Genomic DNA, 72,089 nt, shown 5'->3' with positions numbered 1-72,089 from the left:
CAGACAACTTTTGTTCAATTACTGGGGGGCCTATATGAATTAACTCATTTGACGACTAATCTAATTGACGCACATTATGTCACAGAGTACATTTAGAACACAAACATAGAAAATCAATCGACCAAATAAAGGGTATTTGCTAGAGATGGAAGAAAACAGACAAAGTAACAGACCAAAACCAATAACCACAATAACAAATCATGCTGACAACTCAATTAGAACTAAACAAAGAGAAAAGGAAACTTACCGAAAAAGTTTGAAATCAAAACGGACCCAAATCAGACTCAACTTCGAACTCTTGAGGCCGAACAAACTTTAATCAGGGTGTTCTCACATGAGAACACCTTGATTAAGGTCTATTAGACCTCAAACCCTTGTCAAGACCGGCCGGATTCCCCAGGTGCATGTGTTCTAAGGTCTGGATTTTCAGATCTGGATTTTTGGGAGTTGTGGGTAGATTCGGACCAAACCAAGCTTGGTTTGGTCACGAGGAAGGTCAGGGGAGTGTCTGATACAAAGATGGTGAGGTTTGGTGTAGATCGAGTTTTGTCTCGAATCTTCAAATCCAGATTCGAGACGATAGGAGGTGATTCGAGGTTCGTGGTTAGTGGATTCGTGTTCAGGGTGGTTGGATGCTTTAGGGGTGTGAAGGGGGTGGTCACCGGCGTTCGTGCCGCCGGCTTCTGGTGAAAGGGGAACTAGGGCGGCGTTAGGGTTTGGGGTTTCAGAGCTTAGGGAAAGGGACGAGTGAAGGGTGGGGTTGGTATAGGGGGCATGGGGTGTAAGGGAAGGTTTATATACGGAGTAGGGGATTGGATCTGAGCCGTTAGATCAGATGATCTCAACGGCTTGGATCTGATGGTGAAAAATGAGACGGGGTCGTTTGGTAGTTAAACGGGGTCGTTTGGTTTAAGTGAGGGGTTGGATCGGATTGGTTCCTGGGTCGGGTTTTGAAACGGGTTACTGATAGTGATCCTGGACCGTTGGATTGGATTGACTGGAACAGCTGAGATGGATTTGCCTGAAACGGCGTCGTTTCAGGAGGTGCCTGGGTAGGCTCGTCTTGGACTAGATCAATGCTTTGGTTTTGGGCCTTGTTTCGGGGCCCAAATCCGATTTTCCTTTCCCTTTTTATTTCAAACAATTAATCCAAAAATTCCTAAAATAAGGTACATAATTAAAATAAGCTTGCACACATTTTGTGTAACACCTACAACAATAAACACACATAAGAAATAAAAATAAATAAAAAAAATGGTTAGATCACAGCTTAGAACGAACGATGCACACATACATATATTTTTTGAATTTTCTTTTAACGACACATATTTTTGTATTTTTGTTTGATAATGACTGGATGCAAAATGGACAGACCCACAAATGACCAACAACACATGTTACGGAAAGATCGAAAAATTGTACAGCGAAGCCATTTGCCACTATTTTTATTTTCTTTTTGGAGCGATTGTCCGTGAAGCAAAAATCACGTGCTTACAGCTGCCCCTCTTTGCACGAAGATACGAAAGGTTTTCGCGCAAAGATAAAGCGAGCGATTTTTGCCCGTCCGAATACTCCGTGTGAAGCATTTTTGAAAAAGATTTGACCGAACCTTTGCTTCAGAGGTTTCCTACATATCCTGGGCTGAACAGGAATCAGGTCAATGTAGTTCGGGAAATTTTGGTAGCTGGGACTACCGTGTGACTGTATTGCTTGCTGTTGTTGTGCGCTGTTGTATGCTGCTGTAGGATGCTACTGCTCAACCGATCTCCCTGTTACATTGCTCTAAAAGGAAAACAAGAAGCTAAGCTAAACTGAGGATCCTGAAATCTCATCCATCTTCGACTTGTTCTTGTTGCCTTGCTTTCTTGTTGGCTAACGCTTTCCTCCGATGCCTTTATCTTGTGACTTTGGGAGAGGATGTTGGTCCTTTGCTGACATTTGAATGCCAGTTTTCATCACTTTGCTTGATCCGCTGGGAACATGCCCTCTTCTTCAAGCCTTTCAATTGTTTCTTTGGTGGTATGGCTTTTCATCAAAATCGTTATGTTGGGCATGCTATAACGTTCCCAAACTGCTTCTTTTGAGACGCGTTCCTTTTTCCTTTTGAATTGCGCGCTTGCCTCTGCAGTTGTCTGCTTCTTGGTGCTGGGGATTTTATTGTTTCCCATTTGGGGATCTCTGTTGTACCCTTCCGTCTTCAGGTGGGGTGACTAATTCCAAAATCTAGAGCTAAAAAGTATTCCCGCATTATACTGGTGGGCGACCTAGAACTTAAATGTATTCCCGCATTATACTGGTGGGCGACCTAGAACTTAAAAGTATTCCCGCATTATACTGGTGGGCGACCTAGAACATAAATGTATTCCCGCATTATTACTGGTGGGCGACCTAGAACTTAAATGTATTCCCGCATTATACTGGTGGGCGACCTAGAACTTAAAAGTATTCCCGCATTATACTGGTGGGCGACCTAGAACTTAAATGTATTCCCGCATTATACTGGTGGGCGACCTAGAACTTAAATGTATTCCCGCATTATACTGGTGGGCGACCTAGAACTTAAATGTATTCCCGCATTATACTGGTGGGCGACCTAGAACTAAAAAGTATTCCCGCATTATACTGGTGGGTGACCTAGAACTTAAATGTATTCCCGCATTATACTGGTGGGCGACCTAGAACTTAAAAGTATTCCCGCATTATACTGGTGGGCGACCTAGAACTTAAATGTATTCCCGCATTATACTGGTGGGCGACCTAGAACTTAAATGTATTACCGCATTATACTAGTGGGCGACATAGAACTTAAAAGTATTCCCGCATTATGTTGGTGGGCGACCTAGAACTTAAATGTATTCCCGCATTATACTGGTGGGCGACCTAGAACTTAAATGTATTCCCGCATTATACTGGTGGGCGACCTAGAACTAAAAAGTATTCTCGCATTATACTGGTGGGCGACCTAGAACTTAAATGTATTCCCGCATTATACTGGTGGGCGACCTAGAACTTAAAAGTATTCCCGCATTATACTGGTGGGCGACCTAGAACTTAAATGTATTCTCGCATTATACTGGTGGGCGACCTAGAACTTAAATGTATTCCCGCGTTATACTGGTGGGCGACCTAGAACTTAAATGTATTCCTGCATTATACTGGTGGGCGACCTAGAACTAAAAAGTATTCCCGCATTATACTGGTGGGCGACCTAGAACTTAAATGTATTCCCGCATTATACTGGTGGGCGACCTAGAACTTAAAGTATTCCCGCATTATACTGGTGGGCGACCTAGAACTTAAATGTATTCCCGCATTATACTGGTGGGCGACCTAGAACTTAAAGTATTCCCGCATTATACTGGTGGGCGACCTAGAACTTAAAAGTATTCCCGCATTATACTGGTGGGCGACCTAGAACTTAAAAGTATTCCCGCATTATACTGGTGGGTGACCTAGAACTTAAATGTATTCCCGCATTATACTGGTGGGCGACCTAGAACGTAAATGTATTCCCGCGTTATACTGGTGGGCGACCTAGAACTTAAATATATTAAAATTGCTTCCCCGTTCTTCCGAGAAAATTTTCGACAATCGGCAGAAAATTTTCTGCCCCGGTTTTTGGTGACTTCCCTGGCGTTGCCTCTCGCTGCCATCATCAATCCTTTGTTTTCCTGCAGCAGACAAAGGGATTTAATTAGTTTTTATCGTGGTGGTAGAGGGTGCCTTTCTGGCGGATGATTTTCCTTTCTTCTCTTTTCTTGCTCCGCGTCCCAATTGATTAGTGGGCAAAGTTGCCTGTTGGGGGCCTCTAGCCTGCTGGGGATTGGCTCTCATTTAATCCCCTTTTCTGCTTTCTCTTTAAGCATATTCTGTGGGAGTCTACTTTTAACTCCCGAAACCACTCCCTTTAAGAGCTCACTTCGTCCAAAATTGCCGGGCATGATCCCTGCATTGGGTGAATTCCCCTCCGATTTCTGGTAGTAAGCTTTGAAAAATTCTTTTCAAGACAAATTTTAGGAAGAGAAAATAAAAGCTAGAGGGAAAAAATCTTTCTGAACCCATATTTGGTGGGGAGAAGAAACTCAAAAGAACTTATCTGGAGGACATGACTGGTCCCCGTGATCATGACGTGCACCATAGATTCCCGACCCAGTGTATTTGTATCAATCGATTTGCCCGATGGTCTGACTTGCTGGGGATGATAAATGACTGTCCATTTTGTTGCAAACGTGGTAGCTTTTGCTGATTCGTCTTGTCGCCTCATAGTGCCCTTCGAGGGGTTTTCACTAATGAGACTCTCTCTTTTCTCTCATCTCCCGGCGCCTTATGGTGCCTGTGAAGGTTTTCACCAATAAGACTCTCTCATTTCATATCCCTCATCTTACATCGCCTCTCGGTGCCTGCGAAGGTTTTCACCGATAAGACTCTCTCATTTTATTTCTTTCGAGGAATCGGGGCGTTGTAGATACGACCCTCTCTTCTGGAGATTCCTTTGACTATCAATTCATTCCCAGTCTTACGATCCTCTTCTTTGCTGGGGATCGGTGTATTATTCTCGGTCTTATTTGCCTGACTCGTCATCTCTTGAACATTGATCGGGAGGTCTTTTGGACGTTGACGTTGGGTTTTGGTGTGAAGTTAAAGAAAGGCTATGGAATTGAAAATAATTTGATGGGTGATGTGCTACAACTTTTTGGAATCAAACCTTTGTTAGAACTTAAACATAACCTCTACCCCAGTTTTCTTGCTTGGGGAATTTATTTTTTACACTTATGTTGCGCTATGTGCGTTACGCACGCTGTGCCTATTATGCACACTATGTACATTATGCATCCTATATTCACTATGATGCATACTATGACCGAGCCGTGAGGCGCCTACGTATCCTCTTTGAGGAATCAGGTCAAACGTAGTTCCCAACGGTTTTGTATTTCTTATGATTTTATCTTCTTCTTTTTCTTTTTCCTTCTTTTCATTTTCTTTTTTTTTTCCATGTCTTTTCCATTAGTGATTCCAAAAGAGGGGTATGAAAGAATTACTTAGGCTCGAAGGGGGAAGCAAGGGTTAAAAGTGTTTGGATAGAAGAAAGAATTGCCTCCGTCATCTCATTATTCAACAAATGCCAAATACAAACAAATAAACCAAAAATTGCCATAATTAAAGAAATTACGCATAATATCTCTTGACTGCATCTGAATTGATAGCCATGTCGACACATCTACCCTCGACATCTGTCAAACACAAAGCACCGTTGGACAATACTCTGGTCACGATATAAGGCCCTTGCCAATTTGGGGCGAATTTGCCTTTTGCCTCGACCTGATGTGGGAGGATCTTCTTCAATACCTGCTGCCCTACTTCAAACTTCCTGGGGCGCACCTTCTTATTATATGTTCTTGCCATTCTCTTCTGGTACAGCTGACCATGGCACACTGCTGCCAATCTTTTCTCATCTATCAGGCTCAACTGTTCCAATCGAGCTTTGACCCATTCATCATCATTAATCCCGGCTTCAGCGACAATTCGGAGGGACGGAATTTCGACTTCCGCTGGTATTACGGCCTCAGTTCCATACACCAACAAATAAGGAGTTGTGCCTATGGAAGTTCGGACGGTAGTGCGGTAACCCAACAAAGCAAAGGGTAATCTCTCGTGCCATTGTCTGGACCCTTCCACCATTTTTCGCAGTATCTTCTTGATATTCTTATTGGCTGCTTCGACTGCTCCATTCGCCTTGGGACGATATGGGGTGGAATTGCGGTGTGTAATCTTGAATTGTTGGCATACCTCTCTCATCAAGCTGCTATTAAGATTCGCACCGTTATCCGTGATGATCACTTTTGGGATCCCAAATCTGCAGATGATATGGGAGTGAACAAAGTCCACCACTGCCTTCTTGGTTACTGATTTGAAGGTTTTAGCCTCAACCCATTTGGTGAAGTAATCAATGGTCACTAGGATGAACCTATGACCGTTGGACGCTGCTGGCTCGATGGGCCCAATGACATCCATGCCCCATGCCACAAACGGCCAGGGTGCTGACATCGTATGTAACTCTGTTGGCGGAGAATGAATCAAATCTCCATGTATCTGGCACTGATTGCATTTCCTCACGAAAGCGATGCAGTCGTGTTCCATGGTGAGCCAATAACACCCTGTTCGAAGGATCTTTCTTGCCAACACATATCCGCTCATGTGTGGTCCACAAACTCCCGCATGTACCTCTGCCATAACCGTCGTTGCTTGACTGGCATCTATGCATCTCAACAATCCCAAATCCGGGGTTCTTTTGTACAATACTCCTCCACTGAGGAAGAAGCCATTCGACAAACGCCGAAGGGCTCTTTTTTGGTCTCCAGAGGCATGTTCTGGATATATCCCCATTCTGAGGTATTCCTTGATATCATGAAACCAGGGTTCGCCATCTGCTTCTTCTTCTATGGCATTGCAGTAGGCGTGCTGATCACGGACCTGGATGTGTAGAGGATCAACATACATTTTGTCAGGGTGGTGCAGCATTGATGCTAAGGTGGCCAAGGCATCCGCAACCTCATTGTGAACTCTCGGGATGTGTTTGAACTTCACCGATCGAAATTGCTTGCTCAGATCATGCAAGCATTGTCGGTATGGTATGAGCTTTAGATCTCGTGTTTCCCATTCACCCTGAATTTGATGTACCAAGAGGTCCGAGTCTCCCAAGACCAAGACGTCTTGGACATCCATGTCAGCAGCCAAGCGCAGACCCAGAATGCAAGCCTCATACTCGGCCATATTGTTGGTGCAATAGAAGCGTAGTTGAGCCGTAACAGGATAATGCCGTCCTGTTTCAGAAATGAGTACTGCTCCTATTCCAACCCCTTTTGCGTTTGCAGCTCCATCGAAGAAAAGCTTCCAACCCGGTTCCTCAGGTAATTCCAACTCATTTGTATGCATTACCTCTTCGTCAGGAAAATACGTTCTTAAGGGCTCGTATTTTTCATCAACGGGATTCTCTGCCAAATGGTCTGCCAGCGCCTGGGCTTTCATGGCCGTCCTCGTTACATAGACGATATCAAACTCTGTGAGCAGAATTTGCCATTTTGCCAACCTTCCCGTGGGCATAGGTTTCTGAAAGATATATTTCAATGGGTCCAAACGGGAGATGAGATAAGTAGTATATGAAGACAGGTAGTGCTTCAACTTCTGAGCTACCCAAGTTAAGGCGCAGCATGTTTTCTCGAGTTGAGTGTACTTGACCTCATGCACTGTGAATTTCTTGCTAAGATAGTAGATGGCCTGCTCTTTCCTTCCTGTGTCATCATGTTGCCCCAGTACACAACCAAATGAATTTTCCAAGACCGTCAGGTAAAGAATTAAGGGCTTCCCGGGCTTAGGCGGGACCAATACGGGTGGATTAGACAGATACCCTTTGATTTGGTCGAAAGCCTCCTGACATTCTGCCGTCCAACTTACTGCAGCATCCTTTCTTAGCAGCCGAAATATGGGTTCACAAGTCGCTGTGAGTTGAGCGATGAACCTGCTGATGTAATTGAGTCTTCCCAGCAAACTCATTACCTCTGTTTTGTTCCTTGGCGGTGGCAAATCTCGGATGGATTCAATTTTGGATGGGTCTAACTCAATCCCCCTTCGACTGACGATGAATCCTAGCAACTTTCCTGATGGAACCCCGAATGCGCATTTGGCCGGGTTAAGCTTGATATCATACCTCCGGAGTCTTTGGAAAAATCTCCTTAGGTCTGCTACATGGTCCTCCTGACGCCAAGATTTGATGATCACATCATCGACGTACACCTCGATTTCCTTGTGTATCATGTCATGAAACACAGCAGTCATTGCTCGCATGTACGTTGCCCCGGCGTTCTTTAACCCGAACGGCATTACCCGATAGCAGTAGGTTCCCCATGGCGTAATAAACGCTGTCTTCTCAGCATCCTCCTCGTCCATTAGGATCTGATGATAACCCGCATAGCAATCCACAAAGGATCCGATCTCGCGCCCAGCGCAATTATCGATCAGGATATGAATGTTGGGTAACGGAAAATTGTCCTTGGGACTTGCTTTGTTGAGGTTGCGGTAGTCGACGCACACCCTGATTTTTCCATCCTTCTTTGGGACTGGTACCACATTGGCCAACCACTCGGGATATCGAGTGACCCGAATGACCTTTGCCTGCAACTGCTTAATCACCTCTTCTTTGATTTTTACACTCATTTCTGTTTTAAATTTCCTTAGTTTTTGCTTGACCGGAGGGTATGCCGGGTCAGTGGGCAATTTGTGAACCACTAAATTGGTGCTTAATCCAGGCATATCGTCATATGACCATGCAAAAACATCTTTGAATTCCATGAGGGTTTTGATCAATTCTTCTCTGACATTCGGCTCAATGTGGATGCTAATTTTGGTCTCTTGGACGTTATCAGCGTCTCCTAGATTCACAGCCTCAGTGTCATTTAGGTTAGGCTTGGGTTTCTCTTCAAATTGGCACAGTTCTCGGTTTATCTCTTCGAAGGCTTCACCTTCGTCATATTCAGATTCATCATCACAAACGACCTCTTGCATCATTGAGTCAGATTCGGATTGATTTATTAGACTAGGTCGAAGATCTGATGTGCATGCCACGTCGTTAGAACCAGTAAAAAGAGGACTGTTCAGAAAGAAAAAGAACAAAACAAAATTAAAATGGGACAAAAGAAAAGAACTTTATTAAACTTGTGGAATAAAAGGGTTCACACTTTTACAAAAACGAAAGTAAAATTTGGATTACACCCTTGAATAATCCGGACAAAACAAAACACACAAAACATAAATCAAAGCCTACTACCAAGTCTCCCCTCGGATAGGAAGAGGAGTAACCGTCCAATTGTTGGTCTTGGCCTCAGACCCCACAAACTGTATCACTGCTCTGCTAGAACTTTCTCCAGCTTCCACCATACTGACATCCGCGAATAGTCTCTCAAAACTCTGATTTAGGTCTTCATTTATACCGATCAAAGGCCCTCGAATCTTTGGGACCGGCGACCCCTTGGCACTTGCTTTGACAAAAGACCTTGAGAGGCGTGGCACTGGTTTAGGCAGAAACCAGACCCTCTTCTTCATTTTTCGCGCTTGCTTCCTATCTGCTGCGGTTGGTTTGAACCCCAATCCGAAAGTTTCCAGATTTTTAGGAAGGGAGACAGGTTGGACAATCCCTTGAAGCTCGACTCCCAGGCCTTTTCCTGGCACAAATCCATTACCCAGCATTTCTGAGACCATCATGACTGTTGCGGCAGCTACCCTAGGGTGCGGGATGATTTCTCCTTCAGAAATTTTGTTGGCCGACCCTGTATCGAAAATCTGGTAGACCCAAGGACCTTTGTCATCAGCGGTCTCTATGAAAGGTACAATGGTTCCGCCCATGGTGCACGTTGTATCCTCGCCGTGTAACACGACCTCTTGTCTTTCCCACTCGAACTTCACCGTCTGATGTAGAGTGGAAGGCACCGCTTTGGCTGCATGAATCCAGGGTCGTCCTAACAGCAGGTTATAAGAAACTGTGGCATCTAACACCTGGAATTCCATGGTAAACAGGACTGGACCGATGGTCAATTCAAGTACAACATCCCCTACAGTGGCTGTTCCGTTTCCGTCAAACCCCCGGACACAGATGTTGTTCTTTCGGATTCTTCCGCGGTCGATCTTTAACTGGTCCAGAGTGGATAATGGACAAATGTTGGCGCTTGAGCCGTTATCCACCAATACTCGAGTTACCACTGAGTCTTCACATTTGACAGCTAGGTATAGAGCTTTATTGTGCTCCGTACCTTCCACTGGCAGGTCATCATCTGAGAATGTTACCCTGTTCACCTCGAAAATTTTGCTGGCAATGGTTTCCAGGTGGTTTACAAAAATCTCACTGGGTACATGAGCCTCGTTCAATATCTTCAACAGGGCCCGACGATGTTCCTCAGAATGGAGGAGTAATGACAATAGTGAGATCTGGGCCGGTGTTTTTCTCAGCTGCTCAACCACAGAATAGTCTTGTACTTTCATCTTCCTCAGGAATTCTTCAGCCTCTTCTTCGGACACTGGCTTCTTGGTTGCCACTGGGTTGGTTTTTCTTAGCTCCACCGGAGCAAAACATCGACCTGATCGAGTCAGCCCTTGCGCCTCACAACTGACTTCTTCCACCTGCTTTCCTTTGTACATCACCAACGCCTTTTCATATTTCCAAGGCACAGCCCTGCTGTCAATCATCGGCAGCTGGACCACAGGCTTTATGGTCACCCGTTCTCTACATACCCCTTTCAACACGACCGCCGGTGTGGGCGGGATCCCTGGTATTACCAACTTGCTTGGCTCGGGTTTGCTTGTTATGGCGGACGGGCTCTTTCCCAATATCACTACCGGCTTGACGCCTTCTCCCTGCGACTGTACACTCGTTCCTCCACTGGTTGAGACTTCTTTCGGGGCGGCTTGGATCATCATCACTGTTTGTGAGGGTTTTCTCAATTCTCCTCCCTCACACACCAACTCAATCATGTGAGTTTCGTGGTGCGCTGGCAGTGGGTTTTGGTTGATGTTAGGAGCTTCTGGTGTCTGGACCTCGATCTTATTGGTGTCAATAAGATCTTGTATGGCATGCCTCAATTTCCAGCACTTCTAGGTATCATGCCCGAGCATCCCTGAACAGTATTCACAACTGATTGATCGATCCAAATTCTGAGGTGGGGGATTTGGTTCTCGAGTCTGGACAGGACTAACCAAACCCAATTGCCGCAACTTGTGGAACAAAGCGGTGTAGGTTTCTCCCAGCTCCGTGAAGGTTCTCTGCTTCCGCAACCTGTCATTCCTAGCATCTGGATTTCCCCGAAAGCCTATCCCTGAAGGGTTTCTATATGCCCTTGGTGGAGGGTAGGTGTTTTGCGGTGGGTAGTTATTATGTGGAGCTGGGTATGTGTTGTGGGGGGCGGTGCGCGCCATTGTGGGCGAACCGGAGGCTGAGTGTATGCCTGGGCTTGGTGTACGGAACAATGTGGTTCTCGAGGTGGATAGAAATTTTGTGGTGGGCTGTATGGGTATTCTGACCTGTGAGGTCTGGGTTGGTTGTAGTGTGGCCTGCCAGCCCTGGACCAACTGCCTGCCTCGATCGTGGCAACCTCTTCTTTCTTTCTTCTCAACGCACCTCCCGTGCCGTTTTGAATAGCCTGGGTTGTGGCCTTGAGTGCCGAATAGTTCAAGATCTTGTCAGACCTCAAACCCTCTTCTATCATGACCCCTATCTTGACCACCTCGTTGAAAGATTTTCCAACCGTTGTCACCAAGTGACCAAAGTAGGTTGGATCCAATGTCTGTAAAAAATAGTCCACCATCTCTCCCTCTCTCATGGGAGGATCGACTCTAGCTGCTTGTTCTCTCCAGCGGAACCCGAACTCGCGAAAACTTTCCCCTGGTTTCTTCCCAGTTCTTAGTAATGTGAGGCGGTCAGGGACTATCTCTAGATTGTACTGGAAATGACCTGCAAAAGCCTGCGCCAGATCATCCCATGTGTACCACCTGCTGAAATCCTGCCTGGTATACCATTCTAGTGCAGATCCGCTCAGACTTTGGCCGAAATAAGCTATCAACAGCTCATCCTTGCCGCCTGCCCCTCTCATTTTGCTACAGAATCCCCGCAAATGTGCCATGGGATCACCGTGCCCTTCATATAAATCAAACTTAGGCATCTTAAATCCAGCCGGGAGTTGGACGTCTGGGAAAGGACACAGATCTTTGTATGCTACACTGATTTGATTGCCCAGCCCGTGCAAGTTCCTGAAGGATTGCTCCAGGCTTTTGAACTTTCTCAACACTTCATCCTGTTCAGGGGCCTTAACCGGCTTCTCAACCTCTGTCGGTACTTCCAAATGGGGATTGTAAGCTTGTGGTTCGGGTGCATGGAATGTAGGCTCAGGGGGATAGTATTGGGTATCGTGAGCCTGAAACAATGACTCACTGGTCGTTCTCTGCAAAGGGGCTGAGGTCGGTCCCACAAAAATAGGAATATTGGGTGTTGGGAGAGGTTGATGGGGTGGTGGAGCTTGGGAATCATGAGGGCTTCTTTCTTGATGATAAAGGGGATTTGGACGGCTTGTGGAAGGGCCAGAGTGGGGGTATTCTGGCATGTGTCCCAGTGTTTCAGGGCTCTTTTGTGTTTTGGCTAGGGCTAGCTGCATTGCATTCATCTCTAGTCTCATCCTTTCAATCTTTTCCATCGCTTCTTTTAGCAACTGGCTCATCGGCCTCTCTTCCTCATTACTATTCTCTGAAGTAGTCATGCTTGTTGCTACCGGTCCTTTGGATCTGGTTTGGTAGGAGTGTGTTGCCAGAGTTCTTTAACAACTAACTTGTCTGGATCAGACAATAACAAACTTTGTTAGCGTTAGAGTTTAACAGATTTGACCATAATACATAGAGGATGCAATGCACCTATGCAGTTAACCGTTCCTACATGCTTTGCTTCAAACAACATGCGTCATCCCGGTTTGCTCATTCGTCCTTTTAAAGTATTTTGGAAACTCTGTGTTTTTATTTTACTATGTACTTTATTTTCTTTCTTTATTAAAAGCGGTCGAATCTTATGGGGATTGCCTACGTATCACGTCCCCGCGTGAATCAGACCAGGCGTAGTTCTGCCTTAAAGTAAAGAAACACACAATTCTTGTGAAATCATTAAATTCATTCTCAAAATTTTGCTATTACAAATTACTTCAAGCAAGGAATAGCAATAGTACAGACTCCACAGTTCTTAACCCGTTTTGACTAAAAGAAAGGAAAACAACATATGGAAAAGCGACAAAGCCAAATAAACAAGACTCAACCAAAGATTAATTTTCCAACTTAGGGGCCCGCGAGGCATCATTCGGCCTTTCCGCGGCCCTTGGTGTGAGGTCCCTCTGCAGGCTTTTCAACTCATTCATGATTCGGTGGACGCAACCCATGATGGAAACAAGGAGGGTCTTCCGAGGCATTTGCTCGCATGCCAGGCATCTCATGTAGATGTAATGCCCAATCTCGTCGATCCTTCCTCGAATGTTGTCCCTTTCTGCGAACAAATGCCTTATCTGTCGGTTCTTCAATCCCAGTGTTTGCGCATTGTTGGCAAGCTGATCCTGGAACATCTCCATTTGTCTTTCAATTCTGGTCATTGCATCGTAACATTGCCTTCTGTCGGCTTGGGCATCTCGTGTTTTCTTGAAGACCCTCTCTTGAAGAGAGGCATTCGTTTCCCTTAATGTCCCGATGCTTAGTTCATAATCCCTTATGACTCGTTGCAGGCGCTGCCTCCGAGCCATCGCACCCTTTGCCCACTTGGTCCGCAATCTTGCTGTGCTGGCCTTGGCTCTTTCCAAATCTTCCTGGCATTCCGCAACCTGATCCTTTAACCCTGCTATCAATCTTTTATCTGCCCGGCTTCTCAGCTGGCTATTAGCCTCCTTTTTCATTCTCCGGATCTGAGCTTTGAGGATCTCGCCTTCTCTGATTAATCTGTTCTTTTCTCCCTTGTGGGCAGCAGACTGTAATTGGCACTCAAACCTCATATCCTGAACTTGTTGCTTCAGTTTGCCTGCTTCGGCAAGATATTCCCGCTCTTTGGCCAACCAGCCCCACTGCTCTTGTGAAGATTTGGCAAATTCTTGCAGGTGAGGTCTTTTGGTCGGTCTTCCAGATGATGTCTCCCCTTTGTACCAGGCCTGATACCCGGGCGAAACTTCCCCTTTTGCCCGATTCATTACACAAGTATTTGCTTCTAAGTATTGACATTGGCTCCAAATTTGACGCACCCTTGCTTCGGGAAACTGGCCGTCGGGACTGATCTCGATCACCTGGGTGCTTAGATCCTCATCTTTCGGCACTATCTGATACCTCCCCAGTTGCCTTAAAACCCGATGCGGCGCGTATGGTTGAATGCTCTTGAGTCCCATTAAGAGAAAATGGGGTCTGGCTGCTGGCATGTATATGACTTCGTCGATCGGTAACCACCCTAGCGCCCACTGTATTTGACCGGCGTTGAGGGTATGGAAATATGAGGTCCATGCTGTGACTCCTTCTGGTAGGTAGGTCTTATTAACTCTGGTATAGAACTCCTCTATGCAGGTCTTTCCAGCGGATCCATGGCTCAGAAACTGGGCTTCGGTGACATAGGTGTTCGGTCATCCACATTTGCAACAACAAATTGCAACCCTCGAAAAAGCTTCCTCCAGCTTTGCAAGATGTGAGAGCCCGGAATATATCAGATACTATCATGGGCGCCAACGTACTATCACTCTGTGTGAGCAACGTACTGACGACCCCTGCTATCTTTATGTCAATATTCCCATCTTTTCTTGGGAATACTAGTAGTCCTAAGAAAGTTATCATGAAAGCAATTCGTCTATGTTCTTCCCACTTTTGGCGATTACCTTTGCTGCACAACTGGTTTTCTGGCTTGTCGAATCCTCCTATGTGACCATATCTTTGATATATGAAACTCATGCTGCAAAAACCTTTTGCCAAGTCAGGGTTATGAATTGTTCTGACTATCTTTAAGGAGTCCAGAAACCGGTGTATTGCTACAGCTCTTGGAGCAATCAGATATTTGTGCCTCAAAGGAGTCTCAGCGCTGCCGATATACCCTGCTATTTCTTCTAAAGTTGGGGTAAGTTCAAAATCTGAGAAACGGAAGACATTGTGCGCAGGATCCCAGTGGGGGACTAGTGCCCTTATGATATCTCCTCGTGGCCTGATATCCAACAAACTCGTGAGGCCTTTCAGATACTTCTTGATTTCGTCATGCCCTTCTTTGCCTAAATCATTCCACCAGAGCCGCAATTGGAGGGGGATTTTACTCATGATTGAAAAGGGTTCATTCGGAGTCGTGCTCATTCTGCACATTTATTAATAAGATTTTAACAAACGACACTTATTCTGATAAAAACAAAAATATATGCGATTTTTTTGAATTTTGAATTTTCGTATATATATAAAAAAACTTTCTAAAGAAGTCAATAACGGAAAATATTTTGGATTTTTGTTTCGAAAACTGGGAGCCTGAAAGAACTTTTCTAGACCTTTGGCAAGACAAATACTTTTGCAACAAATAAAGGTATATATACATTTTTTGAAGTAAAGAAAAACTTTTGAATTTTTCATATATACATATATTTGCAACAAATAATAAAAGTAAAGACAAAATAAGACTCCCTTTTTTTTTTTTATTATTATTATTTTCGAATTTTCATAAAAAACCATTTTAAAAATAAGATCCTTTTTTTTAAAAAAAATTTTATGACAAGACAAACTATATATTTCTATTGATATTTTATTTTTTGAAAAACAGAACAGCGACTTTTCAGAGTTTTGACAGTATTTGTTTTTTTCTCTTTTTTCAAAAATAAACAATCAATTCCTAACCGTTATTTTATTTTCTTTTTTTTTCACAATATTCCAAATATTCAAACACCGGTCAGCATGCGGGCATGAGACAAATAAATGCACGGAAAACAATAGGATGCATCAGAATGGCCTTTTCATATCAGGTTGCTAGTCCTAGACGGACCCAACCCCTGTGTTGAGTCCCCTAAGTCATATGCAACATGATGCAAATAAGCGTTCCTACTAGGGATCCGGCATGAAGTCACGTTATTCTATGTTCAAAACCTGGGTCGGTGTTCTAGACAGTGTACCCGAGCGGACAACTCGAGTTGAGGAAGGAGCTCCTTTCCGGGAACCAAAAGGCCAGCCGACTTAGAAACTTTCCGAGCCTCTTTTATTTAGGGTATGACACTAACAGAATAGGGAGTCTCAACCAGTGAGCACATCCCCGGAGGTAAGAAGAGAAAGGTTTCGGCACAGTTTATATACAGTTCAAATAATATCAAAGCGGTAAAAGCAGCATTTAGCACATTAGGCTCAAAACATGTAATAATCAGATAATAAATAAAGCCAAATAATAACAATTATTCTAAGCTCGAATTCTTAACCCTGAACCAGTGGTTCTGGGTGTAAAGTCCCCAGCAGAGTCGCCAGAGCTGTCACACCTCCTTTTTACGTACCTGTGAGGGTACAAGGGAGTTTTTCCAATTAAAGGACAATCGAAACGGGATTGGTTTATTTATTTCAGAGTCGCCACTTGGGGAGATTTAGGGTGTCCCAAGTCACCAATTTTAATCCTGAATCGAGGAAAATAATGACTCTATATTACAGTCTGCGTACCAGAAATCCGGATAAGGAATTCTGTTAACCCGGGAGAAGGTGTTAGGCATTCCCGAGCTCCGTGGTTCTAGCACGGTCGCTCAACTGTTATATTCGGCTTATTTATCTGATTTTTAATACAATTATGAATCATGTGCAAATTTTAACTTTTAAACTGCTTTTGTCATTTACTGTTATTTTATCAAGAATTGCAACGTCGTGAAAACATATCTCGAACCACGTTACATCAATGCACCCATGGTTGTTGACATATTTCGACTCGGTTGAGATTTGGATTTGGGTCACATAAATGTGCACCCGAATTAAGGAGAATAAATTATTAAGACGTGCCTAAAGCAACTAGCGTATTGTTGTTTTGGGTAAGGCCGAAAAATTCGCTAAACGGCCTGTCCCGAATTCTAAGTGTTTTAATATATATACAGTTAGAGGGCCCCGAGGCTGTGTATATTTTTGTTTGACGAGGCTCGTCTCGTTCTACTTTTAAAAGGAATTCACGACGTCCTGGACATCCCTCTCGTACCACGTCACAATCAATGTACCCGTGATTAGAAATACATTTCGAATCCGTCGAGATTTGGATTTGGGTCACATAAATGTGCACCCGAGTTTAAGAAGGTAAGGTTTATTAAAGCGTATCCTAAAGAGACTAACGTGTTGTTATTTTAGGAGGGTTGTGAGATTTGCTAAGCAACCCGTCCTGGAAACTAAATGCTTCAATAATATACATTTAACAAGGGCCCCGCATCTGCGCGTTTTGTTTATTTTCATCGAGGCTCATCTCGTTCTTATTTTAAAAGGATATCCTATAGCAACTACGTTTCTTGTCGTGTTTGTCTCTATCAATTGAAAACAGTAGATAGTCCTAATTAATTACATGCTTGCAAGTTGTTTGTAACGGAATTCGGAAATGCTTTAAAAAATATCAGGACCGAAGCTGCGTGCACAGTCGGCCGAACAAATAATCATGGGCCCAAATCCAACCCATGCGTGATAGGCCAGACCTGGGACACTGCTTGTTCGATGCGGGCCTACTTGGTTTGCTTCGATTTGGGCTCGACCTTCATGAGGTTGAGGCCCTGAATTTGTGTTCTTTGTTTTAAAGGTGTGGTTTATCAATTATAATAGGGCAGTTTATCAAAAGAAATGAACTTAGCTAACAATGGATGGCTTCATGCTTAGCTGGTATTAAAGAACATGCTACACGATTAGACTAAGTCTAAGATACAACCCAACATATTGAGAATACTTTTAACTAGCAGCATACGTATACGAACTGATATTCAACTACCATGCATTGATATCTACTAGGCGTGCAAGCTACTTCCAGCATCCAAACAAGAATAAAATTATTCTACATTACATGATATTTAATGCAACAATCTATGTATAAAAAGACATTCTTCAAGTTTTCTCATTTGTATTCATCCTCAATTTTCCAATTACATCTGACAGTGTATTAGGTGTGTACCTGGTATGGAGAACAAAAGAAGAAAAGAATGATCAGTTGGGCAGTATGCCACAAACACAGCAGCAGCAGATACACAGCAACAGCACAGCAACAAACCAAACCAAATGTTTTCCACAAACCTCAGACGACCAACAATATTTCCCAGAACAAAGAGGACCAACAAATAGTCGAGTACCAAACCAATGAACCCAGAAAAGAAGGATGAAACAACAGCAACAACAGAGTATTCAATGCAGCAACACTACCAATTCAATAACCAGAAACAGCTCAACCAATGCAAACCAAGAACTTGGCCAAGACAGCTTGACCAATATGCACTCTTATACAACTTTCAGGCAGTGTTTGGTTGCAGTGTTTATTGGAAACTAACTTATGTTTTTCAGTTTTCTTTGAACTCACCAGACCTCTCTTTAGACTACAAATTTTCCAGCCCTTTGTTTTTCCCTCTCTGAAAGCTAAAAGTCCAGCCTAAGACCCTTAAACTTCAGCCCCTGTTTTAGTTATCAAATGGCCTATTTATAGGCCAAATGCACCATTACAGCTGAGCTGCCCTGCCTGCCAATTGGCAGAATGCCCATACTCTTTAAGCCCATGCTCAGCATGCTTGGTGTCAGCTCCCTTTATTCCCCACGCCTGGTTTTGTTTAATCCAGAATTATGGGCTCATTTGTTTATTCATTTTGAGCCCCCATACCCTTGTGTCTTGTTCCCCCATTGGTATTAGTTTAATCTTAATTAGTACCTTACTTGTCAGCTTCATTTAAACTAACCTTTTCTGCCCTTTTCAAACCCCAGATTACCCCTGTTTAACCTTGATTATTACTGCCCTGCCTATTGCAGCATCAGGGCACTTTGGGCTTTGATCATTCGATTTCAGAACTGCCCCAGCCTGGCTTTTTAATTGTTTACAATGTAGTTACAAACTAACATTCATAGGTAATGCCCAACATTCAAATCACAATACAGGCCCATTCAGAATATTTGAACATTCAGTCGTAGGAGACTAATCGACGACATTTATCAGGTCGACTACACTAATTATAACAGGTAATAATCAGTCGCTCATATAAACAATACGTTCAGGGACCTAAAGGGCATCAGACAACTTTTGTTCAATTACTGGGGGGGCCTATATGAATTAACTCATTTGACGACTAATCTAATTGACGCACATTATGTCACAGAGTACATTTAGAACACAAACATAGAAAATCAATCGACCAAATAAAGGGTCTTTGCTAGAGATGGAAGAAAACAGACAAAGTAACAGACCAAAACCAATAACCACAATAACAAATCATGCTGACAACTCAATTAGAACTAAACAAAGAGAAAAGGAAACTTACCGAAAAAGTTTGAAATCAAAACGGACCCAAATCAGACTCAACTTCGAACTCTTGAGGCCGAACAAACTTTAATCAGGGTGTTCTCACATGAGAACACCTTGATTAAGGTCTATTAGACCTCAAACCCTTGTCAAGACCGGCCGGATTCCCCAGGTGCATGTGTTCTAAGGTCTGGATTTCCAGATCTGATTTTTAGGGAGTTGTGGGTAGATTCGGACCAAACCAAGCTTGGTTTGGTCACGAGGAAGGTCAGGGGAGTGTCTGATACAAAGATGGTGAGGTTTGGTGTAGATCGAGTTTTGTCTCGAATCTTCAAATCCAGATTCGAGACGATAGGAGGTGATTCGAGGTTCGTGGTTAGTGGATTCGTGTTCAGGGTGGTTGGATGCTTTAGGGGTGTGAAGGGGGTGGTCACCGGCGTTCGTGCCGCCGGCTTCTGGTGAAAGGGGAACTAGGGCGGCGTTAGGGTTTGGGGTTTCAGAGCTTAGGGAAGGGGACGAGTGAAGGGTGGGGTTGGTATAGGGGGCGTGGGGTGTAAGGGAAGGTTTATATACGGAGTAGGGGATTGGATCTGAGCCGTTAGATCAGATGATCTCAACGGCTTGGATCTGATGGTGAAAAATGAGACGGGGTCGTTTGGTAGTTAAACGGGGTCGTTTGGTTTAAGTGAGGGGTTGGATCGGATTGGTTCCTGGGTCGGGTTTTGAAACGGGTTACTGATAGTGATCCTTGACCGTTGGATTGGATTGACTGGAACGGCTGAGATGGATTTGCCTGAAACGGCGTCATTTCAGGAGGTGCCTGGGCAGGCTCGTCTTGGACTGGATCAATGCTTTGGTTTTGGGCCTTGTTTCGGGGCCCAAATCCGATTTTCCTTTCCCTTTTTATTTCAAACAATTAATCCAAAAATTCCTAAAATAAGGTACATAATTAAAATAAGCTTGCACACATATTGTGTAACACCTACAACAATAAACACACATAAGAAATAAAAATAAATAAAAAAAATGGTTAGATCACAGCTTAGAACGAACGATGCACACATACATATATTTTTTGAATTTTCTTTTAACGACACATATTTTTGTATTTTTGTTTGATAATGACTGGATGCAAAATGGACAGACCCACAAATGACCAACAACACATGTTACGGAAAGATTGAAAAATTGTACAGCGAAGCCATTTGCCACTATTTTTATTTTCTTTTTGGAGCGATTGTCCGTGAAGCAAAAATCACGTGCTTACAGGGTCGATGCGACCTTTTATGTGGGATTTATTTTCCCTCGATAAGGATTTTTTGGAATAGTGTTTGCCCGAATCTTCGATGGCTTAATAAAAAAACCTTGATTGTGAATCGTTATGTGGCGATGATCGAGTATTTCGGGAGGTTTGGCTCGGAGGTTGAGTATCTCGAAGCCGATATTTAGGAGCTGACGTGGTCGAAGCTCAATTGCATATATCGAGGGTAGCTTGTTTAACCGATTCTTTTCGAAGTAGATTCGAAGTAATTGAAGCCCTGTGATTTTGTAGTGACAGTCGGGCATCCCCGAGTTGTGTTAGTTCGGCTGGTACAGCCGTATGACTGGAGTAATTTGTGTTTGGTCGGAGCCTTTAAGTCCCGAGTGAGGTAGTTTCGGCATCTATATAGAAGGTATTAGGGGTCTTACAAGTTTGATATATAGCCAAAATTTTAAGATCAGGTTGATGCCTTTAGTAAGGTCTTACATGTTTTTCATTCCTTTGAGGTCTTACAGTTTTGGATACTTGGTTCAAGTATGGTTCATGTTTTGCTTGAGGTCTTACAGATATTGTTGTTGCCTTTTATAGGTCTTATGAGGCCGAGGTTGCTCGCATGTGACCTTACGACCTCGGTTTTCATAAGTTGATGAAGATTGTGCTTGACGAAAGTCCCCGAGTCGTCGAGGGTTTCTCGACTCGGGAGCCATTACTCGTAAAATTTATGTTGCCTCATCGAGGGCTTATGACTTTGGAGATTCTGACCCTGAGGTCGTGCGTTTTTGAGATTTTGACACCAGTCCCCGAGTGTTCGGGGCACTTTCGGCCTTGGATATATTTTGTGATTTTCATGTTGCCTTGTTGAGGGTTTATAAGTTTGGAGCCCCTGACCCGGAGGTCGTTCAGGTGCCGAATTGTTGATGCCAGTCCCCGAGTGTTTGAGACGTTTTCAGTAGATAAGTCATTTTTGCAGAGGTGCCGAGATTCTTTTGGAGTGCGAGATGCTTTGATAAAAGATATTCTTCAATTATTTTGTACAAGCGTACATGTTTTCACCGTCGGGGGGCCCAGCCATATGGACACAGTTTGTTCGATCGTTTGGCCCGGTACATCATTTTCTATTGGGACCCCATTTGACATTTCTTAGCTTTTCCGAGTGGACGACTTTCCGGGGGGGATGCCCCTCAGTGTTCGAGGTTGATTGCAAAAGAAACCTTGAATACTTGTTAAGTCTTCCTTAGGTAGCATGTGGATGTTGCCTCATTAAAAACCTTGCCGGTAAAAACCCTTCTCAGGATAAAAACTCGGTCAAAGGAAAAGAGTGCAATAGATGATTAAAACCTTAAGGTCTTCGGGTTCGATTGGTGCTTTCGCTGCCTTGGTTGGTCGCCTGCACAAAGGTTATCATTAAATATAAAATGAAAAGGGGAGATGGTTATACCTCAGTGGTAATGGTGCTTTTGAACTTTGGTATTCGTTTGGAGGGCGCAGTACGGTCCTTTTTTCGGATACAGCCGAGGGGGTGTCTCGTGGTTGCACCAAAAGATCACATGGATGACATGTTGCGACTCGTCCGCTTTATTCTTTTTGATTGTTTCCCTTTCTCGAAACTGATTTTTGGCTCGGTCGCTGAGGAATTCCTGAAGGTGACCATTGTCGAGCAATCGGGCCACCTCCTCGTAGAGTTGCCGGCAATCCTCGGTCCTGTGGCCATGCGTGTTGTGGAACTCACACACTAAGTTATGGTTTCTTTGTGAGGGATCCGATTGCACAGGCCTGGGCCATCTGGCATCTATGATTTTGCTGATGGCGAACACGATGTCTAGCACATCGACGTTGAAGTTGTATTCTGATAAGTGAGGTGCCTCCGTGGGCCCTACGTTGCTATAGAACCCCGCTCTGTTGATAAGTCCCTGAGGATTCTGTCCTCGATCTATCCTTCGATCGTTGCGGGGTGGGTTGCGCCTCGGGGCGTTCCTTCTGTCATCGGTGTATGGCTGATATCTTTCTTTGTTTGGCTTTGGCTCTTTCGCCAGAAGCCTACTTGGGTACACTGAGCTCGAGGGGGCTCCTAGCTGGTGTCTTCGACCCTGATCTTTGACTGGTATCGGTTGTGGGCGTCCGACCAGGTCACAGCGGGATACTCGACCAAGTTCTGTTTCAACTGCTTTGAAGCCATCGAGCTCCGTTCATTCAGACCTTGAGTGAAGGCCTGCACTGCTCAGTTATTGGAGACCAGTGGTAGTTCTTCGTTCCGCTTTGAAGCAAGATACAAACTCTCGTAGCATTTCGTTCTCCCTCTGCTTGATTTTTAACACGTCAGATTTTCTAATTGCTACTTTGATGGCACTGGCATGTGCCTTTATGAAGGAGTCTGACAACATGGAAAATGATTCTATGGAGTTAGGAGCGAGGTTGTGGTACCACATCATGTCCCCCTTCGAGAGCGTTTACCCGAACTTATTTAATAGGACGGACTCGATCTTGTCGTCTTTTATGTCGTTGCCCTTCACCACGCAAGTGTAAGCAACAACTGCTCATTGGGGTCTGAGGTCCCATTGTATTTTGGGAGTTCTGGTATTTTGAACTTCTTTGGAATGTGTTTCGGGGCCGCTTCCTCTAGGAACGGCCTTTGTATGAACTTCTTCTAATCCACACCTTTCAGGACCGGGGGCGCTCCTGGAATTTGGTTGACCCTGGAGTTGCAGGTTTCGACCTTCTTGTCATTGGCTTCTATTATTTTCTCGCTCGATTCGATCCTTCTGGTGAGGTCCTCGAGCATTTTTACGACGACGGGATTGGTCATCGACCCATTATTGCTCGATCTCTCCGGTACCTATTCGGTTGGGGGAGCTGTCCCCAATTCTACCGTGCTAGGAGTTTTCTGGTGACTTTGCAGCTGGGCGATAGCCAGCTGTTGTGCCTGCAATATTTCAAAAATAACATGAAGACTAACCTCTCGTTCTTCCCTAGTTGGGGTTTTCTGAGCTTCTTGTTGACCTCCTTGGTGCCCACTCCTGTTGGTGTGCGAGCTTATGTCGATGTGTTAAGCATCGCGTGAGACCGTGCCCACAGGAATTGGGTCCGGTGCATCCCCGGGGTTTCGTGGTGGCACACCAACACCTGGAACAACTACACCATTTTCTCCGTGGTCCTCAAGATTGTCGTTTTCACCTCCATTCACTGAGTTAGACATTCAGACCTGAAATCAAAGATCTTGGACAATAAAAAGCGTGAAAGATAACTTGCATTGTGTAGTAAAACCAGCAAGAAAATAATCACTATTATTTTTAGCCCCACGGTGGGCGCCAAACTGTTTACCGTGAAAATGATAATAACAATTAAATTTGATTATGCGATTCTAAAAATACGTGATCTATTTTTATGCTAGTTTGTTAAGCAGTTGATGCTATGTATGTGAGACTTAGAGGCGAAATAAGAGTAAATGAAAAAGTGATAAGCAAATCGATGGGTCAATTATCGAGGCCTCGATCTTGTCGATTCAAGGCCTCGGGGTCGATTCTGGAGCCCGACTGGGAGCTATCGAAGGTAATCGAGATATGGCTAACAGTTATACTAAAATCAATGGAGGCTCTTTATGGCCAATGATAAGCAATAAATGAAGAACAATAATGAAGATAATAAATGAAGGCAATAATATCAAGAGAATATGTTTAAGAGCAAAGAGAATGTTCTTCTATATTTCGTGTAGAGCAATTGGAACAGCAGAGAGAGCTTATAAAATGACAAGGATCCCCTTTATATAGGAGAGGAATCCCAACATAGTACAAAAGGTATTTATTACAAAGATATAAAGATGGGACATTTAGCTAATGTTATGGTACAGTCTCAGACTAGTCCTGACATGTTTTGTCGGCTCTAGCTTCATGCCTTGGGAACTCCCCATTTCTATCATAACCATGGTCAACATTGCCCCAAGGTCGGGTGTCGACGAACCTCGAGGGAGGGAACTCGACCATAGCCTTGTAGTCTCGAGATTTCGAGATGATCTTCTGAGGCGCCTCGATGACGAGAAATTGGACCCTCTTATTTCACCGTATACAAAATTCAAGGGCCTTTGAGCTTGATCTTGAATTTTATTTTATTTTTAATTCAAGTGCTTGAGGTCTGATCTTGATCTTGACGTATTTTTTTAATCCAAGGGCTTGCAGCTTGTTCTTGAATCTTCGTCTTGATCTTTTAATCCTTAGAACACTTGAATGCTTGTAGCTTTTAGAGAAATCTGCAACGTTTGATCCACGAGCTCTCTCTTGCTTCTTGTTATAACTTCTGGTGTCTTTTATGAGTTATGAAGACACATATTTATAGTTGTGGGAGGGAAGAATTATGATAAGAACAAACTCTTTCTGACCAATCAAATCGAAGTGTGACAATGCCGCATTTGATTGGCCAGAACATGTCACTTGCATATGTGGCGCGATTTCATTAGCCTTTTAATGTGACTTGACATGCGTTGTCATTTTGACATGTAGCATGATCTCATTGGCTCTTTTGTTTGACTTGGCGTGCTATGTCATTTGAGATGTGGCGCCAAACTGGGCTTCTAGGAAGATCGCATTTTGGGCTTAATGAAGTGGGCTCATCATTTGTAGCCCAATTAAATGGGCTAACCCAATTATATTGGACTTATATAATTAATCCAATTATATTAGCCCAAAATATTTATTTGGACTAATATATTTAAAATATAGTCCACATTATTCTATAAAATTAAATTCGATAAAATTTAGCTGCTTACACAACCATCGACCCCGACTACTAATGAAGTCAAATCAAGACTCTATTCACCATGGCAATTTTCAGCATAGTGAAGGTCTTTGGGCGTAAATTGGATCACCAATTACTACGACAAAAGATCTACGCACAATGAAAACCGACGGAGGAATTACACCTAGTTGATTTGGGCTCATATTTCTTTCCATTAAAATTTCAGAAGAAGGAAAACATGTTGAGACCCTACACGACGGGCCTTGGTTCATTCTCAACCATTTTTTTTCTGTCAAAAAGTGGGAACCCAAATTCCTAGCCTCCACAACAAAGCTCACATACTCAACTAGCTGGGTACGACTCCCTGAACTCCCAACGAAATTTTACGACCTAGATATACTCTAAAAATGGGCAATAAAATAGGTAAACTATTAAAAATTGATACATGTACCTCGACAACTACACGAGGCCAGTATGCAAGAATTTGGGTCGAGGTACTCTTAGAAAAACAACTGAAATCACACATTTTCATTGGCACCCATAAACAAATTATACTATACGAAGGAATCAATCTCCTTTGTACAGCTTGTGGTAAACTCGATCATTTACAAAAGACCGGTTCTACCTTAATCCATCCACCATCCAGGTCCAATTCAATGTAAAATACATCACCTTCTCTTAATGCTACTATCAGTGCACCACCAAACACATCCCCTTCCCAAGAATGGAAGACGATGCAATTTCTGAGAAAATCTGTCATAAAATCTCACATCCACCAACCAACATTCGCTGACACAGAAATTCCGCCGCATTCAGAAAAAGATATGGCTCACACGCCACGCGCAAGTAAGTCCTCTAACCCTAACTATTTACTTAATCAAACTTCAGGAACTGCTGGGCACACAAAATCTTAGGTAACTCGAAGCTCAAGAAATCATTTGAGAGAACTACACATAGCTTAAAATCAAATTTGAGCCTAACATTTAAATTTACAAATCTTTTATTTGGAAGAGCTCGAATATTAGTATTTCCAAAAATGATCGAACTCTAATCCTACTTTAAGGTTTCTCTTTATAGTCAAGCTTAAAATAAACTTGCCTGATTTATGAGTCTTAAATAAAACAAAAAAATCTTAAGAATTGCGAATGTTACATCTCATTGCAATGTCAAAAAGTTTTATTGTATCCATCAAAGTACATTACATTACTTGAAGGGCAATAATAAAATGCAAAAAGACTATTAAATATGAAGATTCATGGATTCCAATAAAAGAAGATTAATTTACTTGCTCTTCTGGTTGAAATATTCAACAGTGGCTTTCATTATGGCAACGAGAGCTTGGATATTGGCAATAGTAAGATGAATATTTTCAGCATCTTTAGTCTCAAAATCAATGGTAATTTTCACTATGCTTAAATTCTCATCCTTTTCTATAACTTCAAACTTAATTCCGTAGAAACTGAATCCCAGATCAAGATATCCACCTTCAATAATCTCGACTTCCTTCACTCGTTTTTTATCGTCGATTGAGACGAATTTCTCTTTATATGGAGCATTACCGGGTAAACCTAATATATTTGGTCCAAACAAAACAGAAAATCATCAATAAACTTAAATAATTTACCAAATTACTAGGTAAAAAAAAAATCGAAAGGAAAAACTGTAATATATGGTGGGATGGACGAGATTCCTCCTCTCTTAATTAGAGATCTCAAATTCAAGCCCAAGAAACAGAAAAAGTCCTTATAAGAAGTGCTTCCCCTTTAAATAAGCCATACACAATCTGGCCGATTAGTAACTTTGCGCCAGGGGAGGGGAAGGGGAAAGAAGAGAAGGTGTGGGCTAAGAGGAGATGTGTTCCAGCCACTTTCAAATCCTGAGACTGAACTTCAATAATGGTTAAATGATAAATATATATATATATATATATATATATATATATATATATTCATTAGTTTATTGTAAACATCACATGTAACTTTTTACCAAACTGGTACCTCCACTCATAAGAAACTTACAAAAAGAAAGGAAAAAATCAAGAATAATCAATGGAATGAAAATAAAAATGAATATTTTTAATAGGATTTTGAAGTAAAATAACTTACTAACTACCAGGACCGAACCGGAGCCACCATTGCCTTCAATCAACTCAACTTTTTCAACAATGTGAGGGAGTTTTTCAACAACAAATTTGGGAAATTGAAGAGTGCTATAGAGATTCCACACTTCACTTGCTGATGCATTTATTTCTACTTGCTCTGAAAATTTTCCCAACATTTTTTGCTTTTTGATAACTTACTCAATAAGCAGTTTACTACTGAATATATAGTTGGTAACGAAATAGACATATATATAAGTTGATGATAAGATTAATTTCAACCACAACTTCTTGACTATGTATAAACTAGATCATAATTGGCCGACCTTTTTATTTTACTTGGTTGGTTCGACTTCCTTGGATGCCAGGGCATTTGTACAAATGGCCGTTCTAATGTCACTATTAAAATTATATCCTCGTCAGTCCAATAAGTTAAATTTGTGTGTAGGAAAATTCATCCATCTACTATTGGGGCTCGCTGAGAAAACGAGGACAAAATTAAGAGAGTGGACTAAAAATAAGCCATAGATGCGATATTACCAAGATAATAGATTGTATCTAGTACGAAGAAAGTCATTTTACATGTAAAATATCTTTTTAGAAAATGTTTTTTGATGTTTGGCAGATTTACATTTATAAGCTTCGTAATAAAGAGGGGGACAAAAATTGTGCCGGGTAAATAGAGCATTTTGAGAGTCACCGAGATTTTAGGTTTTGTAGATAAGGCTAAGGTTATAGAGGCTATGCGTAAGATGAGCAAGGGCAGAACGACCGGGTCACATGAAATTTCGGTAGAATTTGGAGGTATGTGGGTAGCGCTCGCGTGGAGTAGCTGATTGGGTTGTTTAACGTTATTTTTAGGACGAAGAAGATGCCAAATGAATGGAAGTGGAGTACGATAATCCCGTTGTACAAGAACAAAGGTGATATCCATAATTATAATAGCTATAGGAGTATAGGGGTATCAATTTGCTTAGTCAGACTATGAAAGTTTGGGAGAGGGTGGTGAAAGTGAGGGTGAGGAGGTCGGTGTTATATCCAAGAACCAGTTCGGATTCATTCATGGTCGTTCAACTATGGGAGCTATCCATCTTATAAGGAGGTTGGTGGAACAGTACAGTGATAGGAAGAAGGATTTGCACATGGTGTTTATTCACCTAGAGAAAGTATATGACGAGGTCCCTAGGAAGGTTCTTTGGAGATGCCTGGAGGTAAAAGGTGTTCCAGTAGCATACATTAGAGTGATTAAGGACATGTATGATGGAGCTACAACTCGAGTTAAAACAATGGGAGGAGACTCAGAGCATTTTTCAATTGTTATGGGTTACACCAAGGATCTGCGCTCAGCCCATTCTTATTGCCCTAGCAATAGACGCACTGACACACCATATTCAAGGAAAGATGTCATGATGTATATTATTCGCCGATGATATAGTTCTGATTGAAAGGACGTGAGGCGGTGTTAATTAGAGGATGGAGGTTTAAAAATAGATCCTTGAGTCTAAAGATTTCAAGCTGAGCAGGACTAAGATAAAATACTTGGAGTGTAAGTTCAACGATATGACGGGGGAATCGGAAATGGACGTGAGGCTTGATTCACAAGGCATCCCAAGAGAGAAAGTTTTAAGTATCTTGGGTTAGTTATCCAGGGGGATGGGAAGATTGACGAGGATATCACACACCGTATAGGGGCGGGATGAATGAAATAGTGGTTAGTATATGGCGTCTTGCGTAACAAGAATATGCCACCAAAACATAAAGGTAAGTTCTATAGAGCGGTGATTAGACCGACCATGTTGTACAGGCCAGAATGTTGGCTAGTCAAGAATTCCATATCCAGAAGATGGAAGTAGCACGGAGGAGGATGTTGAGATGGATGTGCATGCACATTAGGTTAGATAAGATTAGGAATGAAGATATTTGAGTGAAGGTAGTCGTGGTACCCATGGAAGACAAAATGTGGGAAGCGAGACTTAGATGATTTGGGCACATGCAAAGAAAAAGTATAGATGCTCTAGTAAAGAAGTGTGAGCGGTTGACTTTGGCGGGTATGAGAAGAGGTAGAGGGCGGTCTAAGAAGTATTGGGGAGAGGTGATTAGGCAGGACATGACGCGACTTCAGCTTACCGATGACATGACCCTTGATAGAAAGGTGTGGAGGTCGACCATTATGGTTAAATATTAGGAGGTAGTTGAGCATTTTTCTACCCCGTATTGGGTGTAAGGCTAGTTTGATAGTATCTTGTCTTGGACTGCTAGTGGTTCATGTTGTGTTCATACTTTTTTTGCTCCGATTTCGTAGTACCTTGCCATTGTTACTGATTATTGATATTGCTTTTCCATCTATTTTTTTATTCTTAGGTTGCTGGTACTATCTTTCTGGCCTCTATTGTTGTTACTTTTCTATTGTCTCTTTTCATATTCTTAAGTCGAGGGTTTATCAGAAACAACTTCTCTACCCTATCAGGCTAGGGATGAGGTCTCTGTATACATTACACTTCCACATACTCCACTTCTAAAATTATACTGAGTTTTATAAATATATTAAAGACTAATAATATTATTAGTAAATTGGCGAGTTCTAATATATTAAGTGCCCGTTTGGACATAAAATTTGATGAAAGATTTTTTCAATTTTTTTCGAAATTAGCGTTTGTTCATAAATTTTCAATTTTTACTTGAAGATGTATTTTGGAACTTTTCGAAAATTTCAGAAACAGCAAAAAGTTATTTTTCAAAACTTTTACTCAAATCACTCACAAAACTTCAAAAACAACTCAAACTGAAATTTATGTCCAAACACAACTCTAAGCTAGCGTTTGGCCATAGATCCAAAAAAAATTTTGAAAAATCTGATTTGGGTGAAGTTTGGTTTGAAGATGAAAATGTGTTTGGACATACGTTTTCAAAACATATTTTCCAATTTTATTTTGGAAAAACATGTATCTAATTCCCAAGTTTTGGGATTTGGCCCAAAATCAGCTCTGATTTTGGGATTTGGGATTTCGGCAAAATTTATGTCAAACATGAGTTTTGACAAAACTCATGGCCAAACGTGGCCTAAATTTCAAATACTATTTTCATTTGAAAAAATTTTCACCATTTTTTTGAATTTTACAATTCTTATGTCCAAACGCCTACTAAGAAAAATGTCGCATTTGCTCTTGAATTTTGTGGAGGGTCTAAATGTTTTCTTTATTTGTTTTCGTTACATAGAGGCAAAATAGAATCACTTTGATAACTAAATATTACGTCGGATCAATCTTTTTAGGGCCACTATTAAAATTTTGATTCGGTTAAGAAAAGTTTTGGTAAAATAGTTTTCGTTCAGAATTAAACACGCTCGTCAAAATATTGAAAAGCAATTCTCACAATCGCCAGAATTTGTAGGACTAGGAATTCAGCCATAATGCTGTAAAACCCTCGTGATCGTCATGATTTGCATTATGGCGGAATCTTCTGTTGATCATCACGATTTTGACACAAATTCTGATAATCACATAGCTTGCTAAAATTTCTAGCGATGTACTTTAAAATCTGGCACGTCTTATTTTCCCTAACAATTATCGGAGTTAAAAATCAACAATGGCACAAAAATGTCATATTTTTATCATTCTCCTCTTTAATAAACGCCAAGGATAGGAACGAAGCATTTTTTTAAAACAGAAGACAAACTTGTTGCATTTCGCATAATCAAGGAGGCATTTTTGATCTTTTATCCTAGAATTATCGAGCATGATAAAAAACTCAAAATAAAAAAATTCCGCAAAGATAAAACCTACTAAAAGTTTCAAGGATAAGTTTGAGCTTAGACTGACGAAATTACCCTTACAAACTGTATCAATCCAGTCTTCAACTTCTGCAAATACCAGGTAAAATTAAGGTCATAAATGCAAATTCCTAATACCATAGGTTACGACTATAAATATCCTCTTCGCGACGAAACCGATTCAGTGTGAATGAACTCTAGACGGAAAGAATGATGCAGCAGAGAGGTAGTCTCTAATGGTGGTTGCCCTCTCTCTGTTTTCTGCCTATGATTTCCTTTTCCATTTTCACCAAACGCGGCATTAACAAACCACCATTCATCTTAAGGGTCTGTTTGGTTAAGCCTCAGATCTGAAAGACACACACACGTGTGTGTGTATATATATATATATATATATATATATATGTATATATATACGGAGACAGCTAAAGTTGCCAGATCTAACCTTCTGCTTCTGCTTCTTCCTTCTCATCATCATCATCTTTGTTATTATTGTTATTATTATTATTACTCCCTCCGGTCCAATTTAGTGATTTATTGTTACTGTAACGGATGAGAGGCTGTGATGATTAAGGTGTTGTCTAGAGTTCGCGTCGGGTCAATGGAGCGGCCCGTATCTTGGCGGGGAAACCCGGAAGACCTATTTTATTATAGTGAAACTGAGGTTTGCAGCCATGGCGGTTGCTTTGTTTCCGTTCACCTGATCTAATCACAGATCTGAGCCTCAAAATACCAAAAACTAAAATACAGAAATAGTTTCGAAATTGCTTTAATGCAGTTACATTTACTTTCCTTTTAATTTGCTGGTTCTTCTGTTTTAAATATAAGGTGAATAGATCTGTTTGATTGAAGTTTTTTTACAGTTAAAATTTCCAGTGAGTTTTTGGATTAAAATGGTGAAAGAATGGACATTTGACATTTTAAGTTTATAGGAGGAAATTGGAAATAAGAAAAACAAAAACAAAAGGGCATATTTGAGCTGACGAACTAATCTATAGAATGACATTAGTTATTAAATTAGTTATTGGTTATTCTTTTTAATTTAAATATATTTAAAAATGAAAATAATTAAAAAAAACTATCATATATATGTGTGTATATATATATATTGGTTACTTTTATTTAATTAATAAATAATAAATATAGATTTTTTATCTATATCTATATTAATAATTAACTATAATAAAAAAATAAAAATTATATATAAAAAAATAACTACCCATTCAAATTGGGTGGGAGTAGTTTCAAGTTGAAATTTTTAAATTATTTTAAAATCAAAAAGCAAAAAAAAAATAAAGCTATAAAAAACGGAAAAAACCAGAAGAAAAACTACCCATTTAAATCGGGAATAGTTTCAAGTTGGAGTTTTAAAATAATTAAAATAAAAAAGATATCTTATAATTAACTATAATAAAAAAAGAAAATATAAATATATAAGAAAATAACTACCCATTCAAATTGTTAGTTATTTTTAATTAATAATTAGTTATTGGTTATTATTTTTGAACTTAAATATATATAAAAACGAAAATTAATAAAAACAAAACTACAATATATATATATATATATTACTTTAATTGAATTAATAAATATAGATATCTTATAATTAACTATAATAAAAAAATCAAAATATAAATATATGTAAAAATAACTACTCATTCAAATAGGGTGGGATTAGTTTAAAGTTGGAGTTTTTATATTATTTTAAAATAAAAAAACAAAAAAAAAACTATAAAAAACAAAATAAAATAGAAGAAAAACAACTCATTCAAATCATGGAGTAGTTTCAAGTTGATGTTTTAAAATAATTTTAAAATAAAAATAAATATCTTATAATTAACTATAATAATAAAAATGAAAATATAAATATATAAGAAAATAACTACCCATTCAAATTGGTAGTTATTTTTAATTAATAATTAGTTATTGTTTACTTTATTTAAATTAATAAAAATAAATATCTTATAATTAACTATAATATAAAAACAAAAATATAAATATATAAAAAAATAACTACCCATTCAAATTGGCTGGGAGTATTTTCAAGTTGGAGCTTTTAAATTATTTTTTTTAAAAAAGCAAAAAAAAATGCTATAAAAAACGAAAAAAGAGAAGAAAAACTACCCATCCAAATCGGGAGTAGTTTCAAATGTGAGATTTAAAATAAAAAACGAAATTAAAAAATAATAAATTATCAATTCAAATTGGGGAGTAGTTTTAAGTTGGAGTTTTAAAATTATTTGAAAATAAAAAAACAAAAATAAAGAAATAAAAAAACTTCAGAGAAAAATATTAAATAACGTAATATGCTAATGAAAATTTCTATTAACAATGTAGTAGCATTAAATATTTGCAAATATAATAAAGAAAAATACATAACAAAAAGGTTATTCGATGCGTTGCCTGTATAAGTCCCGTTAGTTTAACAAAGATTTTATTCACTAAAATTTAGATAATATTATTAAGAACAACAGAATCTATATATTACTAAAAGGAGAGGAAAAAGCCCTTTCGTTAATCCAAGTGGCAGCTTAATAAAAAGCCACATGACATAATTAGTTACTAAATTTATTATTTAGTTAATAATTAATTATTGGTTATTCTTTTTGAATTTAAATATATAAAAAAAACGAAAATAATAAAAAAATATATAAAACTACCATATATATGAATATATTCATATATATATATATATATATATATATATATATATTAATTGATTACTTTATTTGAATTAATAAATATAGATATCTTATAATTAACTATATAAAAAACGAAAATATAAATATAAAAAAAACTACCCATTCAAATTGGGTGGGAGTAGTTTCAAGTAGGAGTTTTTAAATTATTTTAAAATAAAAAAGCAAAAAAAAATCTATAAAACAAAAAAAAAGAGAAGAAAAACTACCCATTCAAATCGGGGAGTAGTTTCAAGTTGGAGTTTTAAAATAATTTTAAAATAAAAATATATATCTTATAATTAACTATAATTAGAAAATGAAAATATAAATATATAAAAAAGTAACTACCCGTTCAAATTGGGTGGGAGTAGTTTCAAGTTGGAGTTTTTAAATTATTTTAAAATAAAAAAGCTATAAAAAACGAAAAAAAGAGAAAAAAAACTACCCATTCAAATTGGGGAGTAGTTCAAGTTGGAATTTTAATATAATTTTAATATAAAAAACAAAATTAAAAAAATAATAAATTACCAATTCAAATTGGGGAGTAGTTTTAAGTTGGAGTTTTAAAATTATTTAAAAATAAAAAAACAAAAATAAAGTAATAAAAAAACTTCAGAGAAAAATATTAAATAACGTAATATGCTAATGAAACTTTCTATTAACAAAGTAATAGTATTAAATATTGAAAGATATAATAAAGAAAAATACATAACAAAAACGTTATTCGATGCGCTGCCTGTATAAGTCCCGTTAGTTTAACATAGATTTTATTCACTAAAATTTAGATAATATTATTAAGAACAACATAATAAAATTTTAAAAAAAATTCAATAGTAATAAATTATATATCTTCTCATATATTACAAAAAGAAAGCAAATACTAAATATTGTTTAATATAATAAAGAAAAATAAAACAAAAAAGTTATTCACTAACTATATAAGTATGTTTGATTTAATAGAATTTCGTTATTGGGTATATCGTATTTGTTCAACCAAAAATCTGAGTCTTTGGTCAAAGCTAAAAAGAAATTCTGGTTACTGATAATCAGGAGACAAAAATAAAATACTTTTGAGAACGATGGTAAAAACAAATAGATGTGTATTTCAATAAATTCTCAATAGTATTCCGTGTCCTTACAAATGATGATACTTCTTCCTTTTATAGATAATTCTAGGTAAAGGAATGAAGCCTCAGCTTTAATGATATAATCATGAGTAATAAATGACATTAAATAAGCCGTTATACAATCATTCCTATTAAATACCAATTTTGTAACGTATCAAGGATTTAATAATGAATTTGGACTCCTTTCTGTCATCAGATCTTTGCCTTCAATGCCTTCTAATCCGTTGGCTGTAAATAATTTAAAGTGGTATGAGACTCGTATCTATACGTCGTCTCGTGCCTATTTAAATTCTTCTTCCCGTGGCTGTCTCCATCCGTGCCTCTTTAGTCAATTGCTGCGCTTTGACCATTTAACTAATCCACGTGTCATGCCACATCATCTTTAATATAAACTCAGTTTTTTCCCAATACAGATAGTCCCCCCACTTTCCATTTTTTTTATCAATTAAATAATTGGGAAGTGGATCTTCATGTAAAAGGAATTTTTGCCACAATTAATGCTCATGACAGTATTAACACCTCAACAGTCTTTTCCATTTAATGTTCTGTCCATGTGTCATTATCTAATTGATTCCGCTATTCATACCCTTTTTCGAGACTTCTTCATTCTCACTATTTACGAAGTGATAGCTGCCTTTATTATAGGCTTTTCATCATTACACTTCCAAAGTTGAAGGTTCTCATTTTACACATAACTTCTTCTTCCTTTGTCTTCTTCACAAATCTTCAGCACATACTTCCTTCTTAACAATGTCTTCTTCAAACCCTAACCGTAAAAAAGTTCCAATTCTAGATCAATTCCCCAACGCCCCTGTTAGACACAGAAGAGGCGGAGGAGGTAGGCTTCGAACAGGGTTAGAATCTACGCGAGGCGGCTCCTCTGGTTCTTCTTCAAGGAGTTCTATCCCAAAAGCCCCTTCTTCTAAAAGTAGGGAAATTCTTGATTCTTCTCAAGAACCCTCAGTTGATGATATAGTTCCCAGCGATTTGTCTTTTGAAAAGTGACAAAACGTCTCTTCAAAAACAAATTAAAAATTTAGAAAGAGCCGATACTTACCCAACAATAGTAACCGAGCTTACAATCCCCACCATAAGAAGAGATTGTAACTGGAAGGATAGTCTCCGAATGTCAATTCCTTCCCCAAATCAAAGAATTTCCTCTTTTAGAAGTGGGTATTCTTCTGTTTACACTTACCCCTTCACTTTAGGTTTTAATCCTCCGATTGACCCAGTTATCCTCGATTTTTGTCGTTTCTTTACAATTTGTTTGGCCCAAATCGGTCCATTAGTGTGGAGAACAGTGGCTTGTTTGAGATATTTATCCTCCAAGGCCAATGTCAATTTCACCTTTTCTCACCTCATTCATCTATATCATCCTAACTTAATATGCCATGGGGTTTTTACCTTAACTGCAAGGAGCAAAAAAGTTTTGGTAAATCCTGAGGATGACAAAGATCGTGGATGGTATATCCGTTACGTTGCTGTCCGTACAGTGGACTTGATTGGCGAAACAAATATTCCCTTCCCTGAGAAGTGGAATTTTGAACGTAGGTTTCCTTTTATTTACCGTACCTACTTTTGAGAATTTCAAAAGAAAGTTGTTTTTAACCTCGTCCCTTCTTTGGTTTTTTGTAGCAACCATGGGAGATGTGGAACCTATTCCCAACTTCCGTGGTTGGGTAGACTCACTTTTGAAGATTGCTTCTAGGGAGCAGAGAACTTGGAAATCAATTTCTTCCTTACATGGCTGGAAGGTCAAAACACATGGTATCCCCCTTTTTATAAAATTATTTTTTTTTCTACATGTTAAGCACTTTTTCCTCAACTTTAATCATGTATATCCATCCTTTAATCAGGATTTGGCATTAGAGGAATGATGGCTGAAGTAGCTATGGCCATTCGCATGTCTGCGAATGCTGCTTTTGATTTGGATAAGGCGAGCTTTGCTGCCTAAAAGGAAAGCTACAAAGGAAAGTTCTGAAGAAGAAGAGGAGGGTACCTCCCTAATTACCAGGCCAAGGGTCAGGAGACGAATAATCATTGATGATGAAATTGAAAACACTCCTGCTCGAACCACCACCACCGAGCCTGTTTTGATTCAATCTGACGAGGACGCCGAACCAAGAGATAATAATGAGTCAATTCAGCATCTTTTTGACAGTGGTTTCGGGAGTGACGAGCTCGGCCCTGTTTTTGATGAAGCTCCTCTTTCCTCATTTGTTCCTATTTCCTCCATTCCTCTGCCAACCGTAAGTATTTCTTTACCAGTTTTGACGACTTCCGTTCTTTTGCCAGTTTCTACCGCTCCTATATCCGTTCCCTTGGCTATTTCTACCGCACCTGCTTCCGCTCCTGTGTTGGTTTCTACATCTTTTCCTTCCATTCCTTCCACTGCTCCTCTTCCCTCTGTTCATCATACAGAGACAGGTTCTAGCAGTGGAAGTATGACTATGAGAAGTGTTACTTTGGAGGTTCCTGCCAATCATAGCCTCTTGAGGAAGACCGGCAGAGCCGATGTTTGGCTCAAACCTCTAATTGGAGATATCGAGAAGAAGAAGATGGAGAGCCATAGCTGCTTAACTCTGATGAATGACATAGTTCATTCTACTTTGAAGGTATTTTTACCAACAAGTTTTTTTTTAATTATCTTCAATCTCTCATTTCTATGACTTATCTCTGTAGGCTAACCTTATTGGCACGGAATTAATGGGAAGAATTTCCCTACTGGAAAGAAAAGCTCGTGAGTTTGAAAAGACTATCCACGAGGCCGAAGAAATAGCTAGGGGAGCCCAGCTTGAAGCAACCAATTGGAAGGAACAGTTCGAGAATGCTCAAGGGACCATATAGGAGTTGCAAGAAGATAAAAATCTCCTGGAGCAGCAAAACCGTGGTTTAACTTCTGAACTGGCAACTGTCAAAGCCTCTTCAAGCCAATTGAAAAGAGACAAAGAGCTTTTGGAATGCTCTTTGTCAGAACAATTATCCAGGGCTAGTGAAGAAGTTAGGGAGCTGAAGGCACTTTTGGCTAGGAAGGAAGAATATGCAGGAGAGTTAGTGCAAAGCTTGACTCAAGCTCAGGCTGACTTACAGACTTCTTCTGACGAGATTCATGCCTTGAAGAGTTCTCATGCTTCTCTTGAAGCTTCCCTTGATTCCCATTTAGCTGAATATCAAATCTTAAAAAACGATCTTGCTATGTGGGAAAAGGAATATGGACTTCTAGAGGAAAATTTTAACATAGAAGTGAGTTGGGCTTTCCTGAAATCTCGTCGTGATGCTTTGACGGAAGCTGCTCAAGAAGGTTTTGACTTGCAGTATGAACTGGCCAAAGTCGTAGATACCATCGAGAAAAGCCAACAGTCTACTGATACTCCTTCTCCTGCACTTGAAGTTCCTGGAACAGAAGAACTTTTAAATGAAGAAGTGAATACTGCAGCAATTGGGATTACAATTCCTGCTTCAGCTGAAAATGTTGCAATTCCAGCTTCAGAGGGTGAAACTTCTATGACTCAGTCTGTGGAAGTTGAAGCTTCCGTGACTCTTGCTTCCCTCATTGATCCTAACATTTCAAGCTCAACTGAAACTGTTCCTATTGCTGCTTCTTCAGAAGTTGCCACCGTGCCTGTGGCTGAAAGTGAAATTAATATTGCAACTTCTGATGTGCTAACCCCTTCAATTGGATGATGGTTTTATCCCTTAGTTTTTAAGGGATTTTTTGGTGAAAGTCCCCAGTTATCATAATGGGGCACTTGTATAAACTTTTATTGACTAAGTTTCTACTTAGTCTTTTTAATTATATTAAGAAGTTTTGTTAGTACTTCAATGTGTTCTATTCTTGCCTTTTCCTTACTTATTTAGGACTTATAGAATAGTTTAGCATTTTTATCCTTTGAAAATGCTTTATGATTCTTCTCATGACTTATTAACATGAGGTTTATAAAAGAGGGCCCTTTTATTTTATCGACACTTAATGAAGAAGACGTCTCAACTTCACAATGGTGTTATAATACGATGAAAGAAATAGGAATACACACGTTTTGTATAAAACAACTTTGGCAAGTTTTTTTATAAACTTTTAACAAGTGTTTGACTGTTACATGTATTACAATACATCTAAACTTTCTCGTAACTATTTTTCTTGTAACAGATTTGTGAATAACATAAAATAAACAAGGTTTTTCTTCATAACCTGTTTCAGTACATAGTCATGACCCTATCTTTACATATTAAGAAGAGTTTTGAGAGGTGACTTTGTTTATGAGTTTGAGAGATGACTCTGTTGTTCTCATGAATGTTGAAGACTTCATAATTTCTCTCAACACTTGACTTCTATCGTTCGATATTCGTATCTGCGTATCTGCATTTCTACACATATCTGTGTACAATATTGTAGTCCCCCAAGTGTTTGAGCGGTGAAGTATGAAGCCTCGAGCACTTGTTTATTTCTTTTATTTTGGCTCTTTTTCCTGAAACAGAAAGATATGCGGGACCCGAAGGTGCGATTATAGATGAAGACCGCCTAACTCGTGTGTATTTCCATCAGATTAATTGTAACCCTGGGCTAGGAATTTAAGAATACTCCATTTTGCCTTGCAGGTTGTGACTCATCATTTGGCACGAGTTAGGATATTTTGCCTAGCATCTAAAATCGTTAGTAAAATATTAATAAACCAAGAGAGAAATTTTAACATGATGATACCTGACCGTAGGTACTTTCTTAAAAGTAATATCTTTTTAAGTGGACAGCATTCCAATGTGAGGGTAAAACTTTACCATCCATTGTTTCCAACTGGTATGCTCCTTTTCCCGCAATGCCACGGACTTTGTATGGTCCTTCCCATGTTGGACTTAGCTTTCCTGAGTTAGCAGCTTTTGCAGATTGGAACACCTTTTTAAGCACGAAGTCCCCAATTTTGAAAAATCTGAGGCGTGCTTTCCTATTGTAATATCGTTCTATTACTTGCTTTTGTGCTGCCATCCTTATCAAAGCAGCTTCTCTTCTTCCTTCAAGTAAATCTAGGCTAACCCGCATCTCTTCATTATTAGATTCCTCCGTTGCCTGATCGTATCGTGTGCTTGGCTCACCTATTTCAACTGGAATTAAGGCTTCCGTACCATAAACCATTGAAAATGGTGTTTCTCCAGTGCCTGTTTTGGTCGTTGTACGATAAGCCCATAGTACTCCAGGTAACACCTCAGGCCAATTACCTTTTGAATCTTGTAACCTCTTTTTCAAGTTATTGATAATAACTTTGTTAGTTGATTCTGCTTGTCCATTCCCCACTGGATGATATGGCGTAGACGTTATTCTTTTGATCTGCCAACTTCGAAGAAATTCTGTAACTTGTGCTCCAATAAATTGTGGTCCATTGTCACACACGATCTCCTTTGGTACTCCAAAGCGGCATATTATATTTCGCCATATGAAGTCTTTAACTTCTTTTTCTCGTACCTATTTAAATGCCCCTGTTTCTACCCATTTAGTGAAATAATCTGTAAGTACAAGTAGAAATTTTACCTGACCTTTTGTTTGTGGAAGTGGACCTACGATATCCATTCCCCATTTCATAAAGGGCCATGGGGCTAAAACAGGATGTAGTAACTCAGCTGGTCTGTGCATATTATTGTCGTACCTTTGACATTTATCACATTTGGACACGAAACTGGTTGCCTCTTCTTCCATCTTAGGCCAATAATATCCTGTGCGAATTAACGTTCTTACCAGTGACCGTCCTCCTGCGTGATTCCCACAATGTCCTTCATGTACTTCTCTCATGACATATTCGGTTTGAGAAGGGCCGAGACACCTTGCTAGTGGTCCGCCGAACATCTTTCGATAAAGATTACCTTGATATAAACAATATCGTGCAGCTTTTTTGCGAAGCGCGTAAGCCTTTCCTTTGTCATTAGGCACGGTTCCGTGCTGTAAAAAGGCAACAATTTCATTTCTCCAATCCCATGTTAGATGATTAAAATTTACCTCGTTTTTATCAGATTCAAGAACGGAATGAAATAGATGTATGACTGAAGCATCTGTATTGTTTGCCACGTCTGCTGCGGATGCAAGGTTTGCTAAAGCATCTGCCTCTACATTCTCATCTCTTGGGATCTGCACTACTTTCCAAGTTTGGAATTGCTTTATTAACTCCCGTACCTTTGCGAGGTATTCTTGCATTCGTGACTCTCTGGCTGTATAAGTCCCCAGCATCTGATTAACCACGAGTTGAGAATCACTCTTGATTATAATCTGTGTTATGCCGAGTTCTCGTGCCAATTCTAAACCTGCAATTACAGCCTCATACTCTGCTTCATTGTTAGTTATAGAATGACATTTTATAGCCTGTCTAATGGTCTCACCCGCAGGTGGTACGAGGACTATTCCTAGGCCTGCCCCTTTTACATTAGATGAACCGTCAGTGTATAAAACCCAAGTCCCCGGGTTCGCACCATTAAAAACTAGTAATTCTTTTTCTGCTTCTAAATGCATCCCCTGGCTAAAATCAGCCACGAAATCAGCTAGTACTTGAGACTTTATAGCGGTCCTGGGTTGATAAATAACTTCATACTCACTTAGTTCTATAGCCCATTTTGCTAATCTTCCTGAAAGTTCGTGTTTATGCAAAATATTTCGAAGCGGAAAAACAGTAACTACTACAATGGGATGGCATTGAAAATAAGGTCTTAACTTTCTAGATGTCATGATCAAAGCTAATGCTAATTTTTCTAGCTGTGGGTATCGTGTCTCAGCTTCCAATAAGGACTTACTTACATAATAAATAGGAGATTGTTTACCTTGGTCCTAGCGGACTAAAACAGCACTTACTGCGACTTCAGATACGACCAGATAAATGAGAAGTTTTTCCCCCACCTTCGGTTTTGCCAACAACGGTGGTTTTGACAAATAAGCTTTCAAATTTCTAAGGGCTTGTTGACAATCTTCATTCCATTCAAAATGATCTTGCTTTTTAAGTGCAGAGAAAAACTTAAAACACCTTTCCGAGGATTTGGAAATAAATCTCCCCAAAGCTGCAATTCTTCCCGTTAATCTTTGTACTTCCTTTTTATTAGTAAGTATATCCGGGATTTCTTCTATTGCTTTGATCTGAGAAGGATTCACTTCAATACCACGATTAGAAACAAGAAAACCCAAAAACTTACCTGATGCAACTCCAAATGCACATTTTTCTGGGTTGAGTTTCATATTAAATTTTCGCAAAATTTCAAAAGTAACAGATAGATGAGAAATATGATCATGAGATTGCTGGGTTTTGACGAGCATATCGTCTATATATACCTCCATTGTTTTCCCTAAATGTTCTTGGAACATTTTGGTGACCAACCTTTGATAGGTTGCCCCAGCATTTTTGAGGCCAAAGGGCATTACTTTATAACAGTAAGTCCCCCTGTCTGTGATGAAAGAAGTTTTTTCTTCATCACCAGGATCCATTTTAATTTGATTATATCCTGAGTATGCATCTAAAAAACTTAAAAGTTCATGACCTGCGGTTGCATCAATTAGTTGGTCTATATGCGGTAAGGGAAAGGAATCTTTTGGACAGGCTTTATTTAAATCGGTATAATCTACACAAACACGCCACTTACCATTTTTCTTGGGTACGACCACCGTATTAGCTAACCAAGTAGGATATTTTACCTCACGGATTGATCCGATTTTTAATAATTTTTGGACTTCATCCTGAATCACCTGGTTCTTGAAAGCACCTTGTTTCCATTTCTTTTGCTTTATTGGTGTGAAAGAAGGGTCCTCATTGAGTTTGTGAGTCATCACATTTGGTGGTATCCCTGTCATATCAGCGTGGGACCAAGCAAAGCAGTCTAAGTTAGCTTTTAAAAATTCGATTATCATACCTCGCATGTTCGTGCTTAAATTGGCCCCGACATAAACCTTCCGTTCAGGCCATTGATCAAATAACATCACTGCCTCAAGCTCTTCAATTGTCGTTTTGATGCTTTCATTTTCTTCAGGTTCTTGAATTGTGTCAGGTCTTGAGTCCAAATCCGTCTTTTCCTGTTCAGTTGAAGTTTGATCTTTTTTACCTTCAACTGTTTCCTATAATTGCTACTTTTCTTTATTTTCGGCGCTCGTACTTGTTACAGCGTTGACATTTTTAGCCATCTGCTGATCCCCACGAATTTGGCAAATTCCCAATGGTGATGGGAATTTAATAACCTGATGTAGAGTTGATGGGACAGCGTCCATATCGTGTATCCATGGTCTCCCCATGATCATATTGTAGGCCATTTCCATATCAACTACCTGAAATTTAGTTTCCTTCACAACACCCATAGCAAAAGTTGTTAGAAATACCTCACCTTTTGTTACTACACTTGAATTGTCAAAGCCTGACAAGGTGTGCGCCTTGGGTATCATTTTGTCTTCAGCTTGCATTTCTCGTAGTACCCTTAGTAATATAATATTTACAGAACTCCCTGGATCAATCAAAACTCGTTTTACATTAGTATCATGTACAAGTAAAGATATTACCAGTGCGTCATTATGTGGAGTTGTCACTCCTTCGGTATCTGCGTCATCGAACGAAATACTTTCATTTTCAAGGACCTGCCGCACCCGTTTCCCGTGTGTAATTGTTACCTTAGAAACCTTGTTGGAGGCTGTGTAGGTTACGCCGTGAATGTCCTCTCCCCCGCTTATGACATTCACTGTCCTCTTGGGTGAAGGAGGTTGTGGTGGCTCTTGTCTGTTTTTCATATAAGCTTGTTTTCCTTTCTCACTAAATAACTCAGTGAGGTACCCTTGCTTCAATAAATGATCCACTTCACTCTGCAGGAATCTACATTCTGAAGTTTTGTGCCCGTGATCGTTGTGAAATTCGCACCAATGATCCGGATTGCGTCTACTTGGATTTGACCGCATCTCTTTTGGCCACCGTACCTTATCTCCCATGCTTCTTAAAACAGCTACGAGCTCGGAGGTAGAGACATTAAAATTATATCCACCGAATCGTGCCTTTAAACTCCTGTCATCATCTCGTGATTCTTGTCTGTTCCGATCATTCCTGAACTTTGAAGAAGAGCCAGAATCCTGGTTCCTCGATTTTTGATCATATTGCTGGCTATCTTGTTTCGACCGTGGGTCCTTTCCTGTGGGTCCCATATATGGATCGTACCTGTTTTTACCTGATCTTTTTTCGGTTTTTAACCTTCGGGTACCGCCCCTTTCTTCATGATGGAGCTTAGGTACGGTATCTTCTTCGATTCGCAGCTTCGTGCTATACCTGTTGTAAACATCATTCCATGTGGTTGCAGGAAATTCTCGAAGACTTTCTTTGAGTCGTCTCGTGGCTTCAGAACTTTTGTCATTTAAATTACTTGCAAAAGCTATAGCAGCCCAATTGTCAGGCACACGAGGTAGAGTCATTCTTTCACGCTGGAATCTATCAACGAAGTTTCTAAGCAACTCCGAATCCCCTTGTTTGATTTTGAAAATATCTTCCATCCTTTTCTCAACCTTTTGTGCTCCCGAATGTGCTTTAATAAAAGAATCTGCAAGCTCAGCAAAAGAATTAATAGAATTTTCAGATAAAAGAGAATACCAGGTTAATGCACCCTTGGTGAGTGTTTCTCCAAATTTCTTGACCAATACTGATTCAATTTCTTGTTTGGTCAAGTCGTTGCCTTTTACGCCGGTTGTAAATGCAGTCACGTGGTCACGTGGGTCTGTAGTACCATCATATTTCGGGATGTCAGGCATTTTGAACTTTTTCGGAATTGGAAGGGGAGCAGCACTAGGCTTCCATGGTTGTTGTGAGTATTTGTCCATGTCTACTCCTTTTATTACAGGTGGAACTCCAGGGATTTGTTCAATACGCTCATTTTGTTCCTTAAGCTGTTTCTGCAAGGTTAGTACTAAATTTTGCAAATACGAATTATTTAAATTACCTGGTCCCCCTTCTTGTGGTTCACTGGGGGTTGCTCCGTTTCCAGAATTATCAAGACCAGAACGGGGGTTCTCCAATGTATTATTATTAGGAGTTGGTGTAGGTGGCGCAGCAGGCAATCGACTAACAAGTGCCTGAAGAGCTTTGCCGACCTGTGCATCAATTAGCTTTTGCAAAGCTTCAGTTGTAACTCCTTCAAAATGTTCAGATTGCTCTTGTTGATCAGCACGGGATTCAGTAACAGGAGTGCCTTCACGAGATTGACGTGGTGAATTTAGAGGAGAGGGAACCACGTTATCTTGATTTTGATGTATTTGATTCTCATGGTTTCCCAATGTGTTATTACTATTGTTGTCGGCGTTGTTGTTTGACATGGTGACGACAATAGATAAGATATAGCTTAAAAGGAAAGATTATCAGATTCCCGGTAACGGAACCAATTTGTTTAACCAAAAATCTGAGTCTTTGGTCAAAGCTAAAAAGAAATTCGGGTTACTGATAATCAGGAGACAAAAATAAAATACTTTTGAGAACGATGGTAAAGAAGCAAATAGATGTGTATTTCAATAAATTCTCAATAGTATTCCGTGTCCTTACAAATGATGATACTTCTTCCTTTTATAGATAATTCTAGGTAAAGGAATGAAGCCTCAGCTTTAATGATATAATCATGAGTAATAAATGACATTAAATAAGCAGTTATACAATCATTCCTATTAAATACCAATTTTGTAACGTATCAAGTATTTAATAATGAATTTGGATTCCTTTCTGTCATCAAATCTTTGCCTTCAATGCCTTCTAATCCGTTGGCTGTAAATAATTTAAAGTGGTACGAGATTCGTATTTATACATCGTCTCGTGCGTATTTAAATTCTTCTTCCCGTGGCTGTCTCCATCCGTGCCTCTTTAGTCAATTGCTGCGCTTTGACCATTTAACTAATCCACGTGTCATGCCACATCATCTTTAATATAAACTCAGTTTTTTTCCCAATACAGTATTGACAAACAAAATGACAATTGAATTTTATTAAAGCAATACGATCTAATAGGATCAAACAAGTCTGATCATAATTTAATTAATTAATATTTTTTTAATATTAACCGCGCATCGCGCGGGTACGACTACTAGTATTGTTAGAAAGAAAATTTGACGTTCCTTTGTGCATTTTCTATGAACCCTCTTGCATTAGTTTACCTCAAAACATTTTGTGTCAAATTCAAACTAGGCGGATGCAGCCATCGACAGATTTCGTGTAATTTCTTTCTGTATTCCAGAAATCCTCGTAATAAATCAATATCTCCGTGACTCCTTTCTTCCCTACTTTCTTATTTGAAAACAATTTATTTTTATGCAATGATTTATAGTTACACAATATATATGTGCTTTTTTTCTTAAGCTTCTTGTTCAGTCAAATATGTTTACATAAATTGAAAGAGAGGCAGTATGACACAAGCAAAAAATTGAACATATAATAAGTTCACAATTAAGAGCCTGTTGGGATTGACTTAAAAAAGTAGCTTTTCAGTAGAAATAGCTTTTAAGCCAAAATTATTGCTTTTGGCTTGTTTTAAGCAGTTTTTAACTTATTTTAAGCACTTTTTGACTTTGCCAAACACTGAAAAAAGCTAAAAAAAAGGCTTAAAAGTTGCTTTGTCCAGCTTAAAAGTCAATCCAAACACCCTTTAATATCCTTGTACAAACTATAACTTACTAAAAGTCTTACTTGGTACGAGGGATGAGAGATAATTAATTTCGGGATTAAATTTGAGATGAGTTTATTCACGTTTGATTGGGATAAAGTTGCGATAAAACTTTTGAAATTAGTTATCATGAGATATATTATATCTCTATGGAAAGGTGGGATAACAATCCCGAAATAATTAATCTTAAGAAAATTTATTTTTGCGGGTTGCCGTCGTGCTCCGCCAGTATAACCACCATTAATTAGCATAACGGAAAATACCTAAAAATGCAACTCAACTAACATAAATGGCCTATCTATTCCATCCATTAAAAGGTTGCCCTATTCATATCACTAACGTTATATTTTTGGCCTATTTATACCATTGTCGACTAACAGTTCCATTTTTTATTTTTTAAATAATAAGAATTAATTTTTTGACCTTACCTTTGCCACGTGTCTTTATATTACTGGTTCTTCTTTACTTGACCCTACATTTCTTTTAACCCTGGTTATGTATAATTAACCATGCCCAGCCCGATAAAATCCAACCATCTTTTAATCCAATCCCTAATTCCTTGTCTACGAGAGTCATGTTTAGGGGAAGAATTTTACGAGATAAATGTTGGTGTGTCACTTGTGTTTGCCTCTTCATGAGGTTGTTCTCTCAATTTTTGTACTCTCTTTTATATAGTAGATTGTTCATCTCCGTCATGGACGTAGGTCAGTTGACCGAACTATGTTTGTCTCTTTTGGTAGATTTCTCTTTTGTTGTCTCATTTATCGTCGTTGAAGGTTTACTTTACTAGTTTTCGCATGACACTTGACTTTTTCGGTCCTAACATATATTGTGAATGCTAGCAGACGAGGGATCCTCAATTATAGAAGTCCAACTTTTTTTCCTAAGAAAAATGACAAGTTATATATGAGAGATTTTTAATTTTCTTCTACAGGAAAAAAACTCAATTATGCTAAGTATGTAGATCTTTTGTCATTTCAGGAATGCAATCTATTCCCAGATGGGGAATGGTAAGCCTAAAATCAATTATGCTAAGTACTTCAATCTAATAGAAGTACTATTTCTAGTTGAAGTAATGAGATATAATTTTTTTCTTTTTAAAACATGGTCTACGTTTAATATTAAAACGATATATTTTTTGTTATTTATTTCTTAAATTTAACTCTATATGATAAAATTAAAATTTAAAAGATATGCTTCGAATTATTCATATTTTTATTATAACAGCAAATCTTAATTAAAAAAGGTAAATTGTTCATATCTCGACCTAAATGGAGTAAATACGAACATGAATATATGAATGTCCTCTCATTGCAAATTAAATAAGAAAAAATCCACTTGGGAGATCTTTAAAACTTAAAAACAAATTTGAGCCTAACATTTAAACCTAACTTATATTAGTATTTTCCAAAATGAATCTAACTCAAGCCTACCGGTAAAAATTTAGCCGCACAAGTGTTTACCTTGAGGGTTCACTTCAAACTCAAGTCTAGATTAAATTTGTCTGGCATACGAGTCTTAAATAAAACCAAAAAATCTTAAGAATTGAGAATGATTCGTCTCATTGCAAAGGTAAAAAAAAACGGGCAGCCTGCTGCACAAGGTATCCTGCGTTTATGCAGGATTCGGGGAAGGGCCGCGGGTGTGATATAGAAAGCCAATCTAATGCAAATATTAGTAGCTGCTACCACGACTCGAACCCGTGACCTATAGATCACACGGAGACCAAAATTCATAAAACATGAGCCATGTATAATGTTTTATTCAATCACCAACAATAATGACATCCAACACTTATAAGTTCATCAAAATACATTACATTACTTGAAAGAGCAGAAATTATAATTATAAAGATGCATAAAGTCCAATAAAACCTGGATTACATTTACTTGTTCTTCTCGTTGAAATGTTCAACAGTAGCTTTCAAGATGGCAACAAAGACTGGGAGATTGCCAAGAGTAAGATGAATATTTTCAACATCTTTAGTCTCAAATTCAATGGTAATTTTCACGATGCATGAATTCTCATCCTTCTCTATAACTTCAAACTTAAACCCATAGAAACTGAATCCTAGATCAAGATATCCCCCTTCAACCACCTCGATTTCCTTCACTCGTTTTTCATCATCTATTGAGACGAATTTCTCTTTATATGGAGCATTACGAGGAAGAGCTAATATATTTGGTCCAAACAAATAGAAAATCGTCAATAAAGTTAAATAATTTACCAAATTATCACGTAAAAAATAAGAACCAGAAGGAAAAAGTAATGTAATGTGTGTTAACCCACAAAGAATCCTCAAAATGGACCATATGTGTTGCGAATCTGGATTAATATATGTGTAAATATATGAATTTATAACATTGCACCTCAATTATGGTTAAGTGATAAATATGTGTGTATGAGAGACGAGTCTTGTATTTATCGAGTTACAACAAACACAACGAATAATTTTTTTTCCGGATTTCCACCTCCATTCCAAAAAAAGTTACAACAAGAAAATAAAAATCAAGAATAATCAATGGAATGAAAATATTTTTAATAGGATTTTGAAGTAAAATGACTTACTAACTTGCAGGACTGAACCAATGCCACCATTGCCTTCAATAAACTCAATCTTTTCAACAATGTGTTTTTCAACAAGAAATTTGACAAATTGAATAGTGGAATAGAGATTCCACACTTCACTTGCTGATGCATTTATTTCTGCTTGCTCTGAAAATTTTCCCAACATATTTTGTTTTTGTTTTTTGATGACAATTAGTCAACAAACACTGGATATATAATTGGTCAGTACATATATATAGCCGTACATAATTAATATCATAATTACTCGGCCTTCGTATTAAAACTTGGTTGATGCAACTTTCCTTGGATGCCACGGCATTTGTACAAATTTTAAACAATGAATTAAAAGGAGCAATTAATGCAAAACTTTTAGGATAAAAGATTAAGTTTGGTATGACAGAAGTCATTTTTTATGAAATAAATATCTTTCTAAAGAATGTTTTCTAGTGTTCGTTTGGTGATTGAAAAATATTTTATAGATATATTAAACACTAATAATATTATTAGAAAAAAAGGGTCGCATTTGTTTTTGAACTTTGCTAATGGTCTAAAATTTTCCTTTAGCTACAATTGGTCCATACAGTGGTTACTGAAATCATTATAGTTAACAAATATACGAGTAAATTTCTTAAATAGTCATATAACTATAATTGTTTTTCACCATAGTCATATAACTATGTTTATAGTTATATGACTATTTGTGAAACTTACCTTTTCCAAATTATTTAGATGATTACGCGATAAACAATTTTTTGCTTTTAAGAAAAAATAAAGGTGAATATATTTGTTTGAAATAAGTTCTTCTATTAAGTTGAAATTCCCAGTGAATTATTGGATTAAAATGTTGAAATAATGGACATTTGACTTTAAGTATATAGGAAGGTAACCACGAGAGAAGAATTAATGGAGAAATATAATTACATGTCTACAACAATCACATAGCTTGCTGAAATTTCTAGCGAATGTACTTTAAAATCTGGCATGCGTTATTTTTCCCTAACAATTATCGAAGTTAAAAAATCAACAATGGCACAAAAATATCATATTTTTATCATTCTCCTCTTTAATAAACGCCAAGGATAGGAACGAAGCATTTTTTTAAAACAGAAGACAAACTTGTTGCATCAGCTTAGACTGACGAAATTACCCTTACAAACTGTATCAATCCAGTCTTCAGCTTCTGCAAATACCGGGTAAAACTAAGGTCATAAATGCAAATTCAAATACCATAGGTTACGACTATAAATATCCTCTTCGCGACGAAACCGATTCAGTGTGAATGAACTCTAGACGGAAAGAATGATGCAGCAGAGAGGTAGTCTCTAATGGTGGTTGCCCTCTCTCTGTTTTCTGCCTATGATTTCCTTTTCCATTTTCACCAAACGCGGCATTAATAAACCACCATTCATCTTAAGGGTCTGTTTGGTTAAGCTTCAGATCTGAAAGACACACACACGTGTGTGTATATATATATATATATATATATATATATATATATATATATATATATACACACACACAAAAGTTCCCATTCAAATTGGTAGTTATTTTTAATTAATAATTAGTTATTGGTTATTATTTTTGAATTTAAATATATATAAAAACGAAAATTAAAAAATACAAAACTACCATATATATATATATATATATTGGTTACTTTAATTGAATTAATAAATATAGATATCTTATAATTAACTATAATAAAAAAATTAAAATATAAATATATGTAAAAATAACTACTCATTCAAATTGGGTGGTATTAGTTTAAAGTTTGAGTTTTTAAATCTATCTATAATTAAAAGCAGAAGACAAAAGCACCTCATTAAGTCAAATGACAGAACAATAGAATGATATATGACATATATTAGTTATTAAATTAGTTATTGGTTATTCTTTTTAATTTAAATATATCTAAAAAATGAAAATAATTAAAAAAACTACCATATATATATATATATATTTAAAAATAACTACTCATTCAAATAGGGTGGGATTAGTTTAAAGTTGGAGTTTTTAAATTATTTTAAAATAAAAGAACAAAAAAAAACTATAAAAAACAAAATAAAATAGAAGAAAAACAACTCATTCAAATCATGGAGTAGTTTCAAGTTGGTGTTTTAAAATAATTTTAAAATAAAAATAGATATCTTATAATTAACTATAATAATAAAAATGAAAATATAAATATATAAGAAAATAACTACCCATTCAAATTGGTAGTTATTTTTAATTATTAATTAGTTATTGTTTACTTTATTTAAATTAATAAAAATAAATATCTTATAATTAACTATAATATAAAAACAAAAATATAAATATATAAAAAAATAACTATCCATTCAAATTGGCTGAGAGTATTTTCAAGTTGGAGCTTTTAAAATTTTTTTTAAAAAGCAAAAAAAAAAAAATGCTATAAAAAACGAAAAAAGAGAAGAAAAACTACCCATCCAAATCGAGAGTAGTTTCAAATGTGAGATTTAAAATAAAAAACGAAATTAAAAAATAATAAATTATCAATTCAAATTGGGGAGTAGTTTTAAGTTGGAGTTTTAAAATTATTTGAAAATAAAAAAACAAAAATAAAGAAATAAAAAAACTTCAGAGAAAAATATTAAATAACGTAATATGCTAATGAAACTTTCTATTAACAATGTAGTAGCATTAAATATTTGCAAATATAATAAAGAAAAATACATAACAAAAAGGTTATTCGATGCGTTGCCTGTATAAGTCCCGTTAGTTTAACAAAGATTTTATTCACTAAAATTTAGATAATATTATTAAGAATAACAGAATCTATATATTACTAAAAGGAGAAGAAAAAGCCCTTTCGTTAATCCAAGTGGCAGCTTAATAAAAAGCCACATGACATAATTAGTTACTAAATTTATTATTTAGTTAATAATTAATTATTGGTTATTCTTTTTGAATTTAAATATATATAAAAAACAAAAATAATAAAAAAATATAAAACTACCATATATATGAATATATTCATATATATATATATATATTAATTGATTACTTTATTTGAATTAATAAATATAGATATCTTATAATTAACTATATAAAAAACGAAAATATAAATATGAAAAAAACTACCCATTCAAATTGTGTGGGAGTAGTTTCAAGTAGGAGTTTTTAAATTATTTTAAAATAAAAAAGCAAAAAAAAATCTATAAAAAAAAAAAAAAACTACCCATTCAAATCGGGGAGTAGTTTCAAATTGGAGTTTTAAAATAATTTTAAAATAAAAATATATATCTTATAATTAACTATAATTAGAAAATGAAAATATAAATATATAAAAAAGTAACTACCCGTTCAAATTGGGTGGGAGTAGTTTCAAGTTGGAGTTTTTAAATTATTTTAAATAAAAATGCTATAAAAAACGAAAAAGAGAAAAAAAAACTACCCATTCAAATTGGGGAGTAGTTCAAGTTGGAATTTTAATATAATTTTAATATAAAAAACAAAATTAAAAAATAATAAATTACCAATTCAAATTGGGGAGTAGTTTTAAGTTGGAGTTTTAAAATTATTTAAAAATAAAAAAACAAAAATAAAGTAATAAAAAAACTTCAGAGAAAAATATTAAATAACGTAATATGCTAATGAAACTTTCTATTAACAAAGTAATAGTATTAAATATTGAAAGATATAATAAAGAAAAATACATAACAAAAACGTTATTCGATGCGCTGCCTGTATAAGTCCCGTTAGTTTAACATAGATTTTATTCACTAAAATTTAGATAATATTATTAAGAACAACATAATAAAATTTATAAAAAAAAAATTTAATATTAATAAATTATATATCTTCTCATATATTACAAAAAGAAAGCGAATACTAAATATTGTTTAATATAATAAAGAAAAATAAAACAAAAAAGTTATTCACTAACTATATAAGTACGTTTGATTTAATAGAATTTCATTATTGGGTATATCGTATTTGTTCAACCAAAAATCTGAGTCTTTGGTCAAAGCTAAAAAGAAATTCGGGTTACTGATAATCAGGAGACAAAAATAAAATACTTTTGAGAACGATGGTAAAGAAGCAAATAGATGTATATTTCAATAAATTCTCAATAGTATTCCGTGTCCTTACAAATGATGATACTTCTTCCTTTTATAGATAATTCTAGGTAAAGGAATGAAGCCTCAGCTTTAATGATATAATCATGAGTAATAAATGACATTAAATAAGCCGTTATACAATCATTCCTATTAAATACCAATTTTGTAACGTATCAAGTATTTAATAATGAATTTGGACTCCTTTCTGTCATCAGATCTTTGCCTTCAATGCCTTCTAATCCGTTGGCTGTAAATAATTTAAAGTGGTACGAGACTCGTATCTATACGTCGTCTCGTGCCTATTTAAATTCTTCTTCCCGTGGCTGTCTCCATCCGTGCCTCTTTAGTCAATTGCTGCGCTTTGACCATTTAACTAATCCACGTGTCATGCCACATCATCTTTAATATAAACTCAGTTTTTTCCCAATACAGATAGTCCCCCCACTTTCCATTTTTTTTATCAATTAAATAATTGGGAAGTGGATCTTCATGTAAAAGGAATTTTTGCCACAATTAATGCTCATGACAGTATTAACACCTCAGCAGTCTTTTCCATTTAATGTTCTGTCCATGTGTCATTATCTAATTGATTCCGCTATTCATACCCTTTTTCGAGACTTCTTCATTCTCACTATTTACGAAGTGATAGCTGCCTTTATTATAGGCTTTTCATCATTACACTTCCAAAGTTGACGGTTCTCATTTTACACATAACTTCTTCTTCCTTTGTCTTCTTCACAAATCTTCAGCACATACTTCCTTCTTAACAATGTCTTCTTCAAACCCTAACCGTAAAAAAGTTCCAATTCTAGATCAATTCCCCAACGCCCCTGTTAGACACAGAAGAGGCGGAGGAGGTAGGCTTCGAACAGGGTTAGAATCTACGCGAGGCGGCTCCTCTGGTTCTTCTTCAAGGAGTTCTATCCCAAAAGCCCCTTCTTCTAAAAGTAGGGAAATTCTTGATTCTTCTCAAGAACCCTCAGTTGATGATATAGTTCCCAGCGATTTGTCTTTTGAAAGTGACAAAACGTCTCTTCAAAAACAAATTAAAAATTTAGAAAGAGCCGATACTTACCCAACAATAGTAACCGAGCTTACAATCCCCACCATAAGAAGAGATTGTAACTGGAAGGATAGTCTCCGAATGTCAATTCCTTCCCCAAATCAAAGAATTTCCTCTTTTAGAAGTGGGTATTCTTCTGTTTACACTTACCCCTTCACTTTAGGTTTTAATCCTCCGATTGACCCAGTTATCCTCGATTTTTGTCGTTTCTTTACAATTTGTTTGGCCCAAATCGGTCCATTAGTGTGGAGAACAGTGGCTTGTTTGAGATATTTATCCTCCAAGGCCAATGTCAATTTCACCTTTTCTCACCTCATTCATCTATACCATCCTAACTTAATACGCCATGGGGTTTTTACCTTAACTGCAAGGAGCAAAAAAGTTTTGGTAAATCCTGAGGATGACAAAGATCGTGGATGGTATATCCGTTACGTTGTTGTTCGTACGGTGGACTTGATTGGCGAAACAAATATTCCCTTCCCTGAGAAGTGGAATTTTGAACGTAGGTTTCCTTTTATTTACCGTACCTACTTTTGAGAATTTCAAAAGAAAGTTGTTTTTAACCTCGTCCCTTTCTTGGTTTTTTGTAGCAACCATGGGAGATGTGGAACCTATTCCCAACTTCCGTGGTTGGGTAGACTCACTTTTGAAGATTGCTTCTAGGGAGCAGAGAACTTGGAAATCAATTTCTTCCTTACATGGCTGGAAGGTCAAAACACATGGTATCCCCCTTTTTATATTTTTTTTTACATGTTAAGCACTTTTTCCTCAACTTTAATCATGTATATCCATCCTTTAATCAGGATTTGGCATTAGAGGAATGACGGTTGAAGTAGCTATGGCCATTCGCATGTCTGCGAATGCTGCTCTTGATTTGGATAAGGCTCGAGCTTTGCTGCCTAAAAGGAAAGCTACAAAGGAAAGTTCTGAAGAAGAAGAGGAGGGTACCTCCCTAATTACCAGGCCAAGGGTCAGGAGACGAATAATCATTGATGATGAAATTGAAAACACTCCTGCTCGAACCTCCACCACCGAGCCTGTTTTGATTCAATCTGACGAGGACGCCGAACCAAGAGATAATAATGAGTCAATTCAGCATCTTTTTGACAATGGTTTCGGGAGTGACGAGCTCGGCCCTGTTTTTGATGAAACTCCTCTTTCCTCATTTGTTCCTATTTCCTCCATTCCTCTGCCAACCGTAAGTATTTCTTTACCAGTTTTGACGACTTCCGTTCTTTTGCCAGTTTCTACCGCTCCTATATCCGTTCCCTTGGCTATTTCTACCGCACCTGCTTCCGCTCCTGTGTTGGTTTCTACATCTTTTCCTTCCATTCCTTCCACTGCTCCTTTTCCCTCTGTTCATCATATAGAGACAGGTTCTAGCAGTGGAAGTATGACTATGAGAAGTGTTACTTTGGAGGTTCCTGCCAATCATAGCCTCTTGAGGAAGACCGGCAGAGCCGATGTTTGGCTCAAACCTCTAATTGGAGATATCGAGAAGAAGAAGATGGAGAGCCATAGCTGCTTAACTCTGATGAATGACGTAGTTCATTCTACTTTGAAGGTATTTTTACCAACAAGTTTTTTTTTAATTATCTTCAATCTCTCATTTCTATGACTTATCTCTGTAGGCTAAACTTATTGGCACGGAATTAATGGGAAGAATTTCCCTTCTAGAAAGAAAAGCTCGTGAGTTTGAAAAGACTGTCCACGAGGCCGAAGAAATAGCTAGGGGAGCCCAGCTTGAAGCAACCAATTGGAAGGAGCAGTTCGAGAATGCTCAAGGGACCATAGAGGAGTTGCAAGAAGATAAAAATCTCCTGGAGCAGCAAAACCGTGGTTTAACTTCTGAACTGGCAACTGTCAAAGCCTCTTCAAGCCAATTGAAAAGAGACAAAGAGCTTTTGGAATGCTCTTTGTCAGAACAATTATCCAGGGCTAGTGAAGAAGTTAGGGAGCTGAAGGCACTTTTGGCTAGGAAGGAAGAATATGCAGGAGAGTTAGTGCAAAGCTTGACTCAAGCTCAGGCTTACTTACAAACTTCTTCTGACGAGATTCATGCATTGAAGAGTTCTCATGCTTCTCTTGAAGCTTCCCTTGATTCCCATTTAGCTAAATATCAAATCTTAAAAAACGATCTTGCTATGTGGGAAAAGGAATATGGACTTCTAGAGGAAAATTTTAACATTGAGGTGAGTTGGGCTTTCCTGAAATCTCGTCGTGATGCTTTGACGGAAGCTGCTCAAGAAGGTTTTGACTTGCAGTATGAACTGGCCAAAGTCGTAGATACCATCGAGAAAAGCCAACAGTCTACTGATACTCCTTCTCCTGCACTTGAAGTTCCTGGAACAAGAAGAACTTTTAAATGAAGAAGTGAATACTGCAGCAATTGGGATTACAATTCCTGCTTCAGCTGAAAATGTTGCAATTCCAGCTTCAGAGGGTGAAACTTCTATGACTCAGTCTGTGGAAGTTGAAGCTTCCGTGACTCTTGCTTCCCTCATTGATCCTAACATTTCAAGTTCAACTGAAACCGTTCCTATTGCTGCTTCTTCAGAAGTTGCCACCGTGCCTGTGGCTGAAAGTGAAATTAATATTGCAACTTCTGATGTGCTAACCCCTTCAATTGGATGATGGTTTTATCCCTTAGTTTTTAAGGGATTTTTTGGTGAAAGTCCCCAGTTATCATAATGGGGCACTTGTATAAACTTTTATTGACTAAGTTTCTACTTAGTCTTTTTAATTATATTAAGAAGTTTTGTTAGTACTTCAATGTGTTCTATTCTTGCCTTTTCCTTACTTATTTAGGACTTATAGAATAGTTTAGCATTTTTATCCTTTGAAAATGCTTTATGATTCTTCTCATGACTTATTAACATGAGGTTTATAAAAGAGGGCCCTTTTATTTTATCGACACTTAATGAAGAAGACGTCTCAACTTCACAATGGTGTTATAATACGATGAAAGAAATAGGAATACACACGTTTTGTATAAAACAACTTTGGCAAGTTTTTTTATAAACTTTTAACAAGTGTTTGACTGTTACATGTATTACAATACATCTAAACTTTCTCGTAACTATTTTTCTTGTAACAGATTTGTGAATAACATAAAATAAACAAGGTTTTTCTTCATAACCTGTTTCAGTACATAGTCATGACCCTATCTTTACATATTAAGAAGGGTTTTGAGAGGTGACTTTGTTTATGAGTTTGAGAGATGATTCTGTTGTTCTCATGAATGCTGAAGACTTCATAATTTTCTCTCAACACTTGACTTCTATCGTTTGATATTCGTATCTGTGTATCTGCATTTCTACACGTATCTGTGTACAATATTGTAGTCCCCCAAGTATTTGAGCGGTGAAGTATGAAGCCTCGAGCACTTGTTTATTTCTTTTACTTTGGCCCTTTTCCTGAAACAGAAAGATATACGGGACTCGACGGTGCGATTATAGATGAAGACTGCCTAACTCGTGTGTATTTCCATCAGATTAATTGTAACCCTGGGCTAGGAATTTAAGAATACTCCATTTTGCCTTGCAGGTTGTGACTCATCATTTGGCACGAGTTAGGATATTTTGCCTAGCATCTAAAATCGTTAGTAAAATATTAATAAACCAAGAGAGAAATTTTAACACGATGATACCTGACCGTAGGTATTTTCTCAAAAGTAGTATCTTTTTAAGTGGACAACATTCCAATGTGAGGGTAAAACTTTACCATCCATTGTTTCCAACTGGTATGCTCCTTTTCCCGCAATGCCACGGACTTTGTATGGTCCTTCCCATGTTGGACTTAGCTTTCCTGAGTTAGCAGCTTTTGCAGATTGGAACACCTTTTTAAGCACGAAGTCCCCAATTTTGAAAAATCTGAGGCGTGCTTTCCTATTGTAATATCGTTCTATTACTTGCTTTTGTGCTGCCATCCTTATCAAAGCAGCTTCTCTTCTTCCTTCAAGTAAATCTAGGCTAACCCGCATCTCTTCATTATTAGATTCCTCCGTTGCATGATCATATCGTATGCTTGGCTCACCTATTTCAACTGGAATTAAGGCTTCCGTACCATAAACCATTGAAAATGGTGTTTCTCCAGTGCCTGTTTTGGCCGTTGTACGATAAGCCCATAGTACTCCAGGTAACACCTCAGGCCAATTACCTTTTGAATCTTGTAACCTCCTTTTCAAGTTATTGATAATAACTTTGTTAGTTGATTATGCTTGTCCATTCCCCACTGGATGATATGGCGTAGACGTTATTCTTTTGATTTGCCAACTTCGAAGAAATTCTGTAACTTGAGCTCCAATGAATTGTGGTCCATTGTCACACACGATCTCCTTTGGTACTCCAAAGCGGCATATTATATTTCGCCATATGAAGTCTTTAACTTCTTTTTCTCGTACCTGTTTAAATGCCCCTACTTCTACCCATTTAGTGAAATAATCTGTAAGTACAAGTAGAAATTTTACCTGACCTTTTGTTTGTGGAAGTGGACCTACGATATCCATTCCCCTTTTCATAAAGGGCTATGGGGCTAAAACAGGATGTAGTAACTCAGCTGGTCTGTGCATATTATTGTCGTACCTTTGACATTTATCACATTTGGACACGAAACTGGTTGCCTCTTCTTCCATCTTAGGCCAATAATATCCTGTGCGAATTAACGTTCTTACCAGTGACCGTCCTCCTGCGTGATTCCCACAATGTCCTTCATGTACTTCTCTCATGACATATTCGGTTTGAGAAGGGCCGAGACACCTTGCTAGTGGTCCGCCGAACATCTTTCGATAAAGATTTCCTTGATATAAACAATATCGTGCAGCTTTTTTGCGAAGCGCGTAAGCCTTTCCTTTGTCATTAGGCACGGTTCCGTGCTGTAAAAAGGCAACAATTTCATTTCTCCAATCCCATGTTAGATGATTAAAATTTACCTCGTTTTTATCAGATTCAAGAACGGAATGAAATAGATGTATGACTGAAGCATCTGTATTGTTTGCCACGTCTGCTGCGGATGCAAGGTTTGCTAAAGCATCTGCCTCTACATTCTCATCTCTTGGGATCTGCACTACTTTCCAAGTTTGGAATTGCTTTATTAACTCCCGTACCTTTGCGAGGTATTCTTGCATTCGTGACTCTCTGGCTGTATAAGTCCCCAGCATCTGATTAACCACGAGTTGAGAATCACTCTTGATTATAATCTGTGTTATGCCGAGTTCTCGTGCCAATTCTAAACCTGCAATTACAGCCTCATACTCTGCTTCATTGTTAGTTATAGAATGACATTTTATAGCCTGTCTAATGGTCTCACCCGCAGGTGGTATGAGGACTATTCCTAGGCCTGCCCCTTTTACATTAGATGAACCGTCAGTGTATAAAACCCAAGTCCCCGGGTTCGCACCATTAAAAACTAGTAATTCTTTTTCTGCTTCTAAATGCATCCCCTGGCTAAAATCAGCCACGAAATCGGCTAGTACTTGAGACTTTATAGCGGTCCTGGGTTGATAAATAACTTTATACTCACTTAGTTCTATAGCCATTTGCTAATCTTCCTGAAAGTTCGTGTTTATGCAAAATATTTCGAAGTGGAAAAGCAGTAACTACTACAATAGGATGACATTGAAAATAAGGTCTTAACTTTCTAGATGTCATGATCAAAGCTAATGCTAATTTTTCTAGCTGTGGGTATCGTGTCTCAGCTTCCAATAAGGACTTACTTACATAATAAATAGGAGATTGTTTACCTTGGTCCTCGCGGACTAAAACAGCACTTACTGCGACTTCAGATACGGCCAGATAAATGAGAAGTTTTTCCCCCACCTTCGGTTTTGCCAACAACGGTGGTTTTGACAAATAAGCTTTCAAATTTCTAAGGGCTTGTTGACAATCTTCATTCCATTCAAAATGATCTTGCTTTTTAAGTGCAGAGAAAAACTTAAAACACCTTTCCGAGGATTTGGAAATAAATCTCCCCAAAGCTGCAATTCTTCCCGTTAATCTTTGTACTTCCTTTTTATTAGTAAGTATATCCGGGATTTCTTCTATTGCTTTGATCTGAGAAGGATTCACTTCAATACCACGATTAGAAACAAGAAAACCCAAAAACTTACCTGATGCAACTCCAAATGCACATTTTTCTGGGTTGAGTTTCATATTAAATTTTCGCAAAATTTCAAAAGTAACAGATAGATGAGAAATATGATCATGAGATTGCTGGGTTTTGACGAGTATATCGTCTATATATACCTCCATTGTTTTCCCTAAATGTTCTTGGAACATTTTGGTGACCAACCTTTGATAGGTTGCCCCAGCATTTTTGAGGCCAAATGGCATTACTTTATAACAGTAAGTCCCCCTGTCTGTGATGAAAGAAGTTTTTTCTTCATCACCAGGATCCATTTTAATTTGATTATATCCTGAGTATGCATCTAAAAAACTTAAAAGTTCATGACCTGCGGTTGCATCAATTAGTTGGTCTATATGCGGTAAGGGAAAGGAATCTTTTGGACAGGCTTTATTTAAATCGGTATAATCTACACAAACACGCCACTTACCATTTTTCTTGGGTACGACCGCCGTATTAGCTAACCAAGTAGGATATTTTACCTCACGGATTGATCCGATTTTTAATAATTTTTGGACTTCATCCTGAATCACCTGGTTCTTGAAAGCACCTTGTTTCCATTTCTTTTGCTTTATTGGTGTGAAAGAAGGGTCCTCATTGAGTTTGTAAGTCATCACATTTGGTGGTATCCCTGTCATGTCAGCGTGGGACCAAGCAAAGCAGTCTAAGTTAGCTTTTAAAAATTCGATTATCATACCTCGCATGTTCGTGCTTAAATTGGCCCCGACATAAACCTTCCGTTCAGGCCATTGATCAAATAACATCACTGCCTCAAGCTCTTCAATTGTCGTTTTGATGCTTTCATTTTCTTCAGGTTCTTGAATTGTGTCAGGTCTTGAGTCCAAATCCGTCTTTTCCTGTTCAGTTGAAGTTTGATCTTTTCAACTGTTTCCTGTAATTGCTACTTTTCTTTATTTTCGGCGCTCGTACTTGTTGCAGCGTTGACACTTTTAGCCATCTGCTGATCCCCACGAATTTGGCAAATTCCCCATGGTGATGGGAATTTAATAACCTGATGTAGAGTTGATGGGACAGCGTCCATATCGTGTATCCATGGTCTCCCCATGATCATATTGTAGGCCATTTCCATATCAACTACCTGAAATTTAGTTTCCTTCACAACACCCATAGCAAAAGTTGTTAGAAATACCTCACCTTTTGTTACTACACTTGAATTGTCAAAGCCTGACAAGGTGTGCGCCTTGGGTATCATTTTGTCTTCAGCTTGCATTTCTCGTAGTACCCTTAGTAATATAATATTTACAGAACTCCCTGAATCAATCAAAACTCGTTTTACATTAGTATCATGTACAAGTACAGATATTACCAGTGCGTCATTATGTGGAGTTGTCACTCCTTCGGTATCTGCGTCATCGAACAAAATACTTTCATTTTCAAGGACCTGCCGCACCCGTTTCCCATGTGTAATTGTTACCTTAGAAACCTTGTTGGAGGTTGTGTAGGTTACGCCGTGAATGTCCTCTCCCCCGCTTATGACATTCACTGTCCTCTTGGGTGAAGGAGGTTGTGGTGGCTCTTGTCTGTTTTTCATATAAGCTTGTTTTCATTTCTCACTAAATAACTCAGTGAGGTACCCTTGCTTCAATAAATGATCCACTTCACTCTGCAGGAATCTACATTCTGAAGTTTTGTGCCCGTGATCGTTGTGAAATTCGCACCAATGATCCAGATTGCGTCTACTTGGATTTGACCGCATCTCTTTTGGCCACCGTACGTTATCTCCCATGCTTCTTAAAACAGCTACGAGCTCGGATGTAGAGACATTAAAATTATATCCACCGAATCATGCCTTTAAACTCCTGTCATCATCTCGTGATTCTTGTCTGTTCCGATCATTCCTGAACTTTGAAGAAGAGCCAGAATCCTGGTTCCTCGATTTTTGATCATATTGCTGGCTATCTTATTTCGACCGTGGGTCCTTTCCTGCGGGTCCCATATATGGATCGTACCTGTTTTTACCTGATCTTTTTTCGGTTTCTGACCTTCGGGTACCGCCCCTTTCTTCATGATGGAGCTTAGGTATGGTATCTTCTTCGATTCGCAGCTTCGTGCTATACATGTTGTAAACATCATTCCATGTGGTTGCAGGAAATTCTCGAAGACTTTCTTTGAGTCGTCTCGTGGCTTCAGAACTTTTGTCATTTAAATTACTTGCAAAAGCTATAGCAGCCCAATTGTCAGGCACACGAGGTAGAGTCATTCTTTCACGCTGGAATCTATCAACGAAGTTTCTAAGCAACTCCGAATCCCCTTGTTTGATTTTGAAAATATCTTCCATCCTTTTCTCAACCTTTTGTGCTCCCGAATGTGCTTTAATAAAAGAATCTGCAAGCTCAGCAAAAGAATTAATAGAATTTTCAGATAAAAGAGAATACCAGGTTAATGCACCCTTGGTGAGTGTTTCTCCAAATTTCTTGACCAATACTGATTCAATTTCTTGTTTGGTCAAGTCGTTGCCTTTTACGCCGGTTGTAAATGCAGTCACGTGGTCACGTGGGTCTGTAGTACCATCATATTTCGGGATGTCAGGCATTTTGAACTTTTTCGGAATTGGAAGGGGAGCAGCACTAGGCTTCCATGGTTGTTGTGAGTATTTGTCCATGTCTACTCCTTTTATTACAGGTGGAACTCCAGGGATTTGTTCAATACGCTCATTTTGTTCCTTAAGCTGTTTCTGCAAGGTTAGTACTAAATTTTGCAAATACGAATTATTTAAATTACCTGGTCCCCCTTCTTGTGGTTCACTGGGGGTTGCTCCGTTTCCAGAATTATCAAGACCAGAACGGGGGTTCTCCAATGTATTATTATTAGGAGTTGGTGTAGGTGGCGCAGCAGGCAATCGACTAACAAGTGCCTGAAGAGCTTTGCCGACCTGTGCATCAATTAGCTTTTGCAAAGCTTCAGTTGTAACTCCTTCAAAATGTTCAGATTGCTCTTGTTGATCAGCACGGGATTCAGTAACAGGAGTGCCTTCACGAGATTGACGTGGTGAATTTAGAGGAGAGGGAACCACGTTATCTTGATTTTGATGTATTTGATTCTCATGGTTTCCCAATGTGTTATTACTATTGTTGTCGGCGTTGTTGTTTGACATGGTGACGACAATAGATAAGATATAGCTTAAAAGGAAAGATTATCAGATTCCCGGTAACGGAACCAATTTGTTTAACCAAAAATCTGAGTCTTTGGTCAAAGCTAAAAAGAAATTCGGGTTACTGATAATCAGGAGACAAAAATAAAATACTTTTGAGAACGATGGTAAAAACAAATAGATGTGTATTTCAATAAATTCTCAATAGTATTCCGTGTCCTTACAAATGATGATACTTCTTCCTTTTATAGATAATTCTAGGTAAAGGAATGAAGCCTCAGCTTTAATGATATAATCATGAGTAATAAATGACATTAAATAAGCCGTTATACAATCATTCCTATTAAATACCAATTTTGTAACGTATCAAGTATTTAATAATGAATTTGGACTCCTTTCTGTCATCAGATCTTTGCCTTCAATGCCTTCTAATCTGTTGGCTGTAAATAATTTAAAGTGGTACGAGACTCGTATCTATACGTCGTCTCGTGCCTATTTAAATTCTTCTTCCCGTGGCTGTCTCCATCCGTGCCTCTTTAGTCAATTGTTGCGCTTTGACCATTTAACTAATCCACGTGTCATGCCACATCATCTTTAATATAAACTCAGTTTTTTCCCAATACAGTATTGACAAACAAAATGACAATTGAATTTTATTAAAGCAATACGATCTAATAGGATCAAACAAGTCTGATCATAATTTAATTTAATTAATATTTTTTTAATATTGACCGCGCATCGCGCGGGTACGACTACTAGTATTGTTAGAAAGAAAATTTGACGTTCCTTTGTGCATTTTCTATGAACCCTCTTGCATTAGTTTTCCTCAAAACATTTTGTGTCAAATTCAAACTAGGCGGATGCAGCCATCGACAGATTTCGTGTAATTTCTTTCTGTATTCCAGAAATCCTCGTAATAAATCAATATCTCCGTGACTCCTTTCTTCTCTACTTTCTTATTTGAAAACAATTTATTTTTATGCAATGATTTATTGTTACACAATATATATATGCTTCTTTTCTTAAATTTCTTGTTCAGTCAAATATGTTTACATAAATTGAAAGAGAGGCAGTATGACACAAGCAAAAAATTGAACATATAATAAGTTCACAATTAAGAGCCTATTGGGATTGGCTTAAAAAAGTAGCTTTTCAGCAGAAAATAGCTTTTAAGCCAAAATTATTGCTTTTGGCTTACTTTAAGCAGTTTTTAACTTATTTTAAGCACTTTTTGACATTGCCAAACACTGAAAAAAGCTAAAAAAAAGCTTAAAAGTTGCTTTGTCCAGCTTAAAAGTCAATCCAAACACCCTTTAACATCTTTGTACAAACTATAACTTACTAAAAGTCTTACTTGGTACGAGGGATGAGAGATAATTAATTTCGGGATTAAATTTGAGATGAGTTTATTCACGTTTGATTGGGATAAAGTTGCGATAAAACTAATTTTGAAATTAGTTATCATGAGATATATTATATCTCTATGGAAAGGTGGGATAACAATCCCGAAATAATTAATCTTAAGAAAATTTATTTTTGCGGGTTGCCGTCGTGCTCCGCCAGTATAACCACTATTAATTAGCATAACGGAAAAGACCTAAAAATGCAACTCAACTAACATAAATGGCCTATCTATACCATCCATTAAAAGGTTGCCCTATTCATATCACTAACGATATATTTTTGGCCTATTTATACCATTGTCGACTAACAGATCCATTTTTTATTTTTTAAATAATAAGAATTAATTTTTTGACCTTACCTTTGCCACGTGTCTTTATATTACTGGTTCTTCTTTACTTGACCCTACATTTCTTTTAACCCTGGTTATGTATAATTAACCATGCCCAGCTCGATAAAATCCAACCATCTTTTAATCCAATCCCTAATTCCTTGTCTACGAGAGTCATGTTTGGGGGAAAATTTTTACGAGATAAATGTTGGTGTGTCACTTGTGTTTGCCTCTTCATGAGGTTGTTCTCTCAATTTTTGTACTCTCTTTTATATAGTAGATTGCTCATCTCCGTCATGGACGTAGGTCAGTTGACCGAACTATGTTCGTCTCTTTTGGTAGATTTCTCTTTTGTTGTCTCATTTATCGTCGTTGAAGGTTTACTTTACTAGTTTTCGCATGACACTTGACTTTTTCGGTCCTAACATATATTGTGAATGCTAGCAGACGAGGGATCCTCAATTATAGAAGTCCAACTTTTTTTCCTAAAAAAAATGATAAGTTATATATGAGAGATTTTTAATTTTCTTCTACAGGAAAAAAACTCAATTATGCTAAGTATGTAGATCTTTTGTCATTTCAGGAATGCAATCTATTCCCAGATGGGGAATGGTAAAATCAATTCAGATGAAGTCATCTGCTAATAGAAGTACTATTTCTAGTTGAAGTAATGAGATATAATTTTTTTCTTTTTAAAACATGGTCTACGTTTAATATTAAAACGATATATTTTTTGTTATTTATTTCTTAAATTTAACTCTATATGATAAAATTAAAATTTAAAAGATATGCTTCGAATTATTCATATTTTTATTATAACAGCAAATCTTAATTAAAAAAGGTAAATTGTTCATATCTCGACCTAAATGGAGTAAATACGAACATGAATATATGAATGTCCTCTCATTGCAAATTAAATAAGAAAAAATCCACTTGGGAGATCTTTAAAGCTTAAAAACAAATTTGAGCCTAATATTTAAACCTAACTTACAATTTTTGTGTTTTGATGAGCTCGAATATTAGTATTTTCCAAAATTAATCTAACTCAAGCCTACCGGTAAAAATTTAGCCGCACTAAGTGTTTACCTTGAGGGTTCTCTTCAAACTCAAGTCAACATTAAATTTGTCTGGCATACGAGTCTTAAATAAAACCAAAAAATCTTAAGAATTGAGAATGATTCGTCTCATTGCAAAGGTAAAAAAAAGGGGCACACTACAACATTATCCATCTACACCTACGAATTCTTTGCTACGAATAAAAAAAGCGTGGCTATTATCTAGCAATAGCCATAAAAATTGAAATTCCCTGGCTGTTCACAATTTGGTGAAATTTCTTAGCTACAAAAAGTAAATTGGCAAAGCTAATTCCTACTTTTTGCTATAGTTGGTTAGTATCGTGACAATAACTGCAAAAATAGCTACACATTTACTGCCACATTATAAATTTGTAGCTAATTGTTAGTTTTTGCCACGCAATTAATTTATTGTAGTAACAATAAATATTTAGCCACAATAAATTATGCCAAATAAAATATAGAATATATTTGCTTCAAGTTATAAAAATCGTGGCAATAATTGTCTCAATAGCTATGATGAATATCATGGCAAAGTAATATAGCCACAAATTTATATAGCTACAATAAATATTGTAGCTAATTCTAAGTTTTGCTATGCATATGAAGTCACCGTAGCAATTGTAATCTTTTAGCCACGATACATTTGTTTGCACATAATTCCATAGCTAAAAAATAGTCTTGCTACAATTTTCAAAGATTGTAGCAATTATTGGGACATATGTGCTCAGGAAAAGCCTACACGAGACAACTCAACGAAAAAACTATTTTAGAAGCTTATTAAAAATTTTGACACGCAAAGAGCATCTAAAATTATAAAACTTCATAATAGATAATTTCTTAATTGAGTTTTTCCTTATCAAGAGACATAGATAAATTTGTATCTATAAAAAGAGGACAAACATTTTACACGCCTTGCGACAATTATGAAACAAAATTATAAAGAGTAGGAAGACAAAGGTTTAGTCACTAATTCATTAGTTGGAATGAATGCAAGGGACTTTGGTTGAATTTGTTAGAGTTTATAAATTCAAGTGTGAAATTTATTAAAATTCTTATAATCACATAGCTATTCCTAAATCAAGTGTCATGCATCGAGAATCTATTTCTATAAACAACTATGCTATGTTTAACAATATTTATTTATTAATTTAATAAAATATTCGCCATAGTTTCCCCTGAGAATCCGTCAACATAACACCTGGTAGAAAAGATCATTCAACTCAATCCAACACTATTGAATATTAACTCATATTTAATTAGAGTAATTCACTAATATAATAAAGTAATACATAAATTCTTTAAAATAATAAAGAACTAAACACCGTCTCTCAAATAAATAAGTAAAATTTTAACATTACTTGAGGATAAACAAATATGCAAATAAGACTTCTAAATATTTTACAGTAATAAATCTTCATCATCAGTTTCAGGTTCTGATTCGATGTTTTCAATAATATCATCATCTAAGGTAACATTAGTGCTAATAACATCAAGATCATTTCTTCTCCAGTTCATAAAGTCTTCATCTTCATCAAATGTACCCGAGAACTCTTGAGCATTTTGTTGAAAAGTTTCTTCACTGAGAGCACCACCAGTAAAATAAGTAGAATAACCATTCAAGACAATGGACCAATTGGGATGAAGATTATCCTTGACATAAAAAACTTGTTCTGCTTGAGATGCAAGAACAAATGGTTCATTTGTTGCTAGCTTTCGTTTAGTATTGACACTAACAAAGCCATGTTTATCTATCTTCACTCCTTTTCCAATGTGATCAACATCCAACCAATCACATTTAAATAAAACAATCCGTTTACCTTCAAGATATTGAAGTTCTACTATTTCGGTCAGAGTACTATAATAATTTATATTTTGGCCATTCATTATTCCTCGTACTAAAACACAACTATTTTGCTTCACCCTATTTCCTTCGAGTTGTTTAGTATGAAATCTAAAACCATTTATCTCATACCCTTTGAATCTTTGGACTCCATCAAAAGGACCTATAGCCAAAGAATACAACTTGCAACTTACTTGTGAATTTTCTTTCTTGCGCATTTGTACAATCTGTATAATAATAAATAAATAAAATAATGATGCTAAAGAAGTATTACAAATAAAAATTAACAATGTAATAAAAACTTACTCGATGGAAAAATCAATTATCGAAGTTCATGTTCCTATTATTCTGCTCATACTCACTCTCGTACTCACTGTTTTAAATAATCATAATAATTGAGAAAAGGCTAACAAAATCAAGCAGAAATGTACAATGGCATAAAGAACACATACCGTAAAAATGGTTGAACTTCTTCACAATTTCTCAAAAACATAAAGATGAGCTTGTTTTCGCTCAAGCTCTTCAAGATTTCTGGATGTATCTCCTAATAAAGGGCAACCCTTTGTTCAAAAATTGATAATCTACTGAATGGCTCAACCTGATCACCTTTACAAATTTTGTCCACTGGATTATTCTCTTTCCCACTTCCATGTAAATACCTTGAACAAAATATCACACTTTCTTCAACAATATATCCTTCTGCAATAGTATATAAACTAATCAATACATACTCAAAATGCTCCCGGGTCATCCAAAATCCGATCCGAGCATACACCCAAGTCTGAAATCATCATGCGAACCTAATGGAACCGTCAAATCTCGATTCCTAGGTCGTTTACTTAAAATATTGACCAAAGTCAAACTTAGCCTTTTTAGCTAACCTTAAGGAACTACTTGTTCCGACTTCAACCCGAACCCTTCCAAATCCCGAACTAACCATCCCTGCAAGTCATAAAACAATAAAATCACATAGGGGAGTCTTATTTAGGAGATCGGAGTTCTAGAAAGCAAAACGACCGGTCTGGTCCCTAAATGCGAGTTTTAGTTTTAGAAATTAGACCGTAGTCGGAGCAGTGTGAAGACGACCTCGGGATGGAATTCCGTTGGCTCCGTTAGCTCCGTTGGGTGATTTCGAAGATACCGAGATATCACCAACATAGATATCGAGAATACTAAGAGATCCTCGGGATACTGAGATATCCCCGACACACATATTGAGGATACTAAGAGATCCTCGGGATACTGAGAGATCTCCCGTACACATATTGAGGATACTAAGAGATCCTCGGGATACTAAGAGATCCCCGGTCGTTATCTCTATGTTGAGTTGTACTCCTTTCCGTGATTATTTTGTGTCTATTATAGTTGTTGTTGTTCTTTCTATTCTGTGTTATTTCTTACTATTGCACTTAATTATGCTGTCTTATTCTACATTGTTATACCTTATATTTTATTTAATCTCAGTAGGGCCCTGACTTTTCTCGTCACTATCCGACCGAGGTTAGGCTTGGCAGTTACTGAGTACTGTGGTGTACTCATGCCCTTTCTGCGCATGTTTTTCATGTGCAGATCCAGGTACTTCGACTCAGTCCTATCACCCTTGAGGCGATGCGTTTTCATAGAGACTTCGAGGTATATCTGTCGCGTCTGCAGACTGAAGAGTCCCTTTCTATTCGCAGTATTAATATAGCCCTTCCGTATTTTCATTTTGATAGACATTCTAGAGTTAGAGCTTTTATGTATCTCTTAGTTTGTGATTCATGGGGTTCCGTATTTTGGGAGTGTTAGGTTGAGATTTTGTATTGTTAAATGCCAGGTGGCATCTTAAACATTGTTTCTTTTGTTATATCAGATTTTAATTATTTTCCTTTCGCAATTGTTTTCTTTTCCGCATTTGTTAGGCTTATCTAGTCGTAGATACTAGGTGCTATCACGATAGTTCACGGAGGGCGAACTGGGGTCGTGACACTTTCACAATAGTCAAAATTATAATTTAAGTTACTTTCCTAATATTTAGGACTTTGAAATTAATTTAAGTTTTTCATATTAAACATTTTCTTATTAATCTACAATTAACTATATTTGTGTCTTCTTGAATGAACTTGAGAATAACTTTTGATTTTTTTTTTAGAAAATTCTTAAATCATCAAGGGTTGTGTGTTTTTACTAATGTCATGACCCAAAATCCATTAAAGGGTCGTGATGGCGCCGGACATCACTGTCAGGCAAGTCAATACATAGTCAAAACACTCCCGGGTCATTCAAAACCCGATCCGAACATACGCCCAAGTCTGAAATTATCATACGAACATGCTGGAACCTTCAAATCCTGATTCCGAGGTCGTTTACTCAAAAATCCAATCTTAGTCAATTCTTCCAATTTAAGGTTTTCGAAATGAGAATTCTTTTTCCAAATCGATTCCGAACTTCCCGAAATTCAATTCCGGCCACGCATACGAATCATAATACCTGAAATGAAGTTGCTCATTATTTCAAACCGCAGATCGACACGCTAGAGCTCAAAACGACCGGTCGGGTCGTTACAACTAAAACTAAAAAGAAAGCACGATCACTTGTAAAGTTGAATTGATAAAATTATAATTATATGGTTGGAAATGTCGTTCGCCTTTTTTACCCTTTAAAAATTATAATTATAACTATATTAAAAGCACGAAGGCCCTTAGTGAAATGTCGTTCGCCTTTTTTACTCTTTAAAAATATATTTTACTAGGATAATATTGTAATTTAAATATTCTCCTAATATTTAAAAATTTTAAATTAACTAAAATTTTGGTTATAATATTTTTTCATATTTGAACTATACAAAACTACTTATATTTAAAACTTTCAAAATTTATTATAAATACACCACTTCGACTCTTCTAGATCTTTTTACCTAACTAATAATCGTGCTCTAACATTTACAAAAAAACTAATATTTAAGAATTTGGATTCAACTATAATTCCTTTAAAATGGTAAGAAGGAAATTGTCCCAACTTTTGCCGTGAGATATTTTTTCCTAAAACTTTGCCGCTCAACAAACCAAAAAAGAAAAAAGGAAATCTTTCAACAACTTCACCTTCCTTTTTGACAACCAAACGGTACCAAAGGATTCTCTAACAAAATTTTATTGTTAATTTAATTCCTTTGAAATATGTTCATTAAGCTTAGGTTTTTTTTTTGCCAAAATATCAGAATAAATTTTTAGAAAAACAAAGTATCCTAAAAATAAATAAAAAAGGAAACTATATTTCCAAAAGGAACAAAATTGCCGTCAAATAATAATTTGTTATACTTACAAAAATATGGAGCTTCTTTATTGTGGTTATTGATTATTAGGAGGGAAACATGAATTCTCTTTTTTGAAATACGTGAATTAACAAAAACAAAAGAATTCCCTCCGTATTATTTCCCTCTAAATATTTTGTGCCTAAATTAAAGCCTCTTAATTCTATTAGAGAGTAATATGTTGTTCCTTTTCTATAGAAAGATTAGAGTGCAAAAAAACCTTAAAACACTAAAAGCACAAAAGAAAGCCAAAAAGTGAGGTGTAGATTTTTTATTACTTGTCTAATCAACTTGTCATCGCTAGAAGCAAAGGTTCTAATTTCTTTCTATATTTCTGTTCCAATTTATGCATTATACATTTAAATTTCTGTTATTTTGTTTAATTCTGCAGACTTAGGCAAATTTTCTTTTTCTTAGATTATCGGCACATATCCCTTTTTTTTACTTTTTGGTTCAACTTTGTTAAGAAATGGAATCCTAGTGATTTCTTTTTGTGCTACTTAAATATATGAAATTTACTTCTTCTTCTTTGTTACTTTTGAAATTTTGGGGTTGTAAGTGTGTGTTGATTGGTCTATATTTTTTTCCTCATGTTAGTTTGATTTTTATTTTAAAGCACTGTGAAGAATTTGTTCGAAAATTCTGAACTCTTAAAGTTCACTGTTAGATATCGTATACTAATTAAAAATATCTGGTTATACAATGGGGATAAAATATTTCTGAAAGTTCAAATAATATATAAACTCTGTTACTATAGTATTTATCATGTTATAAGTATACAGTTTGAGGTTTTATTCAATTCTTAAAGTTGGCTACTAAGTACTTACAGAAAATATCATTTATATTTATATTTATGATAATTTATTTTAGTGTCTTACAAATTCTTATTTGTAACCAGACATGGGTAGGAATGATTTTT

At 37.5% G+C, this 72,089-nt stretch overlaps 3 protein-coding genes across 3 annotated transcripts; 1 reads left to right on the top strand and 2 right to left on the bottom strand.

Moving 5' to 3' along the window:
* Positions 1 to 26,144: 26,144 nt before the first annotated feature.
* LOC104218203 (norbelladine synthase-like) lies at positions 26,145 to 27,316 on the bottom strand. The gene is made up of 2 exons (XM_009768642.2): positions 27,095 to 27,316; positions 26,145 to 26,557 (listed from the first exon to the last, which is right to left on the bottom strand). Exons 1-2 carry the CDS (start codon positions 27,264 to 27,266, stop codon positions 26,271 to 26,273), a joined length of 459 nt encoding a protein of 152 aa, XP_009766944.1. The 5' UTR covers positions 27,267 to 27,316; the 3' UTR covers positions 26,145 to 26,270.
* Positions 27,317 to 36,577: 9,261 nt separating this feature from the next.
* LOC138880720 (uncharacterized) lies at positions 36,578 to 39,172 on the top strand. The gene is made up of 4 exons (XM_070160894.1): positions 36,578 to 36,827; positions 36,960 to 37,091; positions 38,149 to 38,324; positions 39,140 to 39,172. The coding sequence occupies exons 1-4, from the start codon at positions 36,578 to 36,580 to the stop codon at positions 39,170 to 39,172; spliced, it is 591 nt and encodes a 196-aa protein (XP_070016995.1).
* Positions 39,173 to 48,019: 8,847 nt separating this feature from the next.
* LOC104229420 (norbelladine synthase-like) lies at positions 48,020 to 49,064 on the bottom strand. Its single transcript, XM_009782064.2, has 2 exons — positions 48,857 to 49,064; positions 48,020 to 48,460 (listed from the first exon to the last, which is right to left on the bottom strand). The coding sequence occupies exons 1-2, from the start codon at positions 49,020 to 49,022 to the stop codon at positions 48,174 to 48,176; spliced, it is 453 nt and encodes a 150-aa protein (XP_009780366.1). The 5' UTR covers positions 49,023 to 49,064; the 3' UTR covers positions 48,020 to 48,173.
* Between the last annotated feature and the right edge of the window lie 23,025 nt (positions 49,065 to 72,089).

This window comes from Nicotiana sylvestris, chromosome 11 (genome assembly GCF_000393655.2).
Source record: "Nicotiana sylvestris chromosome 11, ASM39365v2, whole genome shotgun sequence".
Lineage (NCBI taxonomy): Eukaryota > Viridiplantae > Streptophyta > Magnoliopsida > Solanales > Solanaceae > Nicotiana > Nicotiana sylvestris.
This window is presented reverse-complemented; position numbering and strand designations above follow the sequence as displayed.

Coding starts and splice junctions, on each gene's coding strand:
- LOC104229420 (XM_009782064.2), bottom strand. CDS start 49,022: ATGTTGGGAAAATTTTCAGAGCAAGCAGAAATAAATGCATCAGCAAGT. Junction 48,461..48,856: donor TGGTTCAGTCCTGCAAGTTA/GTAAGTCATTTT, acceptor CAAATATATTAG/CTCTTCCTCGTAATGCTCCA.
- LOC104218203 (XM_009768642.2), bottom strand. CDS start 27,266: ATGTTGGGAAAATTTTCAGAGCAAGTAGAAATAAATGCATCAGCAAGT. Junction 26,558..27,094: donor CGGTTCGGTCCTGGTAGTTA/GTAAGTTATTTT, acceptor CAAATATATTAG/GTTTACCCGGTAATGCTCCA.
- LOC138880720 (XM_070160894.1), top strand. CDS start 36,578: ATGCTGCTTTTGATTTGGATAAGGCGAGCTTTGCTGCCTAAAAGGAAA. Junction 36,828..36,959: donor TCAGCATCTTTTTGACAGTG/GTTTCGGGAGTG, acceptor TTCTTTTGCCAG/TTTCTACCGCTCCTATATCC. Junction 38,325..39,139: donor TTAATATTGCAACTTCTGAT/GTGCTAACCCCT, acceptor TTCCTGAAACAG/AAAGATATGCGGGACCCGAA.